At 37.4% G+C, this 71,571-nt stretch overlaps 4 protein-coding genes across 5 annotated transcripts; 1 reads left to right on the top strand and 3 right to left on the bottom strand.

The window, feature by feature from the left end:
- Positions 1-1,718: 1,718 nt before the first annotated feature.
- LOC141338125 (beta-1,3-galactosyltransferase 1-like) lies at positions 1,719-8,436 on the bottom strand. The gene is made up of 2 exons (XM_073843686.1): positions 8,120-8,436; positions 1,719-2,790 (listed from the first exon to the last, which is right to left on the bottom strand). The coding sequence occupies exons 1-2, from the start codon at positions 8,434-8,436 to the stop codon at positions 1,719-1,721; spliced, it is 1,389 nt and encodes a 462-aa protein (XP_073699787.1).
- A 4,720-nt stretch (positions 8,437-13,156) lies between these two features.
- On the bottom strand, positions 13,157-27,950 carry aars2 (alanyl-tRNA synthetase 2, mitochondrial (putative)). The gene is made up of 22 exons (XM_073844360.1): positions 27,693-27,950; positions 27,087-27,275; positions 23,570-23,715; positions 23,297-23,488; positions 23,017-23,161; positions 22,781-22,926; positions 22,592-22,700; positions 22,462-22,500; positions 22,126-22,240; positions 21,864-21,991; positions 21,604-21,748; positions 18,478-18,647; positions 18,279-18,392; positions 18,052-18,192; positions 17,409-17,546; positions 15,213-15,316; positions 14,324-14,432; positions 14,128-14,253; positions 13,924-14,034; positions 13,732-13,815; positions 13,535-13,648; positions 13,157-13,459 (listed from the first exon to the last, which is right to left on the bottom strand). The coding sequence occupies exons 1-22, from the start codon at positions 27,948-27,950 to the stop codon at positions 13,277-13,279; spliced, it is 3,006 nt and encodes a 1,001-aa protein (XP_073700461.1). The 3' UTR covers positions 13,157-13,276.
- A 1,646-nt stretch (positions 27,951-29,596) lies between these two features.
- Positions 29,597-49,697, bottom strand: LOC141338379 (ribosome-binding protein 1-like). 2 transcript variants are annotated; one of them, XM_073843913.1, is made up of 28 exons: positions 49,648-49,697; positions 46,992-47,712; positions 46,646-46,794; positions 46,430-46,552; positions 45,641-45,793; positions 45,425-45,543; positions 44,834-44,987; positions 44,196-44,334; positions 43,895-44,046; positions 43,733-43,758; positions 43,546-43,653; positions 43,385-43,447; positions 43,241-43,301; positions 43,126-43,160; positions 42,947-43,034; positions 38,962-39,054; positions 38,667-38,756; positions 38,475-38,579; positions 38,301-38,390; positions 38,107-38,199; positions 37,948-38,019; positions 37,691-37,783; positions 35,815-35,898; positions 35,676-35,741; positions 35,314-35,397; positions 33,358-33,438; positions 31,945-32,088; positions 29,597-30,013 (listed from the first exon to the last, which is right to left on the bottom strand). In XM_073843913.1, exons 2-28 carry the CDS (start codon positions 47,677-47,679, stop codon positions 29,981-29,983), a joined length of 3,186 nt encoding a protein of 1,061 aa, XP_073700014.1. In that variant the 5' UTR covers positions 47,680-47,712; positions 49,648-49,697; the 3' UTR covers positions 29,597-29,980. The 2 variants fall into 2 exon arrangements, with proteins under 2 accessions (XP_073700014.1, XP_073700015.1); XM_073843914.1 differs by lacking the exon at positions 35,676-35,741.
- An 8,245-nt stretch (positions 49,698-57,942) lies between these two features.
- On the top strand, positions 57,943-71,296 carry LOC141338381 (cysteine-rich protein 2-binding protein-like). Its single transcript, XM_073843915.1, has 12 exons — positions 57,943-58,130; positions 58,594-58,800; positions 60,984-61,250; positions 61,417-61,538; positions 61,707-61,828; positions 61,918-62,099; positions 63,428-63,847; positions 65,096-65,670; positions 65,751-65,884; positions 70,277-70,452; positions 70,534-70,724; positions 70,803-71,296. The coding sequence occupies exons 3-12, from the start codon at positions 60,992-60,994 to the stop codon at positions 70,974-70,976; spliced, it is 2,355 nt and encodes a 784-aa protein (XP_073700016.1). The 5' UTR covers positions 57,943-58,130; positions 58,594-58,800; positions 60,984-60,991; the 3' UTR covers positions 70,977-71,296.
- The last annotated feature ends 275 nt before the right edge of the window (positions 71,297-71,571 follow it).

Below are 71,571 nucleotides of genomic sequence, written 5' to 3'. Positions count from 1 at the left end.
CCAACATGCATTTATATCAGCCTATGTTTACTTAATACAACAAATATGAGGTTAAATGGAAAATCTAATCTTAAAATGTTCATCAAAATGGTTCTTTTAAGAACTAAGTTCTTAAGAGCATACAAACTCGCATTTGTATTTTTTTTCTCGCAATTGTGAGTTTTATATCATACAATTCTAAGAAAAAAAGTCAGAATTGCGAGTTTATATCACAAATCTGACATAAAAAGTCACAGTACCTTTTTAAAAAAAATTTATTCAGTGGCGAAAATGGGCTTCCATATTAACCGTTTTTTATTTTTGTTTTTTGCCGTATGTGTGTATAACCAGTTTTACTACAAATACTAGGGTTAAACTGTGGTTAGTGTACAAAACCATGGTTCATTTGTGGTTACATTTGTGGCAATATTTGCTTTTTATTTGTGGTAAAAATCATGGTTAATTTTCGTAAGGGAAAAGCAACACTGCCCTTTACAAAAGCAAGGGAAAACCACATAGTCCCATGTTGAGGGTGAATAAGAAGCTAACAAATGCTTTCTCAAAAAGAAGCTGTAAATAAGAAGCTGGATTCAGTCTCGAATATTAAGTGTACTAATGTAGGGTAATGTAATAGTGAATGAGAGTATGGGGGCACAGAAAACAGCTAAAACCAGCCAAAGCTGGTTTTTAGTGCTGTTTTGATTTCTGTCTTGAGAAGCCCATTTCAGAAAGAGGGTTTAGTGGAAACTTTGAGTATTTTAACACTGAAATGAGAGAAAAACTCTGGGTTCTCTATTTCAGAATGTGTGTTTATTTATTTATTTTTTCTGAGTAACATGGTGAGCGCCGCCATGGTGGATTCTAACTTCCGTTTGGTTGCTCTTGTATTCTGGTCTCCGTCACGTCAAGGTCCGAGCAGACACTTTTTCTTGTTGGAGCACTTCAGGTTTTTGAAAATGTTCTAAATTAAAGGATTTGGATGATGATGGCGATCTTTTATATGTTAATAATATTAATTATGAGTCGTTTACAAGGCAGAGAGCTGAAACCATACAGTTGCGTGCAAGTTCATTATTTGCGATTCATAGATTTCACTTCAGAAAAAAGACACGTAGCCTACGCATATTTGAGAGATGATCGTAAGATCACATTTAGGGTGGTTCCTGAGTAACATTTTATGAATGAGGCCGAAGATGTGAGTGTATTTGACTAGAAACACCAGAGGCCGCTATTGTAAAGCATTTCCGTTATGCTTGAGACTTCCGCATTTAGGAAAAAGGTGGATACTTAGAGCAAATAATGATCTTCTTGGTCTACTGAAATTTTATTATTACACTCGCTTCAAATGTTACAATACTCAAAATAACTTTTGTTTACTTGACAATAAGTAGACAATTATATATTGACAGCGATGGCAGAGTTAGCACAAAAACATTTTTTTCTCTGGCGCATAAGGTGAATACTGTTATACAAGCAACTGGTTCTGTTAGCAATGTGCAGTTTTTTTTTATAGTTTGTTGTAGAGTTCAGTAACAAGAGCTGATGAACATAAACAGGGAAGGATTTGTGAATTTGAATATGGAAAGCACCGAACATTCAAATGTGCCATTTGTGACAAAATATGAATTGTACATTCATATATAAAAAGTGTGATTTTGCTATTGACTCAAAAGACTTAAAAGAAAGTGTGTCATAGTCATTAGTAAACAGAGATTATGTTGGGTCTTAATTTTCCTCATTCATGCTGGTTTATCTGTTATGTTCTGTCTCTTTACATTTTGCCAGAACTCTATTATCTGCTTCGGTGACCTTGCGATTGTTGTAATGACTTTAGAAAGGTCATGATGTTTAGAATCCTTCTTGTAGGTCCGAAACTGAGAGGGATCTGGAGCCCGTGAGGGTTTTAGGCCCAACCGCTTCAAACAAGTTCCCACATATGCATCCTCTATGTTAAATGGCTGCATGTGTTTGGAAACCTCCACTATTTTGGGGGGAAGATCATTGGAGAACACATATGCTACTCCCAACACATACAGGGGGTATTTCGGTTCAGGATACAGCTCTTCCGAGACGTAATACTTTGATGTTTTGTTTCTAATGACTTTCTGGTTCCACATTAAAAATCCTGTCATGTAGTTCTTTCTGGGTGTGTTGGGTGCCAATAGTAGGTTCATCAGGTTCTCTAGGTTTATGTACATGTCAGAATCAACCTTCATACTATAATTCGCTTGAGGGCAACGAGTGGCCAACCAGTCCATGATCACCATCGTCTTTATGGTCAGATTGAAGTAGGAATCCACAAAGTTGCTCTGCACTAAATCTCTGTGTTGTCGACTCTCTTCCTCCAGCTGCTGTTGAACTTCGGATCCTCTAGTCAGACCCACCAAGAACAGAGTCAGCAATGTTTTTCCCTGGACTGAGCTCTCGTTCCCCCATGTGCTCCGGATGGCGTTTCGAGCATCGACCTGATAAGGGGCTACAGGAACCATCAAGACCAGGAATGGATTCTGCTTGCATTTATCAGGTTCGTCCAGGATGAAATGATAATTGCTCGGATGAGCCACATGATGCACTGTTTGAATGATTTGTTTATCAGTTCCAGACAAATCCCAGACAAATTTTTTGATTTCAGTCGTCACATTATAGGACTGAGTCTGATTTACAAGATTAAACCAGGTCTGAGGGTGTTTAACTGGCTTGAGAGAGAAATCGTAGAAACAAGTGAAGACAAACACTGATGTCAAAATGAGCAGCAGAACGAATCCTGTTTTAATGGGACATATTAAATCTCTAATCTGAGCCAAAGAACACCTGAAAAAGAAAGAGAAACAAACGGTTATTAGTCTATATGATCTCCTTCAGATTTGTTATATGTTTCTGAAAATCTTGAATAGTACTTTTATCTAAGGTATTCTCAACTCTGGCCCTGCAGCTGCAGAAAAGTGGACCTCAAGAGCCAGAGTTGAGAACCAGTTTTATCTGTTCGTCTGGCAAGGGCAAAGTGTAAAAGTGAACATCTTTAGACTGTACTTAATTGCATAAGAACATCATAGAGCCAGACACAAACAGCCAGTGACAATACAGTGTTTTCACGATGTGTCATCAATTGGCCATATTGGCAGCATTGAATGTAAACAATGTCACTGAACTAAACGAAAGTCGCAAATTTTGCTGATTATTGCTGCAGACCGGGAAAACAAAAACGCACCAGTGATCTTTTGCAAGTGCAGTTTTTGTGTGTATTTGACATTCAAATAAGTTGTGATTCTAATCGGTCTCTATGATAAGCTGCTCATTATCTACAGTACTAAAAGTTACCATGCTGGTTTTCCCTGTCTTAAAAACTTTTATAAATGTATGATGAAATAGATAGTATTACAAATAGTGAGTATTGTACAGGTTTCCAGAGTTAACGATTGATTTTACCCATATTTTTATGCATTTTGGCCAGCAGTAGTACAGTTGGTCTTCTACTATCAGGTGGTACTTCCAGTGAAGTTTTTGTTAACTGAGACTAAAACTATTAGAAACTGTTACTATAAATAGATTGAAAAATGTTGCTTTAGCGGATAACTTATATTGAAGTTAAGTTTAATTCTGCACTTGCAAAAGATCACTGATGCACAACAAAATTAAACTGAAAACTGAGAATTCAGTAACTGTAAGCATTGTCAGGTATAATATGCGTGCAGCAATATACAGTAATAGGTGTTATATTGAGATCAGCAGAAGTGGAATGTATCAAATATGAAATTGTCATCATTTACAATAAAATTCTAACCATATGTTTTTCTCAGGTTCTATAAAAATCTACACTTTACATGTAGACTGGTACCAACAAAGCTCTAATTAGCCCCTAAATTAAGTTCCATTGCTGGACTGTATGTCTGTATGTAAAGCACAGCCTAAACAGGTGCACGTACCTCTTCCACTTGCTTCCGAAGGCCATGACTGTGTATTTGAATGGTTATGTAAAAGAATCAGTAAGAGATGCATGCTGTTTTTTCTGATGTTTCCGGAGTTGTTTGGTCCTTCCCATTAACTGGGGGTGGGGCTGAAACCTTTTCCAGTACAATTGTAAGAGGAAATTTTCCACAAATTACTTTTTAAAAGTACTTTTCATGAATGTAGCAACTTTAACTTTGCAATTTAATGTTTGGTAGCAGTTGTACTATACTCGTCAAAAGTTTTCCACACATTTAAATTTGCCTTGCCTATGTCACTTGGGTTACTTAACCCTCTGGGGCCTGAGGTGTTTTGGGGCCCTGAAGAAGTTTTGACATGCCCTGACATTTGTGCTTTTTTCAGTATCTTAAAAACATATGAATGGTTAAAGTCAGATTACATTGTAATCAGCACATATTGGGCTACAATAATATGCAAGCAACATTAATGTGCATGTTTGTGTTTTTGAGAAAACTATGTTTATGCGTGGTTATTGAAAATCTAAAGTTTTGAAGTCACTGAAATAAGGCCATGAAGCACATATAGGACATTTCTTTACAAGACTTTAGATAATTGGATGTCGTAGGCTAGAATTTTTTCAACCAAATGATGTGAAAATCATCTCGTTCACTCGTTCAGAGAAAACAATATATTGATTTAAATTTTATAAAACATGTTTTGTGATCGAAAGGGATTATTCATAGGTGTGGCAATGACCCATGAATATTTAGCAATTCACACCTGAGAGACAAAAGAGCCCTCCCTAATGGCCCCATCAATGACTGACTTGACTATAGCAAGTAAGGAAACAATGTGAGAAGATTCAGAGAATGGAGTTTTAGGTTATTTTTATTTTATTTACTATCACTGTATAAACAAAACATACATAATGAAGGTCCAAGACACATTATTGAGCTCCCTCATCTTACCACACAGATGTGCACAGACTTTGTGGCATTTCTGAAAACTTCTTCTGAATTCTGTTCAACAAATGAAACAAATCTTACCTGCTATTTTGTGTGCCCTTAAAAAAATACAAAAAAAGTCAAAAACTTGTTTTACACTAGAATATCAGCGTAGTTGAACATCTCAAGTTTCTAGTGCTCTCAGAGGAAAACAGTTTGAAGGGACTCATGGGAAAGAGGGCAGGATTCATCTTTTGAGCAGGTTTGAGATCACTACAAAAACAAAACAAACCAAAAATTATATCAGGATCATCTGTCAGAATACAGTCTATACTCTAGAATTTGTACTAATGTAAAAAAAAAAGGACATGTAATATCTAAGAAACTAATAATTATCGTTTAGCACTATATTACTAATAAACGTGATGTAAACACACATTCAGTGTAAGCACTCATATTACTTTTAAACTGTTATACAGTAAAATAAATAAATAAAGTATGATTCTACATTCATAAAGATATCGTCATAAATGCATCTCACAGTAATCACATCGTTTTTCTAGAACATTATAAATATCCTGCCATTGTAAGAGATGCAATGCAATCAAACGTACTTCATAATGTTTCATTTGATAAAGTCAGGAATTTTAGTTTGGAATAAGTCTAACTAGTAAAATGTGTACATGTTTTGTCAAAGTAAATAACAGCGAAAGCTAGTAGGAAAATGAAAGTAAGACTTACTCATGTAAATGTCTCCTCCTGCTGGGTTTGCGTCGCATCGCGTCCTTCTTAGGATTGAGGTAAATATAAGTCTTATTCCTCACAGCATATCTTCATTCAGTAACAAACTGTAACCAAGATGAACTTGAAGTCATGTTGCTTTGTTGCGGTGATGTGGGAGTTTCCTCACGTACAGATACTCCGGTCCTTGCTGCGCTTGTAGCACATGGCTAATTTGCATGGCAAAAGATTTCGCGATAGTGGGCGCGGTCACATTAGAGATAAATTATCTCAGATAATTAGTTGGAACTGGATAGACTAGACATCTCCTTGGTTTCATATAGATTAATTTATCACAGATTATTTGTTTTTGATCAAACTTACTTCGTTTAAAAGCATAAATCTCAAGCTTTCAGTAGATATCACTTTTCTGTTTGTGTGCTGAGTATTCACCGAGTTTAAATGATTTAAGTGACGCATTTCTAAAAGCAGTTCGCGGAGACAGAGAAAACAGAAATCACCCTGTTTGTTTTCTTTATTCTAAATAAAAAAGCACAACTTTCTGCTGTTCTTGTGAGTGTGCACAAATAAAAGTACACACTCTACAGTTTCCAATGATGTATATCTCTAATTTGTATGACTAAAACCGACAGAGCATTTTTAGTGTCTTTTGCGCTGATCTAAAAAAAAAAATGAGCTCGTATCGCCGGCGATACAGCCGGCCTCAGGGAGTTAAATGAAACTACTTTATATGACACCAAAGCCAGAATTTCTGGTTCAAGACCACAAAACATTTGGCACATCAACTTGTTTACTTTGGTGGTACAAAAATGCTGCTCTGCTTCTTTTACAATGATCACCTTTCTTTGGAAAATAATTAAAGAACATTACTTACACTACCAGAAAAAGAAAAATCTTTTTTTTATTTTTTATTTATGAACTGATATTCATCTAGCCTGGAAAAAATCCAGACCCTAATCTGTTAAGATTAAGGGTCTGGCATCGAGCAATGAAAAGGGCCTAACTCGAGGGGCGGCACCAAGCATGCATTTGAAACTCTCACTGCACGCAGTTGGATAACGCCACAATCAATCACAACAATACACGGTGTGACGTATCCATTATTTCACTAAGCCAGCTACCAGCGGAGCTAACTGATAGATTAAACTCTTGCCGTATCCAGTCGGCAAAACAGCAAAAAGTCCTTCTTGCAAAGGAACGATTCGAGCGTGGTTTTCTGTTCCTCTTTTATATGAAAAGCCAAGTCTAACTCATTCATTGTAGCATCCACAGCCGTTTCAAAAAACTGGTCTTCATCTGTAGCCATCTTTCAATGCTTACTAAATGTTTCCTGACGTCGCAGCGCTGTCGTCATCATCTTATCTCGCCTCTGGCCCGCCTACATCAGATACACCGATTTGATTGGTTCCCAGAACTGCTTACGTAATGCAGTAACGTGCATCATTGCTCGATGCCAGAGTGTCTTGCAGAGACAATTCAAATTGTGCTCTCGCGAGACCTCTGGATTTCCAGGGTAATATTCATCTGTTCTTTTTCCTAATAATGTATTTTTGAATCATCAGACATTAGTGCTCAGTAAATGCTGGTCACAGACATGGAGATGTACCTTCAATTTCAACAAGCTGATTGCTCACAATAAATAAATAAAACCCTACAGATAATGTTCTCAGGCCATTTAAAAATTGATTTTGACAGTGGTTAGGTAACACTTTATTTTAAGGTGTACTTGTTATTCATGTTAAGGTGTGGTTCAGAATCAAATACCACTTAAACCACTTGTCATTGCATTTCCACTCAAAAAAAATAAAAAATAATCTTGGCCTAGTGCCCAGATCCTGGTTTCGAACTGGCCCTGAAACCTTGCTGGTCTTTAACAAGTGAAACTACACTGACCAAAAATTATATATGCAACAGTTTTGTTTTTGCCCCCATTTTTCATGAGCTGAACTCAAAGATCTAAGATTTTTTTCTGTGTACACAAAAGTCCTATTTCTGTCAAATATTGTTCACAAATCTGTCTAAATCTGTGTTAGTGAGCCCTTCTCCTTTGCCAACATAATGGCGATTAAACAACATGATTATTGCACAGGTGTGCCTTAGGCTGGCCACAATAAAAGGCCACTCTAAAATGTGCAGTTTCATCACACAGCACAATGCCACAGATATCACAAGTTTTGAGGGAGCGTGCAGTCGGTATGCTGACTGCAGGAATGTCCACCAGAGCTGTTGAATGTTCATTTCTCTCCTATAAGCCGTCTCCAAAGGTGTTTCAGGGAATTTGGCTGTACATCCAACCGGCCTCACAACCGCAGACCACGTGTAACCACACCAGCCCAAGACCTCCACATCCAGCATCTTCACCTCTAAGATTGTCTGAGACCGGCCACCGGACAGCTGCTGCAACAATAGGTTTGCATAACCAAAGAATTTCTGCACAAACTGTTAGAAATAGTCTCAGGGAAGCTCATCTGCATGCTCGTCATCCTCATTGGGGTATCGACCTGACTGCAGTTCGTCGTCATAACTGACTTGAGTGGGCAAATGCTCACATTCGATGGCATCTGCCACTTTGGAGAGGTGTTCTCTTCATGGATGAATCCTGGTTTTCACTGTACAGGGCAGATGGCAGACAGCGTGTATGGCGTTGTGTGGGTTTGCTGATGTCAACTTTGTGGATCGAGTGGCCCATGGTGGTAGTGGGGTTATGGTATGGGCAGGTGTATGTTATGGACAACGAACACAGGTGCATTTTATTGATGGCATTTTGAATGAACAGAGATACCGTGAAGAGATCCTGAGGCCCATTGTTGTGCCATTCATCCACAACCATCACCTCATGTTGCAGCATGATAATGCATGGCCCCATGTTGCAAGGATCTGTACACAATGGAAGCTGAAAACATCCCAGTTCTTGCATGGCCAGACTACTCACCGGACATGTCACCCATTGAGCATGTTTGGGATGCTCTGGATCAGCGTATACGACAGCATGTTCCAGTTTCTGACAATATCCAGCAACTTCGCACAGCCATTAAACAGGAGTGGACCAACATTTCAAGGTCCATATGTTTCATGTTCTGGGCTTAACTTAGAAACAGGAGCCCTCTCTGGGCTTAACGTGGGATCAGGAGCCCTCTCCGGGCAGGACTTGGAAATTGGAGCCATCTTTCAACTCTGGTCAGGGGCTGGAGCCATCTTTTGACTCTGGTCAGGAGCTAGAGTAATCTCTCAACTCTGGTCAGGGGCTGGAGCCATCTTTCAACTCTGGTCAGGGGCAGGAGTCATCGTTGGACTCTGGTCAGGGCTAGAGTCATCTTTCAACTCTGGTCAGGGGCTGGAGCCATCTTTCAACTCTGGTTAGGGGCTAGAGTCTTCTCTTGACTCTGGTCAGGGGCTAGAGTCATCTTTCAACTCTGGTCAGGGGCTAGAGTCATCATTTCAACTCTGGTCAGGGGCTAGAGTCATCATTTCAACTCTGGTCAGGGGCTAGAGTCATCTCTAGACTCTGGTCAGGGGCTAGAGTCATCTCTAGACTCTGGTCAGGGGCTAGAGTCATCTCTAGACTCTGGTCAGGGGCTAGAGTCATCTCTCGACTCGGCAGGGGCTGGAGCCATCTTTCAACTCTGGTCAGGGGCTGGAGCCATCTTTCAACTCTGGTCAGGGGCTAAAGTCTTCTCTCGACTCTGGTCAGGGGCTGGAGCCATCTTTCAACTCTGGTTAGGGGCTAGTGTCATCTCTCGACTCTGGTCAGGGGCTGGAGCCATCTTTCAACTCTGGTCAGGGGCTAGTGTCATCTCTCGACTCTGGTCAGGGGCTAAAGTCTTCTCTCGACTCTGGTCAGGGGCTGGAGCCATCTTTCAACTCTGGTTAGGGGCTAGAGTCATCTCTCGACTCTGGTCAGGGGCTAGAGTCTTCTCTCGACTCTGGTCAGGGGCTAGAGCCATCTTTCAACTCTGGTCAGGGGCTGGAGCCATCTTTCAACTCTGGTCAGGGGCTAGAGTCATCTCTCGACTCTGGTCAGGGGCTAAAGTCTTCTCTCGACTCTGGTCAGGGGCTGGAGCCATCTTTCAACTCTGGTTAGGGGCTAGTGTCATCTCTCGACTCTGGTCAGGGGCTAAAGTCTTCTCGACTCTGGTCAGGGGCTGGAGCCATCTTTCAACTCTGGTCAGGGGCTAGTGTCATCTCTCGACTCTGGTCAGGGGCTAGAGTCATCTCTCGACTCTGGTCAGGGGCTAGAGTCATCTCTCGACTCTGGTCAGGGGCTAGAGTCATCTCTCGACTCTGGTCAGGGGCTAGAGTCATCTCTCGACTCTGGTCAGGGGCTAGAGTCATCTCTCGACTCTGGTCAGGGGCTAGAGTCATCTCTCGACTCTGGGCAGGGGCTGGAGCCATCTTTCAACTCTGGTCAGGGGCTAGTGTCATCTCTCGACTCTGGTCAGGGGCTAAAGTCTTCTCTCGACTCTGGTCAGGGGCTGGAGCCATCTTTCGACTCTGGTTAGGGGCTAGAGTCATCTCTCGACTCTGGTCAGGGGCTAGAGCCATCTTTCAACTCTGGTCAGGGGCTGGAGCCATCTGTCAACTCTGGTCAGGGGCTAGAGTCATCTCTCGACACTGGTCAGGGGCTGGAGCCTTGAAGAATTGTCTTCTCTTCCTTCTCCTTTGGCCTGAAAGTGCAGCAGCCGGCAGACTTGACTGCTGAGCAGCCAGTGGGGCTTGGCAAAGGAGTAGCCACTTTCTCGACTGGGATAGTTAAAGCCATTGGTTGGGTATGTGTAGGGTCCTGACGTGGGGTGAGCTGGCGAAGGCCTAGTGGTTTTCAGGAGGGGCTAGATGAGGAAGGCCCATTACTTCCTCTACCTCCAATTCGTAACCATTAAAATAGAGGACAAGATTAATCAGCTCGATCAAAGGAAAAATCACATGTGAGGAGATCGCAGTGGATCCTTGTTTCATCCAGCTGAAAACAGGCACAGAGTGCGGTGCAGTGCCAGCTCATCTGCTTGGAGAGCTTGAGGAATTTCCCCACATACCTCTCCAAGGGTCGACCACCCTGCCGCAGGCACCACAACTGATCCTCAGCAGTTGTCATTTTGTAGTCCAGTGTTCTGTCACGTTTCGTAAGACACTAGGAACAAAACTCTCTTTAAATGCATAATGAAACAAGGAGATCACAAGACACACCTGAGATCAATGAACACATAATGGGAACAGCAAAGACCCAAGTAAGGGTATACAGTAATCAAACATGAGGGAAAACAAGGACGAGCTGCACATGGAAAGGAACAAACAAACACAAAGAAGGCTATAGGCAAGACAACGTGCCAGTGGATTTTTTTTTTTTTTGAAAAATTTATTTATAATATTTTTAATTTTATGATTTTTTGTATGTAATATTTAAAGCAGATGTAACCTCCTCCGTCCCCTCCCCACCACTTTTTAAGACAAACTTACTCCACTGCATTTCAAATAATTTTATGGTTATGTGGCAAGCATGAATATAGTTTTACACATCAGCCCAGTCTATTTTGTAATGTTAGTGATGCGTAGAGTCAGGGTTTGTCAGGTGCACATTAATTTGACAATGAATGTGGCACACCCATGCACACCTAGAGTTTCTTTTCTGGCTATGCTAGTCTATTATAAAAATAAATTAGGCATAAGTACATGCAAGTAACCCTAAGCCAGAACTTAATCCTAACCTTAATCATATATTAAGTACACGTAGTTACACAAGAAGCAGGATTTATGTAAATAGTATGGTATGAACCAATGTAAAAACTAAACTAAAAACTGAAAACTTTAAGCATTTTGGCCATTCACTTACAGGTATGTGCCAAAAAAATTAGAATATCGAGGGAAATTCCATTTATTTCAATAAATTGTTTCAAATAGTGAAACTTGTATGTTTTGTTATTTCACTACACACAAACCCTTTATTTGTTTCAATTTTAATGATTATGGATTAAAGATAAAAAAAAACTAATCCAGTATTTCACAGAATTAGAATATCATGCCAAAGTTCAACATTGTAGGCTCCCTGTGTCCCAATCTAGTCAGCTAATTTATGCAAAACATCTGCAAAGGTTTCCTCAGCCTTTAAATTGTCTCAGTCTGGCTTAGTAGGCTTCAGAATCATGGGGAAGACTGCTGACTTGACGGTTGTGCAGAAGACCATTATTGACAATCTCCAGGAGGAGGAAAAGTCTCAAAGGCAACTGCAAAAGAAGCTGGATGCTCACAGAGTGCAGTATCGAAGTATATTAACAGAGTGTTAAGAGGAAGGGAAAAATGTGTCCGGAAAAGGTGCACAAGTAACAGGGATGACCGTAGCCTTGAGAGGATTGTCAAGCAAGGGCAGTTCAGAAATCTATGGGAGCTTCATAAGGAGTGGACTGAGGCTGGTGTCAGAGCATCAAGAACCACCACATACAGACGTCTGCATGACATGGGCTACAGCTGTAGAATTCCATGTGTCAAGCCACTCCTGAACCAAAAACAACATTAGAAGCATCTGTGCTGGGCTAAGGAGAAAAAGCACTGGTCTGTTGCCCAGTGGTCACAAGTCCTGTTTTCAGATGAAAGCAAATTTTGCATTTCATTTGGAATTCAAGATCCCAGAGTCAGGAGGAAGACTGGAGAGGCACAAAAGTTAAGCTGCTTAAAGTCCAGTGTGAAGTTTCCCCAGTCAGTGATGGTTTGGGGAGACATATCATCTGCTGGTGTGGGTCCATTGTCTTTTCTCAAGTCCACAGTCAACGCAGCTGTCTACCAGGAAATTTTAGAGCACTTCATGCTTTCTGTTGCCGACAAGCTTTTTGGAGATGATGATTTTATTTTCCAGCTGGATTTGGCACCTGCCCACAAAGCCAAAACTACCAGTAGCTGGTTTAATAGCCATGGAATAACTGTACTTGATTGGCCGGCAAACTTGCCTGACTTAAACCCCATTGGAAATCTATGGGGTATTGTCAAAAGGAAGATGAGGAAACAGAGACCCGGAAATGCAGACGAGCTGAAGGCCAGTATCAAAGGAACTTGGGCTACCATAACACCTCAAAATTGAAACAAATAAAGGCTTGAAATATTTTACTTTGTGTGTAGTGAACTAATATAACATACAATTTTCACTATTTGAAACAAATTATTGAAATAAATGGACTAACCCTCAATATTCTTATTTTTTGGCACATACCTGTACATGACAAGAGCGTTTTGGAAGCATTAGAATGCAAATAGGTTTCGAAGTGCACATTTTTTGAAAACAATATTATTGTCTCTGTAACCTACAAAAATGCAAATTCATAAAAACAGTGATGTCAGAATGCAAAACTCAATGTAAATTTCACCCATGAGTGAAATGTCAATGCAGACACCAGCCTCCCTCTAGTGGCTGGATATACTTATTCTCCAATAAAGAAAATTTAACTGACACAATCAGACAGAATGGAAATGATATAAATCATGTATTTACAATTATAAATTCTTAACAGAGCAATTAACACTTTCTTGAACCAAACCCAATATTATAAAGTGTACCCAACAAAGAGCAATAAATAACTTAATGGCAGTATATAATATAAATATAACCCCACCTCTCAAAATGTCACAATCCCAAACTTTTAAAACAAAGCATCAGGAGCTATATTTTGGATTGATTTAACCATTTTGATGAAGCAGATCCATTGTGGTATCCAAGATTAGTTTGTTCAGGATGCCTTTTGGATTTTGTTTCGAGCAAATTCTTTAGCCCAATGCAAGATGTCTGTAATATCTGTGATACTGGCTGCATTCCCCACACCTTTAGCTACGTCAGTTGATCCGTCTGCACGTCCTTCCAAACGTGCACACACATAATGAGCCCATTTAAGGGCTAAGTCACTAGTAGAGCCCTAGAAAGAGAGATCGAAGACAATCACATACCTGCGTGGTTATATCATATTTGTTTGATTTTGTGTGTGCTATACCTTGGGTACTTGGCAGGCACAAAGCACCTTCCCTGACAACTGCGAGTGAGAGAACAACATGACCATGGAATCTGGCGTACTCTTGCTCAGCTGGAGCACAGTCTTCATCAGCACCTAAACACCATCACATGTATACAAATTGTGTACATTTGACACAAATACAATCATTCAACATTATTGCAAAACATACTAATTACCGATATCGAGTCTGTATCGATAAAGTCCACCACCACAGGTTTATTGGAGTGTTTGACCAGCAGCTCCTTGGCTTTCAAGGCAGCCTGAAGCAGAAGACAAATACCATCTCAACAAAACCTTAGAGCACATGTGATAGAAATAAATACCCAGCAAACTAGTTTTTGGGCATCATTGCCTGTAGACATATCTACCTCTTTGATCTCCAGTTTTCTGATGGTGGTGTTGCTGGTCTTCTGCATTCCTTTCAGACGATTTTGGAACTCTCGCCTCTGCCATTGTGGGATAGGTGTGATGTCAACTGCCTAAAACATCACACATAGGATATAATCCAATGAAATTCATGCATCCTGAACCAAATCGGCAGTGAAGATGAGAGGTTATGAACAGTTACGTACATTAATTAAGAGGCCAACCTCTTTTGAGAGCCTCTGTACTGCTGGTATAGACAGGGAGCTTGCAGCTCCTACCTGGACCGCTAAAGACTCCAACTCTTCTTGCATGGCTTGGCCCATCTCACGAGCCTGGGTCACAGGAGCAGTTAGTATCACAGAAATGGACCTGGTACCCAATAGTAGATTTTGATTTTCAAACCTTTATGGCTTCATCTCCAGTAACAGCAAGGATACGGCTAATGCCCTTCACCATCTGTTGCTCAGACACAATGACAAAGTCCTTAATTGTTCCCGTCCTCAATAAATGCCTGAAAAAAAAAAGCAATATAAAAAATAAAAAATAAAAAATGGTGACCTGGGTAGCAGCTTGGGAAAGGCCAAAAGGATTATTGGTTTCCCCAAAGGACAGGCAGCCAGCCCTGCACATGGAGGGCTACTATCCTGCAGAGAGGAATGCAAACCCTAGGCTAGTCTCAACCTCAGACATCAGGCCTACGGACCATTGGCTAAAGGTCTGATGCATATATCACATAAAATCGGAAACACTTCGAGTTTTGAAGTTTTGAAGCCGGGAGACGTGCGTCACGTTCTTTAACGTTTTGCCCGGAAAGATCCTGTGATGCCAAACCCCCTCATTGAAGAAGAAATCTGTCATGTTTACAGCATGACAATGAGTGCTTATTAGGATCAACTTAATGTGCATTTGGACATGGACTCTTTAAAATACGTCCAAGAGTTTTACACAGCGGTCTGTTTTTGTGGAGACATTTCCATGCCTCTAAACATGAAACTGCACAAAACGAGATTGGTTGCTTTATCTGTCAGTCATATGGCCTCCTGGGCAGACCTCGGCTATTCAAAGCGGTCAAGGTTTCCAGACCTTCTGCCGTCAGTCTGAAGGTCTGGCTATGCGAGACTAACCCTAGGCAAGCACACCTGAGCCAGCTAAACAAAGTGTTCAGGACTTTGTTGCTTTATTTTTTAAAACAACAGGCAATTGTGTTGGATCAAAGTATAAAATGCAGGAAGAAGTATCTCTCCAAGAGTGGGGTTGGCAAAGAGTTTCAGCAGTTCTGGGAGAACCTTACGTGCCACAGCAAAGCTCCACTGAAGCTTGTTCAGTGGAGTTTGAGTTAAGCAGATCCGAAACGTGCACAGCCACGGACACCACTCGCACTGGGTCTGGATACACCTAAAACAAACAGGTAAAAATATTACATATAGATTGTTTTCAACAATAGGGTGCAGGGTACCAAAACACTGTTCTTTGGGGGGAATGGGGCCAGAACTTTGGTCCCACTGCCCCCAAAGAAAATAACATTTTAGAGTGGAAAATTATAGTCCTTTAATCTTTGCCCAATTCTGCTACTAAAAGGCCACAATGCTGTAGAGCAGGAGTGCCCAAACTTGGTCCTGGAGGGGTGCTGACCTGCAGACCAGCTCCAACCCAATTATACACACCTGAACAAGCTAATCAAGCTCTTACTAGGCATACTAGAAACTTCCCGGCAGGTGTGTTGAGGCAAGTTTGAGCTAAACTCTGAAGGACACTGGCCCACCAGGACCGAGTTTGGGCACCCCTGCTGTAGAGTTTATTTCCAGTTCTATTTAAACACAACTGAACCAGAAAATCAAAGACTTCAGGATCATGATTAGCTGGACTTTAGGAGTAGAAACTTTTGAGCAAGTGTGTAAAGGAGAAGTCTGGGGTGATATTGACCTAAAGTGTATTAAATCATGATACCGAGTGTGAACGTACCTCGCATATCTCATCTCGGTTAAATGTCAGGGCCCTTGGAAGTCTACGAATGAAGTGTGGAGCTACTTCGTACCTCGTAAACGGCATAAAACAGTGATTTATTTACATGGCTACTCCGATGCCCTATTCACCCTTCATTGACAACCTGTTGTTAGCGTCGGCTAACTAACCCCAGATTTCGGACTGCAGGACACAAACCGAGATGAGATATGCAAGGTACGTTCACACTCGGTATAATGATTCAACACACTTTAGGTCAATATCACACCGGACTTCTCCTTTAATAGGGATGTCTCCAGCTGATCTCAAGAAACGCTCTCAGGGCCGATTATGTGATTTTTTTTTTTAACTGATTGGTTTCGACTATCTCAAGCTTGATCCTTTATTTTACATCAACTGTCATGAGGGGGCAGTCATGGCCCAATAGTTAGAGAGTTAGACTTGTAACTCAAAGGCTGCAAGTTTGAGTCTCGGTGCCAGCAGGGATTGCAGGTGAGCGGAGTGAATGTACAGTATATTCAGTGCTCTCTTCCACATTAAGCAAGGAACTGAACACCCAACTGCTCCCCAGGTGCTACAGCAAAAAAATGTCTGCCCACTTCTCTGGGTGTGTGTGTGTGTGTGTGTGTGTGTGTGTGTGTGTGTGTGTGTGTGTGTGTGTACCTGGTATTTATCACGTTGTGGGGACCAAATGTCCCCACAAGGATAGGAATACCAGTAGATTTTGACCTTGTGGGGACATTTCTTAGGTCCCCATGAGGAAACAGGCGTATAAATCATGCACAATGAGTTTTTTTGAGTAAGTAAAAGTGTGCACAATCTCCTGTGAGGGCTAGGTTTAGGTGTAGGGTAGGGTTAGGGCGATAGAAAATACGGTTTGTACAGTATAAAAACCATTACGCCTATGGAATGTCCCCATAAAACATGTAAACCCAACATGTGTGTGTGTGTGTGTGTGTGTGTGTGTGTGTGTGTGTGTGTGTGTGTGTGTGTGTGTGTGTGTGTGTGTGTGTGTGTTTGTTCACTACTCACTGCTGTGTGTGCACTTGGATGGAATAAATGCAGAGCACAAACTCTTTTTGTTAAAATTATTCTGCTCCCATTTCAGGTCTTGGAGTCTTTACTAATGGCTGGGCTCCAGGCTATAGTTCTTGGTAACAGCTTTTTTTTTCACATTTGAGCCCCTGCCCCTGAGGAACTCTCTGCATATGCCTGTATTGATTTTGTATTGACTGGATTGATTTTAATAACTTAAAAATGTGCACCTAGCACTAGGAAAATACATAGGATCAAGCACACAAAAAACTTGATCGGGACATCCCTAGATGGGTCTCCAGGAGCAGGATTGGACTTTCCTGTCTTACACCCTCGAAATATATACTTCTAGGCATACGTTTATCTAATATTTAATATCAGTCTGATATGGATAAGATATATTTTGACTAATTTAGCTTTGTTCGGTGCCCCTCAGATGGGACAAATCCAAAAAGGACAGAGAAAGTGGTGCAGACTAATCCCTATTTACCTCATCTATTGTTCTCAGGCCTGTAATCTGTTTAGCTTTGGACAGAGGGACCTCTTCTATGTACACCTCTGCATTTTGACGAATGATGTTCTGGACCAACTCCTCAACTTGCTGTAGCTCAGACACAGTCAGGGAACCCTTTAAACAAGCACATACACATGTATTAGACATTTTGGAAATCATTTCAGAGGTTCGCTTGCCTATCCAGTCCTGATGGTACTTGGCTAGTAAGGAGCAACCTAAGGAGCAGCTTGAGCTCCTGGTTCAACCCTCCCATGGCGGGACCACATAGAGCAGGCTTCTTCAGACTTGGTCCTGAAGGGCTGGTGTCCTGTAGAGTTTAGCTCCAACCCTAATTAAATACACCTGAACCAGTTAATCAAGCTCTTTCTAGGCATGCTAGAAACTTCCAGGCAGGCTTGTTAAGGCAAGGTGAAGCTAAACTCTGCAGAACACCAGGCCTTCAGGACTTTAAGACCTCCAAGTTTGGAGACCCCTGACATTGTGTGAGAATAACAGAAATAGAGGAGGAGATGGGGAGGTGGAGGGATGCTGGAAGAATTGATGCTGGGGTGCAACAAGTGACAGGACTCAATGTTTGGAACTTCATTAAATTAGTGAGACAGCCACTCAGACATTGTACCTTCACGCTAAAGTCGAAGCGGAGCCGGCTGGCGGTGCAGTGAGACCCTCGCTGGCTAACAGAAGGACCTAGCAACTTTCGCAGAGCGAAGTTTAGCAAGTGTGTGGCGGTGTGCTTGACCATGCAGCCCAGGCGGTTAACCTACAGTTGGAAATGCAACACTTACCAACAGGTGTCTGCAAGATGTATCACCATGATTTTGGTATTTCTACTCTTACTATTCCCACCTCATCCAAATGAAGTTGCACTCTGTCTCCAGTTCTCAAAGTCTCTGCTGCTGTGACTTGATGTACCACATAACCCCCAGCCAGACGGACAGACTTCACAGGGAACAGCACATCCTGCAAAGCACAACCATAATGGTGAATCTTGTGCTTATCAAATTCCTTAAAAATGAAGCATCTCAGATGGGATATGATTAGAAACCTGCAGTCCGTCCTTGGTGAAGTAACCCTGGTCGTGCGCTTGTCCACCCTGCTCTGCGTAAAAGCTGGTCTGGTCCAGAATCACACCACAGCGCTGACCCTCACTCACCTCTGAAACCAGAGACCCGTCACAGTAGAGTGCCAGGACTGATGCTTTGCAAGGCTGAAACACTGAAAAAGGAATAAAGTCAGGATCCTTGTTTAGTCTTTTACCATGTCCAAAGCAGACTAATATGAAAGTGATGAGCAATAAATCCTATCACTTTTATATTAGTGATATCCTTTGTTCTAACCACCTGAAATGCTAGCTCACTCGTACAAATATCACTGGTCCAAACCCTGCTCCATCTAGCTATGTAGCTGCCAGGGTGTTGTTATGCGAAGTGTTTTTAGTATGTTGTTATACACTTATTGAGGTATTTTCTTAATATTTCTGGTGTTTGGATTGTTTAATAACATGTTGCTTTTTGATTGCTAAGTTGTTATGACTGATTTTTAACATGCTGCTCTGTGGTTAATGTGGTGTTCTGAGTGTTTTCAGAATGTTGCTATGCGTTTTTTGAGGTGTTCTGAGTGTTTTTTTAGCATGTTGCTCTGTGGTTACTGAGGTGTCCTAAGTGTATTTTGCACAAGCACATTGCTGTTTTTTAACACGTTGCTATGCAGTTTTTTTAGCATGTTGCTATGCAGCTACTGAGGTGTTCTGAGTGTTTTTTTTAGCACGTTGCTATACGGTTACTGAGGTGTTCTGAGTGTTTGTTTTAATCATGTTGCTATGCAGTTACTGAGGTGTTCTGAGTGTTTTTTTTAGCACGTTGCTATGCGGTTACTGAGGTGTTCTGAGTGTTTTTTTAGCACGTTGCTATGCGGTTACTGAGGTGTTCTCAATGTTTTTTAGCACATTGCTTTGTGGTTACTGAGGTGTTCTGAGTGTTTTTTTAGCACGTTGCTATGCGGTTACTGAGGTGTTCTGAGTGTTTTTTAGCACGTTGCTATGCGGTTACTGAGGTGTTCTCAATGTTTTTTAGCACGTTGCTATGCGGTTACTGAGGTGTTCTCAATGTTTTTTAGCACGTTGCTATGCGGTTACTGAGGTGTTCTCAATGTTTTTTTAGCACATTGCTATGCGGTTACTGAGGTGTTCTGAGTGTTTTTTTAGCACGTTGCTATGCGGTTACTGAGGTGTTCTGAGTGTTTTTTTAGCACGTTGCTATGCGGTTACTGAGGTGTTCTGAGTGTTTTTTTTAGCACGTTGCTATGCGGTTACTGAGGTGTTCTGAGTGTTTTTTTAGCACGTTGCTATGCGGTTACTGAGGTGTTCTGAATGTTTTTTTAGCACGTTGCTATGCGGTTACTGAGGTGTTCTTAATGTTTTTTAGCACGTTGCTATGCGGTTACTGAGGTGTTCTCAATGTTTTTTAGCACGTTGCTATGCGGTTACTGAGGTGTTCTGAGTGTTTTTTTAGCACGTTGCTATGCGGTTACTGAGGTGTTCTGAGTGGTTTTTTTAGCACGTTGCTATGCGGTTACTGAGGTGTTCTCAATGTTTTTTAGCACGTTGCTATGCGGTTACTGAGGTGTTCTCAATGTTTTTTAGCACGTTGCTATGCGGTTACTGAGGTGTTCTGAGTGTTTTTTTTAGCACGTTGCTATGCGGTTACTGAGGTGTTCTCAATGTTTTTTAGCACGTTGCTATGCGGTTACTGAGGTGTTCTCAATGTTTTTTAGCACGTTGCTATGCGGTTACTGAGGTGTTCTGAGTGTTTTTTTTAGCACGTTGCTATGCGGTTACTGAGGTGTTCTGAGTGTTTTTTTTTAGCACGTTGCTATGCGGTTACTGAGGTGTTCTCAATGTTTTTTAGCACGTTGCTATGCGGTTACTGAGGTGTTCTCAATGTTTTTTAGCACATTGCTATGCGGTTACTGAGGTGTTCTGAGTGTTTTTTTTAGCACGTTGCTATGCGGTTACTGAGGTGTTCTGAGTGTTTTTTTTAGCACGTTGCTATGCGGTTACTGAGGTGTTCTGAGTGTTTTTTTTAGCACGTTGCTATGCGGTTACTGAGGTGTTCTGAGTGTTTTTTTAGCACGTTGCTATGCGGTTACTGAGGTGTTCTGAGTGTTTTTTTAGCACGTTGCTATGCAGTTACTGAGGTGTTCTGAGTGTTTTTTTAGCACGTTGCTATGCGGTTACTGAGGTGTTCTGAGTGTTTTTTTAGCACGTTGCTATGTGGTTACTGAGGTGTTCTGAGTGTTTTTTTAGCACGTTGCTATGCGGTTACTGAGGTGTTCTGAGTGTTATTTTAGCACGTTGCTATGCGGTTACTGAGGTGTTCTCAATGTTTTTTAGCACGTTGCTATGCGGTTACTGAGGTGTTCTGAGTGTTATTTTAGCACGTTGCTATGCAGTTACTGAGGTGTTCTCAATGTTTTTTAGCACGTTGCTATGCGGTTACTGAGGTGTTCTCAATGTTTTTTAGCACGTTGCTATGCGGTTACTGAGGTGTTCTCAATGTTTTTTAGCACGTTGCTATGCGGTTACTGAGGTGTTCTGAGTGTTATTTTAGCACGTTGCTATGCAGTTACTGAGGTGTTCTCAATGTTTTTTAGCACGTTGCTATGCGGTTACTGAGGTGTTCTCAATGTTTTTTAGCATATTGCTCTGTGGTTACTGAGGTGTTCTGAGTGTTTGTTTTTTAGCATGTTGCTATGCTGTTTACTGAGGTGTTCTGAGTGTTTCTTGCACTTTGCAATGTCTCTACTGAGGTGTTCTGAATGTTTTTAATTAGCATGTTATCATGTGGTTAAAGTGATCTGAATGTTTTTAGCATGTTGCTATGTGCTTGCTATGAAGTTTTTTATTTGTTGCTTTGTGGTTACTGGGATGTTTTGGTGTTTTTAACATGTTGCGATGTAGTCGCTTAGGTGCTTAGGTGTTTTTGATGTTCTGAATGTTATTTAGTATAATGCTATGTTTTTTTAGCATGTTGTTATGTGGTTACTGATGTATTTGTAGCATTTTTTAGTGTGTTGCTTCATAATTTAAACATTTAGTGTCACGTCTGGTCAGAACACAGATTAAAAAAATGGAACTGCTTCACAAACTTCTCCTCTTTTCATCCTTCAGTACCATATTGTCCAGTAGACCCCAGACTGTAAGAGTATTTTGGGGAGTCGTCCGTATGAGGAACTCCTCGGCTTTGTAGCCCCGCCAGACTATGAAGGTCCAGCTGGTCCACCCTATTTCCATCCTCCTCCTCCGACTGAAGCCTCAACTGAAGAAAAAAGAAAACCACTAAATCAGTTATAGTCATATATACCATAAAAACAGAGCGCTTATTAATAAATAAGCCCCTTTTTCATCCACCAAGAAAAGCGACATGTTAATACCTTCTCATATTCATCTTCAAGCACTGCCATCTCTTTTTTATCAACCACCTTGCCCTTCTCCTCCAACATCAGGTCAATGAGATCAAGAGGGAAGCCCAGGTTACGATATAGCGACCAGGCGACTGACGCTGATAGAAACAACACCACAATGGGCACATTTGTAAGTAAATAAAGAGATAAAATAGCATATCAGCATTAATGATCCTTCACAGATAACAAAGGGGTTCAAGAAAAGCAAAGTGCACCGCTTTGTGGGCTTTACCTGGAAAAACAGCCGAGTCTTTGTCCATATTGCTGAGGGTCCTGTCAATCACCCTCCTGCCCTGCTTCAGTGAGGACAGGAACTGGACTTCATTCTGATTAATGAGATCCATGATCTACAGAGGAAGCACAACGTTTGTCATGTAGGTTACCCAAGTTTTTCATTTATCAAACTTTCTCAAAAGACAAAAAAAGCATTTATTTGAAACAGATATCTTTTGTAACATTATAAATGTCTGTACTGTCACTTTTGATTAATTTAATTCAAGAATCTTTTTGTAAGAATTTACCCAGTTGTAATAAATGTAATACTGTGGTGTGTTTTAAACATGCTTACCCTCTCAGACTCAGTGTGCAGCTCAGGATAGGCATCACCCTGAAAAAATAAGAAAAGGGGAGGAAATTGGAAACTTCAGACACAATACAGTGATGGCAACAATAATTTGGTGGGCTCTAAATCATCTCACCAGTATATGAGCTACAGTAGGCACCAGGCTTGCCAGCGCACCCTCAGGGACTCGCAGGACTTCTGTAGAAAACCTTATGGCACGTCTCAAGATACGTCTCAACACCAGCCTTTCACAAAGAGAGGGCATATTGAATTAATTTAATCCTTTAAATGACTCATATTGCTTACTTTACGAAGTCAGACTCACTCAGCGCCTGTCATGCCTGGGTAAACTCCGTCAGCGATGCACACGCTGAGTGTCCGAATGTGGTCGGCCACAACCCGATAGGCCATGTCCACCTGACCCACATCAGCCTCTCCGGTCCTGCCCTGATATGCAGGAGCCTTAGAACACTACATGCACAAACAGTAGAGGTAATGTGGTTTGGTTTGTATTGAACCTGCAATATTATTTCTGTAAGAGTTTCAGTGAAGGTTAGGGACCTGATGGATGGCGGACAATAGAGGTGTGAAAAGATCTGTGTCATAGTTTGAGCGTTTCCCCTGCAGAACGGTCACCAGCCGCTCTAAACCCATCCCAGTATCCACGCTGCACTGGGGCAGAGGTCGCAGGCTACCATTGACCTCCCTGGAACACAAAGAGAGAACACTGACATATTTACAAAATAGCAAAATTAGTTAAACTTAAATATAAAATATAAAAAATATATCAACAAAAACTACAAAAAAATAGTAAAATAACAATAGAAGTAACTTTTCTAACCTGTTATACTGCATGAATACTAGATTCCAAATTTCCACAACATCCGGACTGTCTGCGTTGACCAGTGAGGCGGCGTTACGATTTCCAACATGATCGTAGTGAATCTCTGTACAGGGGCCACACGGACCCGTCTCGCCCATTTCCCAGAAGTTATCCTTCATCCCGAATGGCAACACGTGATCTGGCCGCACTCTGCACAGAAACTGAATTTAGAGAATCTCCAAAAGAAAACTAATGCATTTGTCAACTTTGCTTTGCACTTAGTGAACAAACCCCATGCTAAGCCAGATTTGCCGCGTTTCCTCATCAGCAGGGAGTCCATTTGCCGTGTCTCCAGAGAAGTACGAGACGTACAAGCGGTCCGCAGGAATGCCATACTCTTCCGTTAAAAGACGCCAGGCCATTGCACAGGCCTCCACCTGGATTATGAATGATTAATTTACTCAAAAATACATTAGAATGCTACGGAGCCCCAAATAGGACAAGGTGATGGTAAAAACGAATCAAAAGAAAATAAATAATATTTCAATGTCAATACATTCACACGCAAAGTATTGCATTCTTCCAAATACATGTTTTGTGACAAAATGCAACGTTTCTCGAGGGAACGCAAAATTTCTTGGGGGCCGCAATACTTATTTGTTCAAGAGAGAAGTTTCTTGGGGGAATGGAATACTTTTGCGAGATAATGCAATAGTTTAGCGAGACAGCGTAAAGTTTCTTAGGGGAACACAAGAATTTTGCAAGAGAACAATTGTTTCTTGGGAGAACGCAAAACCATTGCGAGAGAATGAGATGGTTCAAGTTTCTTGGGGAATGAAAAACTTTCTGCGAGAGTTTCTCTGGAATGCAACAGTTTTGCGAGAGAATGCAAATGTTTCGCGAGAAAAAGCAAAGTTTGGAGTAACCAGATACTTTTAAGAGAACACAAACATTTTGAGAGAAAAGGCAACGTTTCTTGGGGTAACGCTATACTCTACAATACTTTTGTGAGATAATGCAAATGTTTTGCAAGAAAATGCAATATTTCCTGGGAGAACGCAATAGTTTCGCTAAAGATCATAATGTTTCTCTGGGGAATGCAAGAATTTTGCAAGAGAACACCTGTTTCTTGGGGGAAGACAATACAGTTGCCTGAGAATGAGATGATTTTCAGGCAAGCGCAATATATTTTTTGGAAAGAACGCAAAGTTTCTTGGGGAGAGCAAAACTTTTCTTGGGATTGCAATAGTTTTGCGAGAGAATGCAAATGTTTTGTCAAGTTTCCTGGGGGAATGCAATAGTTTAGCGAGAGAACGCTTGTTTCTTAGGGGAATGCAATACATCTGCGCGAAAATGTTACGTTTCTCAAGGACAAGGTATTGGTAAAAAAATCTAAAGAAAATAAATAATATTTCAATGTCAATACGTTCAAATGCAAAAGTATTGCAAATACATCTTTTGTGACAAAATGCATGTTTCTCGAGGAAACGCAAAATTTCTTGGGGAACGCAATACTTATTTGTTCAAGATAGAAGTTTCTCGGGGGAATGCAACAGTTTTAAAAGTGAATGTAAAGTTTCTCAGGGGAACGCAATACTTTTGCAAGATAATGCAAAGTTTCCTGGGAGAACGCAATAGTTTAACAAAACAGCACAAGTTTCTTAGGGGAATGCAAGAATTTTGCAAGAGAACAATTGTTTCGAGGGAATGCAATACCATTGCAGGGAATGAGATGGTTCTCGGGCAAACGCAATAGTTTTGTGAAAGAACACAAAGTTTCTTGGGGAATAAAAAACCTTTTGCGAGAGAAAAGTTTCTCTGGAATGCAACACTTTTGTGAGAGAATGCAAATGTTTCACAAGAAAAAGGGAAGTTTGGGGTAACCCGATACTTTTGCAAGAGAACACAAACATTGTGCAAGAAAAGGCAACGTTTCTTAGGGTAACGTTATACTCTTGCAAGAGAACACAAATGTTCTCAGGGGAACACAATACTTTTGAAAATAAGTAATATTTTAATGTCAATACGTTCACACGCAAAAGTATTGCAAATAAATGTTTTGTGACAAAATGCATTTTTCTCGAGGGAACGCAACTTTTCTTGGGAGCGCAATACTTATTTGTTCAAGAGAGAAGTTTCTTGGGGGAATGCAAAAGTTTACGAATACAAAGTTTCTCAGGAGAACGCAATACTTTTGCGAGGTAATGCAAAGTTTCCTGGGAGAATGCAATCGTTTGGCGAGACTTTTTTTGCAAGAGAATGAGATGGTTCTCGGGCAAACACAACAGTTTTGTGAAAGAATGCAAAGTTTCTTGGGAATAAAAGACATTTTGCAAAAGAAACGTTTCTCTGGAATGCAACAGTTTTGCGAGAGAATGCAAATGTTTTGTGAGAAAAAGCAAAGTTTGGGCTAACCCGATACTTTTGCAAGAGAACACAAACATTTTGCGAGAAAAGGCTTCTTGAGGTAACGCTATACTCTTGCAAGAGAACACAAATGCATTCAGGGGAACACAATACTTTTGTGAAATAATGCAAAAGTTTTGCAAGAGAATGCAATATATCGTAGGAGAACGCAATAGTTTAGTGACACAGTTTCTTAGGGGAACGGAAGAATATTGCAAGAGAACAATTGTTTCTTGGGGGAACGCAATACCATTGAGATAGAATACGATGATTCTCAGGCAAACTCAATAGTTTTGTGAAAGAACGCAAAGTTTCTAGGGGAATAAAAAACTTTTTGCGAGAGAAAAGTTTCTTGAGAATGCAACAATTGTGCGAGAAAAGGCAAAGTTTGGGGTAACCCAATACTTTTGCAAGAAAATACAGTTTTCAGGGGAACGCAAGACTTTTGCGAGAGAACAAACATTTTGCGAGAAAAGGCAAAGTTTCTAGGGGTAACGCTGTACTCTTGCAAGAGAACACAAATGTTCTAAGGGGAACACAATACTTTTGTGAGATAACCCAAATGTTTTGCAAGAGAATCAATATTTTCTGGGAGAACGCAATAGTTTAGCGCAGGGTTCCTCAAATCTTACCCTGGAGGGCCAATGCGCTGCAGAGTTTAGCTCCAACCCTGATCAAACTCACCTACCTGTGATTCTCTAATGATCCTGAAGAACTTGATTAGCATGCTCAGGTGTGTTTGATTAGGGTTAGAGCTAAACTCTGCAGGAAAATGGATCTCGTGGGCCAGATTTGAGGATCCCTGGTTTAGTGAAAGATCAGAAGGTTTCTCTGGGAAATGCAAGAATTTTGCATAAGAACACCTGTTTCTTGGGGAACGCAATACAATTGCCTGAGAATGAGATGATTCTCAGGCAAGCGCAACAGATTTGGGAAGAACGCAAAGTTTCTTGGGGAGAGCAAAACTTTTTCTCAGAATTGCAATAGTTTTGTGAGAGAATGCAAATGTTTTGCGAAAAAAGGCAACGCTTTGTAGGGTAATGCAATACCTTTGCGAGAGAATGCAAAGATTTTGTGAAAAACAGCAAAGTTTCTTGGGGGAGTGCTTTTGTAAAATGCAATGATTTTACAAGAGAACAAAGTTTCTTGGGTGAATACAATATTTTTGCGAGAGAACACAAAAACTTACTAATATAATTGTTCCTCCTACTCATTTTTTTATTACCATGTAACTGTAGGGGACAATGCAATTCAACCATATGATAACTTGAATATTAAGTCTGCATGATGAACAAGTTTTCAATTAAAATTCCTTTTTAATATTTTTTAGGGGGCATGAAGTGTCCAGATACCATAATTAAGAAAAAATACCTCATTAACTGAATAAACTTATTGACCAAACCTTGAAGTAATCTCCAAACGACCAGTTCCCCAACATCTCGAAAAAGGTGTGATGGTACACATCTTTCCCCACATCCTCCAGATCGTTGTGTTTGCCTCCGGCGCGGACACACTTCTGACTGTTCACCACCCGCCGGTACGATGCCATCTCACTGCGGGGGTCCGGACAGCCCAGGAAAATGGGCTTAAACTATGGGACAACACAGACCATGATAACCTACCCTCAAAAGTATTATTACAAAAGACAGTGTTTTCCCAAAAAGCACTTAAACCTATCTTAAACATTTTAATTCATATTTTGACTGTTAAATTAGTCTAGTTATGGTTTCCAAAGTTTTGAGTTTTAAATGTTCAAATACAGGTACTGTTTAACTCATTTGACATTATGAGCATAATGAAGAGAAAATATCATAATTTACTCAGAAATATGCATTAGATTTTATCATTATCCATGATAAAGTGCAAACCTTATAGTTCTCCCTCCATATATATACCATAGTATTACCATGGTAGGTGTCAAACACATAGCAGAACCGTACTTTGATGTAGTTGTTCGTTATTAGGCTATATTTGCATTATCTTGCATGTTTCATTGCTGATAGTGTACCTGATTCATCCCTGCATTGACGAACAGAAGACTCGGGTCTCCTCTTGGACGCACTGGGGAGGACGGCACAACCCGGTGTTCATAACCTTCCTTGAAAAAGTCGATAAACTTCCGCCGTACTCTTTTAGATGTAAATTCTTTATGCGATTCTGAGTGGGACAGAGCCGAGCACCTTCTTATTCCCGCAGATAAAACACTTAATTTCGTCTTTAAAAGCCCACAGTGGAGCTGTTTCACCAGCCCTATGCGCGCAGCCATCTTGCCGCGTCTCAGCGCCAAACAGCAGCAGCCAATCAGCGACGAGAATAAAACTGAAAGTAAACATGACGATGAAAATATTCTAAATAAATAAATATAGTAAGTAAATATATAATATCTAAAAAAGGTGTAATCTGCTAAAAATGTATTATGAAATGTAATAAGAATTATGAAAAGTATATACGCATATATATAGAATTTTTTATATAGAATATAAAAAATATAGAAAAACATTTTAGATGCATGTAGATATACATATACATACATATTTATCTATTTTTAATTATTTATTTGTTGGCAGAGTAAAAATCCACACCGGCCATTATTTTCCGTTTTCAGTGTCACAAGATTCAGAAATCATTCTAATATCCTGATTTGATGCTAAAACAATTTTTGACAAAAAGATTTTTTTTTTAAATAGAAATTATTTTCTTTTAAAATAAATAGAACCTATTTAAAAATATAACTTCTTTTTAAAAGTAGAACTAATTAAAAAAAATATAGCTTTTTTAAATGGAAAAATTGGAAATAAATGGAAATTTTTTTAAATAATAGAACTTTTTCTAAAATAACAGAACCTTTTTTTTTTAAAAAATAGACCTTATTGTTTAATAACATTAAAAAAATTTAAAGAACTTATCCAAAAAATAGAACTATTTTTGTTAAAAAAATAGATAAAAAACGTTTTTTAAAACAGAACTTTTTTCTTTTTAAAAATAGAACTTATTTTTTAAAACAGAACTTTTTCTAAAAAAACAATAACTTGTTAAAAAAATATAACTTTTCTTTTTAAAAATAGAACTAACTAAAAAAGGAAAATTTTATGATAGAACTTTTTCCTTTTTTAGTTAGTTCTATTTTAAGAACTTTTTTAAAATAGAACTTTTTAAAAAATATAACTTATTTTTTAAATAGAACTTAATAAAACATATAACTATTTGTTAAAAAATAGAAAATACATTTTTAAAAACAGAACTTATTTTTTGAATAGAACTTTTCTTTCTAAAAATAGAAATACTGTATTTTCTTTTTAAAAATAAAATGTATTTTTTAAATAGAACTTTTTTCTTTTTAAAAATAGAACTTTTTTAAAAATAGAACTTAAAACAAATAACGTTCTAAAAAGAAAAATTATATTTAATTTATTAAAAAATAGAACTTTGTTTAAAAAAAATAGAATTTAAAAAGTAGCTTATTTTTAATAAAGGAGCATTTTAAATGATAGAACCTTTTTCTAAAAAAAAAAAAAAAACCCAGAACCTTAAAATAGAACTTTTTTAAAAAATAGAACTTTAATAACATTAAAAATCTTATTTTTTAAATAAAACTCATTTAAAAAAATAGAGCTATTTTTGTAAAAAAAAAAAAAAAAAACTTTTTTAAAAATAAAACTTATTTTTAAATAGAACTTTTTAAAAACATAACTTTTATAATTAAACTTATTTTTAACTATAACTTTTTTTAAATAATAATTTAAAATATCTTTTAATATATCTTAATCACTTTAAATCAATTTAATGCATCCTGGTTAAAATGTATTCACATCTTTTAAAACACATACTAACCTCAAACTTTTCAACAGCACCCAAAGTTTAAACTACTTGATAAATATAAACTACTGTATAAGAAAAAGACCAACCCACACATCAAAGTATATAGTTTATTATAATATAATCACATTTGTTACCAGCCGACTACAAGTGTAGTAGCTTGCACAGCATTGCTGCATCATGAAATGTTCCTTCCTTCGACCCTTCACGAACATGCAAACAAAAGATAAAAAGAGCGATTGCACAAGTCATCATGTATCTTTCACTCGAGTACTGCTCCCTTTTAACACTGCGAGCGGTTTTGCAATAACTTTAGGAGATGTGTTCAGTCACCTATTGATAAAAAAGACATTGTTATGCTCCCTTAACAATCCTCACTGGCTAATAACAGTCAGCATATTTGCTACAGTAGCAGAGAATACAAAAGTAAATAAAGCATAAGAACAATTAAGGCACATTGGGGCTGCAGGGTTTCTTCTGTCAAACAGACGTCCCTTTTGTCTCTTCGGCTTCCTGTGGAAAGAAAAAAAATATAGATGTTATGGATATATTCTAGTGTTGTCACGATACTGGAATTTCTAACTTCGATACGATACCTTGAAAAATATCGATATTCGATACTATTTTCGATACCACAGAGAAAAAAACTACCACACTATTAAGGAGGAAAATTTCTTTTTTAATTTAAAAATAAATATAGTCTAGAACATGACAATGAGGTATATGCATATGTACACTGCTACAGCCCTGTTCAGCTTCTTAACTTCATTTGAGTTTGAGCTTCATACTTTATTTGATGTTCAAATACAATCTTTAATTTAGATTTAAATACAACATGTAGTGCACGCATTTATTTAGGAACTGTATGGCTGTGATGGTGGCAGATTTTTTACCACAGCAGTGGCGCGGTGTTTTATATATAAATAAATGAGGCTCAAACATTATTCACAAACTTTAGCAATTCCATCGGTGAACAAGCAGCCTACAAAACGCTAAAATAAATCAACGAAATAATACATTTAAATGAGAAAGCAGCCTAAATAAGAGTTAAATGGGCTACTAAACAAACAATCGTTGCAAAAAAAAACAAAAAAAAAAACAACAGCGCATCAGAATTACTGGCCCGAGTTCTCTTTCTCTTCCCCATTGCACATCTGCTGTTTTTAATAGCAAAGTAATTACATTTATTTTCGTTTCTTTAGTTTATAAAGTTAATTTAGGAATATATTTGGAACATGTTTTATTTGTGAAATTCAAGTTTTTGTTTTTTAAAGTAACGACAAAGCGGCCAGCCGCTTATTAAACAGCGGCAACGATTAAACTAATATTCTGATATGCTTTCAATAAACAAATAAAAACTGAAAGCATATCAGAATATTAGTTTAATCGTTTAACTTAGATAAATGTGTAGGCTACAAATAGGCGCATATCCAATCGTTTGTGCGGAGAATGAAAGCTTTGCAGGACATGAGGTGCAAAGCTCCACGTGAAACTTTATTTCTGCTCATAAATGTAAGAGTAATAAATTCACTTTTAATTATTACTTCACTACTGTAAAACGAAATAATTCAAATCGAAAACAAAACTCTTTTATTAGGCCTAATCCATAAAAATGCATTTAGGCTTTAAAAGCGCGTCCGAGCAGATGGCGAGTTAGGATTATCAACTTCATCTTTGCGACACTGACTCAGAAAATACTAGTTTATTAATAAATAATTTGAATATCTCCTTACTTTTTCCCCGCCACATTCATGGTAATTACTTTAGCTGGGGCTTTGCGGCCAGCCCAGTACCTATAAGCTGCGTGCATCTGAACGCGGAACTCTGCTGAAGGCACTTGCTGCTGCTGCTGTTGGCGGGACACTAAACACCTCCACGGCAGAATAAATAGCAGAAACACTGTATTTTATGCTTGTTAGTGTGTTTTTCTTCAGATATTTGTCTTTTCTATTTATTACGACAGGTGAATTGTTGTAATTGTTAAGCACTGTGTTTTCATAGCATTCAGAATGTGGAATCGTGTGATTTTTTTTTTTTTTTTTTTTGCGAAATTAGTGGTGTTAGCGCCTTTTGATAGCACTGCTCAGTAACAACTCTTACATATTGGCTTGCTTGTGTACTTCGGCTTTCCATGTTCATTTGTTTCATATCCGAAATATTTCCAGATAGCACTCCTCCTGTGTTCTTTATCAAACAAAGCCGGTCGCGGGGTCCTGCGCTCGCCTTTCTGTTCGCTTCACTTGAATGAGAGGCACTGCGGTCACGTGTAGTGTAGAAGTGAAAGTGACATCTCGGCTAGTATCGATACTTCGGGAAATTAGTATTGGTATCGTTCAGATATTTCAGTATCGATATTTATCGAAATATCGATATTTTTGACAACACTAATATATTCTATATGATATACATGCTTAGAAAAGATTCTGAAAGAGTTTATAATTTACCTTTCCGTCTAACTGTTCCTGTAGGTTTTTCACGCTCTCTTTCTCTTTGTCCAGCTCTTCTTGAGTGCTCTTCAGGAGCTGTTGAAGTTTAGTGGCTGCCTGGCCGAGGTCTCGCGTCAGCTTCTTCTCTTTCTCCAGTCTCTCCTGATACACGCATGCAAAACACACTGTTAGAGATCTAAGTTCCTGTATCCGCCGGTTCAAATGAAACCCTGTGTATTAAGACTTGTTTGGCTTAATATAATGTAAATTGTTTCTTACTATAATATGTAGTAGAAAACCCATTAAAGATTTATGTTATTTTAAAAAAATCATACAAATTACATGTTTTGGACTATGGGGGGAACTAGTATTTCGATGACGGCAAATGGTTTCACTCAATGAGCTACTGGCGCTACCTGTTGCTATTTTTACCGCAACACAACTCGGAAAATCAAATGTGTTTTCATCCTGCCAGGATGGTATCTAGCATTATTTGTCTCTGCCATTTGTAAGCTCTTTCAGTAGCTGTGGTCTAATAAAAGCCTCAAAGTCATAGGGGCTAAAGTGGAGAGAACAAAGACGCTGGTCTTTAGGAAGTTTTATTCGTCCACAGGCATCTTTTTATTGTTTTCTCCTCTTCTTATCGCTAGAAAAAGCAGCGCCAAATCACTTCTTTTTTTGTGAGTTGTGCTGCGGTAAAAATAGCAACAGGTAGCACCAGTAGCTCACTGAGTGCAACTATTTTACAAAATATTAAATATTGGCACCATTCACAGTCCAAAATATGTATAAAAAAGATGTGGATTTTTTTTAAATAGCCTAAACGCTATTGGATATCATGTGAAATTCATGCTGAGAAACTCTTTCAGTGGTTGCGGCGTCATAACAAGCGTCAGCATCTTTACATCCTGCCAGGATGGCATCTAGCGTTTCTTGTCTCTGCCATTTGTAAGCTCTTTCAGTAGCTGTGGTCTACTAAAAGGGCTATCAGGGCTAAAGTGGAGAGAACAAAGATGCTGGTCTTTAGGAAAGATGCCTGAGGTTTTATTCGTCCACAGGCATCTTCCCATTCTTTTCTCCTCTTCTTATTGATAGGAAAAGCAGTGAAGACTTGCTTCTTTTGTTGCTCTTCGACTGAAAATTACAAGCAACGTTGCATCGTACCAGTATTTTATTTTCCGAGTTGTGTTGCGGTAAAAATAGAAACAGGTAGCGCCATTAGCTCACCGAGTGCAACCATTTTACAAAATATGAAATATTGGTGCCCTAAATATGTATAAAACGATGTGGATTTTTTTTAAAGTAGCCGAAATCTTTCATGGGTTTTATACTATATATTTTAGTAAGAGACATCATTTAGGTTAAGCCATACAAGTCTTAATATCCAGGGTTCACTTTAAACTTCAGATTTTGAAGAGGAGTTGTAAGAACCTTTAGCTCTTCAGTTGGTCCTTCGCCAACAGTTTTCAACTCTTCTAACTTTGCCTCGAGATCCCGAATGCACTTTTGCACCTAAGTGGAGAAACACACATATAAACATCCTAAGAATTTCAAATTTCGAATAATAGTCTACATATTCTAAATAAAACCTAATTTAAAAACCTTACTTAAATTTAATATGAATAAATTTAACAAAAAAGAAACTTAAATGTAATATAACAACAAAAAAAAATTAAATATCTAAATACATTTTAAATTAAAATAAAATTTTAATTTTATTAAATCAAAATGAATCAAACCCAACAAAAATAAATACATATAAATAAATAAATAAAATAAATATGATTCAGGTATATTCAATTAGTTCATTTGAAATTAAAACAAAAAGTACAATTAATCAAGTAAATATTAACAAATTTAATTTATAACAAAACCAATTAAATTTAAACTCAAACAAATTAAACACCTAAATAAACTTTAATTAAAATGAAATCAAAATCAATTAAAAATCAAAGAAAAAAGAAAAACTAAATTAGATGCCATAATACTAACTGAAATTTAATTAATATAAACAAACAAAAATAAATAAAATTCAGTTCAATTACAAAACTCAAATAAAATACAAAAGTTAATTTAGTACAAATTAGTTAAAATAAAATAAAAGCAAAAAGTGCAATTAATCAAGTAATTTTTAACAAATTTAATATAAAACCAAATAATTAAAAACTCATAATTAAATTAAACATCTAAATACATTTTACAATAACATTAAATTAAATCAAGAAAAATCACGAAGACAATCGAGAAAAAAAGGCCATAATACTAAGTGAAATGTAATTAAATGATCATAAACAAAAAATAATAATAAAATAATTCAGTTCAATTAAAAAAAAAATTATATATATATATATATATATATATATATATATATATATATATATATATATACACACACACGTTAATGTAATACAAATTAGATAATTTGAAATTAAAAATTGTTAATGTTTACTTTATTAATTGCACTAATTAAAACAAAATAAACCAAATTAAAACTCTAATTGAATAAATTCGACATCTAAATAAATTTTAAATTAAAATTAAATTAAATTGAAAAAATCAAATAAATTGAAAATCAATCAAGAAAATACTATATTAAATTAGAAGCCATCATACTAACTAAAATGTAATTAAATTAAATTATATATAAAAAAAACTGATAAAAAGTACAATTTAATTTAATTTCGTTCATTTGAAATAAAAATAAAAAGTGCAATTAATCAAGTAAACATCAACAACTTAAAAAAATCTAATAAATTAAAACTTAAATTAAATAAATTAAACGTCAACATAAATACTACATTAAAATGAAATTAAATCAAAATCAATCAAGAATAAAATATAATAAATTAAAGGTCATTATACTAGCTGAAATGTAATTAAATTAATATAAACAACAAAAAAATTAAAAATAAAATAAAATTTAGTTAGTTCATTTGAAATATTTAAATAAACCCAAATGAAATGAAATCGAATTAAAAAAAAAAAAAAATAATTAAATAATTGATTTTTATTTAAAATTAGATTAATTTAGGTCCTTTTGGCATTTTTATTAATTTGCTTTTCGTCTATGTTTATTGGAGTCCTTAAAGGTATAGTTCACCCAAAAATGAAAATTCTGTCATCAATTACTCACGCTCATGTCGTTCCAAACCCATAAGACCTTCGTTCATTATCAGAACACAAATTAAGCAGAAAGCTCTCGGATTTCATCAAAAAAATCTTAATTTGTGTTCCAAAGATGAACAAAGGTTTGGAATGACATGAGGGTGAGTAATTAATGACAGAATTTTCATTTTTGGGTAAACTATCCCTTTAATATTAAATAGACTAGCTTTTATGTTGTCATCCAGTATGAAGAGATCCAAACAGCTCTCTAAAATGCATCACCTGTTCATAGTTGTTTGCAACCTGCTGTCGAATGTCCTCTTCTGTCTGCAGATTATTTGTTGCCTCCTCCAGCTGTGTTTTCACCTGTAAAAAAAGACATTGGTGAGGATGTGCTATATGTTTTGTTACAGTTACAAAACCCCACACAGCAGGAAACAACAGCATATGCATGTACACAGCTCAAGACGGAAAAAAATCATGCCAAAGAACTGTCTTCAGGCCAGGCAGCACATGATACATAAGGCATGCTACACCTTCCTTCACCAACAGGCTTTTATGAAAGACAAAGGACACAAGATGCACAGAACACACACTGGGAAATGAAAAATGATAGGGTTAATACACGCACAACCAGTATTGACCTGAGTGGACTGTGCGCCCTCCTCGCTCTGTACTCGCCGAGTCACTTCCTGTAGCTCCTGCCTGACCTGTAACACACAGCTGTCACTCAAAGTAGAAAGCCACGTGTGCAACCGTGAGACAAACTCATGTTTAACTCACCAGAGAAAGTTCTGCTTTCTGTTGCTGAGCCTCTGCTTTGGCTGATACAAGCTGGACCTGAGTGTCTGATAGCAATGTCTTCAGCTGAGAAGAATATAAAGGATAACCAAACTGTCAAAAACAGCACCTCAGTGAGACTGAGAGTCCTCTTCTTAAATAAAAACTTATTTAATTTTAATTGAACATTAATATAATATAAACAACAAAAAGAAAGAGAAATAAAAATCAATCAAAATTAAATTAAAATGAAATTATGAAAAAAGGTAAAATTAATATTAGAATACTACAGTAATTTTAATCTAAAAATCAAATGAAGAATTAAATGTACAAGCCCGAATTGAAAATCTATAAATTTAATGGTTAAATATTTTAATTTAAATAGTTAAATTTAAAAATCACACTAAAATAAAGTGTAAAAAAAAAAAAACTACAGTAATTTTAACTTAAATAAAAGAAAGATCTAAATTACAATTAATAAACCCAAATTAAAAATCAATATTTTAATTTATTAAATAATAATTTACCATAACTTATTGGCTTTATATATTTTACTATATTGAAAATAAAATCAATCAAAATAAAATTAAATGTAAATTAAAAAATGAAAGTGAAATTCCAAAAAGTATTTTAAAATTAATTTTAAATTAATAAACCTGAAACTTAATGAATTAAATAAAATTATTAAATTGAACTTTTATTATTTCGTTTTTATTTATTTAATTTTCAGATTTATTAATATAAAATTAATTTTAAAACTCAATTTATTTTGAGTTTTTTTAGTAGGTACATTTTAACAATTTAAATATAGATTTTTATTCAGATCTATTTTTATTATAATTGTGATTTTCAATTATTGTAGATTTTTTGGAATTTGATTTTTATTTTTTCATTTACACTAAATTTTATTTTGATGATTTCATTTTAAATATTAAATATTATAGTAAAATATATACATTACTAAATTATAGTAAATTATTATTTAATGAATTAAAATATTGATTTTTAATTTGGGTTTATTCATTGTAATTTTAATTTTTTTTTATTCAAGTTAAAATTACTGTAGTATTTTGATATTACAATGCTGTAGCATTTCATCTATTTTCGTTAATGTGATTTTAAGTTAAATAATTAAAATTAAAATATTGATTTTTTTCATTATTAATTTGATATTAAATTAAAATTATTTTTTAATTTTATTCCATTTTCATTGACACTTAATTCCATTTTGGTTGATCTTTATTTATTATTTTAAATTGAACTATTAAAATCGATTTTTAATTTGGGTTTTTAATTATATATCTCTTTTTCATTGTTAATTTGATTTTAAAATCAAATTATTAGTATTTTGATATTTGAGTTTTATTTCATTTTCATTTAATTTGGAGAGATTTTTATTTACATTTTACATTATTAAACTGAACTTCTTTTATTTCGTTTTATTCATGTAAAATGTAAATACAAATCCCTCCAAAATAAACCAAATTAAATGAAAATTAAATAAAACTCAAATATCAAAATACTGCAATCATTTTATTTTAAAATCAAATTAACAATGAAAAAAAAAAACATAATTAAAAATCTATTTTAATATTTTGATAATATTTATATTTAATATTTTGACCAAGATAAAAATGTACATGCTAATGAAATAAATGAAATCTAAATTAATAAAAAAAAAAAAAAAAACTACAATTATTTAGGTCAAAATTATTAAAAAATCTATATAAAATCCAACATAAAATCTACATTTCAATTTTTTTATTAAAATGCACTATAAAAAAAAACATCAAAATCTATTTTTATTAAAAATGAAAATTAATCAAATTTACGCATCTGTTTAAAATGGTAAAAAAAAAAAAAAAGTTAGTCGTTTTACCTGAGACATCTCTTCAGCATATGTTTCACTGATGGTTATGGACTCCAGTTGTTTCTCCAGCTGTGCTTCCAAAAGCATCACCTGCCCCTTCAGCTGCAAAAAATAGAAACCACAAGTCTCTATTAGAACTGTGTGAAGTTTCTCATCTTGCTTTTCACAGAAGAAAAACTTGTTTTTAGATTAAATACGGTTTTAGAGCAACATGAGTCAGAAACCCGATAACAACCTGAAGAACAATGCTAAATGTAAGCATGCACCTGATTTGTATCTTCTCTTTCAGCATTTATCTTCTCTATTGACTCCTCTAGGACCTTCACCTGATCCAGGGCCTGTGGGAAATCCATATAACTTCAGCACAACCACTTGGATGTTGTAAAATGTCAAAGAAATCCAACATCAGTGAAAGATGATCTTACCGTCTGCTTTTGCTGCTCAACATCTGAAATCTTTGACTTCCATGAGAACTCGCCATCTTCCACGGTCTTCTGTAGAATTTTCAGCATGCTCTCCTGTATGAAACACACAATGTTTAGCTTTTCTAGGTAAAAAGATCAGCTTCGAAAAATAAAGTTTAGTCTATATTGGCATTGATAAAGGTGCATCACCATACCGTTTCACTGAGAGTTGTTCTGTACTGTTCACACTCGGCCTGAAGTGACCTCTGGCTCTCCTCTGACAGAGCGAGCTTCTGCTGCAGATCCTGACACATATTCAGATAAACATGAGACATGAGAAGAGGAAAACAGTGCATTGCAGGTATGCGTCCATAGAGATGACCTCTTACCATCAAATCTGAGCTTGACTCTGTGTGCTGCTGTTCTGCTGGAGTCTGTTGACTGTGTGCCAGGGTCTTCTGTGCTTCTTGTGTGAAAGTTTCCAGCCAGTTTGACTACAATATACATATTCAAAATACATTATCTATACCTGCTTGAAAACTATTAACAGGTATACTTCATTAAAAAAGTGAAATTCTAACCTGTGTTTCTAGGCTGATGTGAGGGAAGATTTTCTGGAAGGCGTTTCTGGTGTCTTTCTGGAAAGAGCTTAGCTGCTGCTCAACTTCACTCTATACACACACACACACACACACACACACAAAACAAGTCTTTGATCACTAAATTAAACTGGAGTATGTCTCAAGAAAAGTGTAGATGTTTAAGCCAACTACAGCTTTTTGATGATAATGAACACCCCATTCTTCATGTTTTTTGTGTATTCTGTGGATATACGATTAAGTGTGTGTTTATACCATTTGTGTATATCACGGTTACCTGGGCAGCCTTGGCTTGGCTCAGTCTTTCTTCATTCAGTCTCTCAGCAGCAGCCAGAGCCTCCACCGCGGCATAGTTCTTTTCACGCAGTTCCTGAATGGATTAAGAGATAGACAAATAGTTAACGATCCAAATTTTGATTTGGATAGACAGACAGGATAGACATGGGCAATTGTGTAGAGTAGATATGATGGGCATAGATAGATACGGACAAAAGAGTGGGTAGATATGGACAGATGAGTTGATGTAGAAGACAGACAGATGGTTGGACAGACAGATATAGATGGATGAAACATGGAAGGGTTGGGTAGGTATGGAGGGGCGAGAAGGTTTATAAAAATGGGTTTGATAGATATGGATGGACACATAGGTAGGCAGATATGGATGAATAAAGTATACATGAATGGGTTTGATAGATATGGATGGATGAGAAGGTATAAATGAATGGGTTTGGTAGATATGGATGGATGAGAAGGTATATATGAATGGATAGGCTGGGTAGATATGGACGGACATATAGGCAAGTAGCTATGGATAGACGAGTATATACATAAACTAGTTAGGTAGATATAGACAAAATCAACAAGTTAGGTAGATTTAGATAAGGGAATGGATGGAGAGGTAGTTATAGATGAAGGAGTGGGTACACTTAGACGGACGCATACTGTAGGAAAAAATGGATAGACAAGCAGGTATTTATAAAGTTTAAGTGGATATGAATGGACTGGCTCGGTAGATATAGACAGACAACATAGGTAGACATGGAGTGACAGGTTTGGTTGATATGAACAACAAGGTAGTTGGATGGACAGGTGGATATAAATGGACAAGTAGGTATATATGAACAGGTTGGGTAGATATGAATAGACTGGGTGGGTAGATATGGATGGATGGATGAGTAGATATACCTGTATATAAATGGGTTTGGTAGACACATAGGCTGGGAAGATATGGGCAGACGAGTAGGTACATATAAACTAGTTGGGTATATGTGGACAGACCAACAAGTTGGGCAGATATGAACAGTAAGGCGTTTAGATATGGATGGGGAGGTAGTTATAGATGGAGTAGGTACATTTAGTCTACATATAGGTAGAACATGGATAGACAAGTAGGTATATAAAAAAAAGTTTGGGTAGATATGGATTGACTGGCAAGGTTAATATGGATGATACATAGGTAGGAAGATATGGATGGATGATAATGTACAGTATATGAATGGGTTTGGTAGATATGGATGGATAGGCTGGGTAGATATGGACAGCCACATAGGTAGGTAGATATGGATGGATGAATAGGTACATATTAACCAGTTGGTTAGATATGGTCCAACAGGCTGGGTAGATATGGACTGATTGACAAGTTGGGTAGATATGAAAATAAGATAGTTACATATGGATTATTCATTTAGACAGATGAATAGATAGAAACAGATAGACAAGTAGGTGTGTATATAAAGAGTTTGGGTAGACATGAATAGACTGGCTGGGTAGATATGTACGGACACATAGGTAAGCAGATAGGGATGATTGAGAATTTATAATATATATATATTAGGGCCGGGACTCGATTAAAAAATGTAATCTAATTAATTAGAGGCTTTGTAATTAATTAATCGAAATTAATCGCATATAAATATTTGACCTGAGAACAGTGAGAATTAAGATTTTTACATGGATTTTTAGTATACCATTGAATAATGACTGAATACATAAGCTTAAGCAACAAAATATTGTTTATTTTTGTTCAACCAAGTCCAACAGACCAGTGCAATATTGCCATTAAGTGTAGCAAGAGGCACGTTCTTTAACGAGTCTTTCATGCCGAGAACTCTGCTCTTGTGTTTGCTTAATTATGCATTTAAACGTTAATGACCAAACCTATCATTATAAATGTTGCTGCACATGGAATATAACGCGGATAACATTTAAAAAATATTTTTTATCAGGTTACACACTGATTATTTATCACTCAAACCCCTTTCTCTACCTGTCCGTTGGTCGCGGATATCCTCCATGTTTGTAGTTTTTTAACACTTTTTATGCGTGTTTGTAGTTCTAATCGAATCCTCGTTCACGGCGCAGTGTGTTGCGGGAAATATTAGCAGTTAAGAGTGTGCATTGATCGTTAAGTAGTAGACCATCCGGGAATCTTTGGAATACTTTTTTAAACATACTACGATTTGGGACATACAATACTATTTAGGACGGACGCAGCTTGTCTGAACCTGAACGCTAGTTGGTGCTCCAGTATAATCGGTCCGCGGAATCTCATCCAGTGAGTAACGTTCCGCGGTGCAAAACTAAGTGCGATTAAAATGCGTTAAAAAATTTTAACGCTTTATTTTTGTGTAATTAATTAATCTAAATTAACGCGTTAAAGTCCCGGCCCTAATATATAAATATATATATATATATATATATATGTGAATGGGTTTGCTAGTTATGGATGAGTAGGTACATATAAACTAGTTGGGTAAATATGGTCAAACAGGCTGGGTAGATATGGATAGACTGACAAGATGGGAAGATATAGATGAAGCAGTGAATAGAGAAGTAGTTTTAGTTGAAGGAGTAGGTACATTTAGACTAACGCATAGGTAGAAATGGAAAGACAAGTAGGTATATATAAACAGTTTGGGTAGATATGGATGGACACATAGGTAGGTAGTTATGGATGAGTAGGTACATAACTAATTGGGTAAATATGGTCAAACAGGCAGGGTAGATATGAACAGACTGACAGTTGGGTAGATATAGATGAAGCAGTGGATGGAGAGGTAGTTATAGATGAAGGAGTAGGTACATTTAGATGGACTCATAGCTGGAAATGAACAGACAAATAGGTATATGTAAACAGTTTGGGTAGATATGGACGGACACATAGGTAGGTAGATATAGATGAGTAGTTACATATAAACTAATTGGGTAAGTATGGTCAAACAGGCTGGGTAGATATGGACAAGTTGGGTAGATATGAACAGTAATGTAGTAATGCAGTAGATATGGATTGAGAGGTAGTCGTAAATGAAGGAGCAGGTACATTTAGACAGACACACAGGTAGAAAAGAATAGACAAGTAGGTATATATAAACAGTTCGGGTAGATATTAGTGGTGCAACGGATCACAAAACTCACGGTTAGAATCATATCACGGATTTTGAGTCACGGATCGGATCATTTTTCGGATCAGCAAAAAACAAACAAACAAAAAAAGTTAGTTTTTTTTATTAATTACTGAATGCTTACTTTAAGTACTTCTAATCCACAGCAAAAACTACTAGCTGAACTAATAAAGTCAGTAACAAAACAAGAACAATTACACAAATGACAAATGTAGATGAATACAACACAAAGTTACTAATAAAATCAATAACTCTACTATTCAGGTGCAGAAATGTAATAATTAATTGTAAAATAACTAGTGCTTCTCACTGCAGGTATCTATAGGATGCAGTCTCTTTAAGGCCAAATGCACGTACCTAAACTGGCACGCATCTCTCTCTCTCTTTATCTCCCTCTCTGTTCAGGTGTGTGCGGCAGCGGTAAAAAAAAAAAAAAAAACAAACGCTAGCGTGTTCTCTTTTGCTGCAATAGTTTTAAATGGTTTGAATTGGTAAATTGGCAAGACAAAACATGTGCAAATTATAAACTTTTACTCTATGATGGTTAAACTTAACAGTTAATCCGCGAATCACATGCGTGCCGAACCGTGGGGGCTGGTCCGTGCAGATCACGGATCATCTACGATCCGTTACTCCCCTAGTAGACATGGACAGTTAGGTAGACATTGGCTGACAGGTTTGGTAAACAGCAAGGTTAATGGACAGGTAGATGTAGATAGCAAATAGGTATATATAAACAGACTTGGAAGATATGGACAGAGGTAGGCATGGGCCAGTGGGTTTGGTATATATGACAAGAAAGGTAGATGGTTGGACCAGCAACTTGGAAATGTACAGATGGAAGGGTAAAGATGGACTCACATTGCTCTTGGCCTTCATTTTCTCCATCTCTTCTTTAAGCTGTTGAAGTTCCTCCTCCAGTGAGATCATGTGTGCGTCCTTCTCCAGACTGACAGCACAAAAACAAAGTCATTATTAGAAGCATAAACAGAAAAAAGTGGCAAGTATCTAAAGGAGTGGACAAAAGAAATCTCTCTTACTTCTCAAATGGTGGCTCTGCTTCAACTTTATCTGCCTGTTGATACACAATTATAAATCAATTAACATAAATTACACACATGTTGATATTATTCAATTATCAGAAACTCCACTCACACTTTCCATCTGTTCCAGCTGAGCCTGTAGGGATGCCACCAAATCCTCTTTTTCTTTCAGACTGATGGACAGAGAAGAAGAGATTTAACCCAAATTGCCTATATACATGAAATACATAAAGAAAGCATTAGCTGTATTGTATACCTAGTTTTAAGTTGGTTGATCTCTGCAGTGTATTCCCTCCGCTCAGTATCAGCCTCATTTACTCTGAAAAACAGGTCCATGTTTGGATCAGATGCTGGAATGGATGTGATTGATTCCATCTTAATTTGAAAATTAATTAAATTCAGCATTAAATATCATACCTATTCTGAGTTTCCTCAGCCCGAGTTCTCTTCACTGCGTCAAGTTCCTCCCTTAGCTGATTAAGCTCTGCCTCCAGTGATGTCACCTGGTCCTCCCTCTCCTTCAAACTGCAAATACATCAAAACACTCATGTAAAATCAACTAAACAGTGTTCAATTATATGAATTCAAACAGAGTTCACATTACCTGCTCCTCAACTGTTCAGCCTCCTTCTGTACAGAATCAAAACAGGGATGCAAATAGTATTATTTTTCATTCTGAAAGTTACATCCAATACAGTATTTGTTGTTTACTGTGATTTAGTGTATTGCAATGGCAACCATATCAGGGAGTGCCAAATATTTGTACCTGGACCTCAGCCTGTACTGTTGCTTCCATCTCCACAGAGGGCTTTTCCTCAGCAACCGCTGTTGTCTGAGACAGCTGTGCTCTTAGTATCTCCAGCTCTTTACATCTGTCATTCAGTTCTGTCTCTGTAGCACGCATACGCTCCTGGAGTTCTGTAAACAGAAGTAATTTCCGCCTTAAAGTTACAAAAACATAAAATGCTACAAATAGAATATGGCTTCTAGAACTTCTACAAGTCACTGTTTCCATCTGGGAACTGAGCCAAAGGAACACTCATAGATGTGTGTTAGTGTGTACTGACCGGTGAGGGTCTTGGCTTGCTCTTTGGCTGCGTCTACTTGAGCCTTAAAGGTGGTGCTGCCGTGCTGAGCCTCACGGAGTTCCTCACTGACACGATCCAACTTCTTCTGCAGAGCCTTTTCTGCTTCCACATGGGACGCCTAAACATGGACAACCATTCAATACTTTGTGTGAAAGGTCGAAATTTAAGTTAAGTGCATCTGTTGTGCAACTTTATTTGGAATGTATCAAAATATAGTCCTTTTGGAACCTGTCTATGTTCACCATCTATTTTCATTGTATATGGTAAAGTCATGCGTTTTGGAACAACAAACTGTAAACAATGACAGAATTTTATTTTCTAGCAAATATTGTGTTTAATATCAAAGAATGTATCATTATTAAAAATTCAACATGGGAGTTCAATCCATAGGGGTTTGCATTTCTCACATAGCTATGCTGAGATCCCCACCCACACATAGATAAACACAAACAGACAAAATGTCCTGAGAGAAATACAAGATATCTCAAAGACTGGCAGGCATTCCTTATAGCTTATATCATTATATATGGTGAAATTCCAGAATTATCATGGTACAAAGACCACAACCACCTCAAAGAGATGAGATAACAGGAAAGAGTTTGTGGGTTAGGGTTTACTTTTGTTTGTGCTAGCTGTTCTTCAGCAGCCGCCATCTTGGTTTCCAGAGACTTCCTGCGCTCTTCTTCAGCTTGCTGAGTGGCTGTGCACTCTTTAAGCTCTCGGTTGAGACGCACACAGTCCTGACGCAACTTTGCCACCTCTGCATTCTGCCTGTGTGTGTGAAAAAGCCAGATATTTACATAAAAGAAATGGTTAGATAAGACCTTTTAAACCTAGGAGAAAGTTAAAAATTAGTTTTGGGTGTGTAGACCATATTTGAACCTGCATCTGCCATGACAATTAAGGCTAATGTGCTAACTATTGTAATTTCTTTGTCATTTCTGCATTGCAGTGTGGTTGCTAAAGTGTTCTGAGTGTATTAGCATATTGCTATATGGTTGTTAGTGTGTTCTGGGCAATTGTTTGCTGGCCCAATTCAAAGAAACCCATGGTCCCTAGATTTGGCTCCCGCTGTTCAGCTTTTTGGATTTTTTCCCACCCAGTTTGGCATCCACCAGTTGAAATTGTTACTATACCTTCTTTATGTTTAAAGTTTGACACTTCATTGGTTACAATGCAAGATTATAAGTGAACTTCAGGTGTAGTACCTGCTTTCGGCCTGGCTAGTGGCTTGATTGAGGGCATCTCTGAGAATAGAGTTCTCTTGTTGCAGACGGGCCAGCTGTGCATTCGGTCCGTTCTCTAACTGCTCTTGCAGACTTTGGATCTGTGGCACACACACACAAACAAAACATTCAATAACCTGACAACATACTACCCAGAATAGTGAGAAGGAAATCTGTGAGGGGCTGGCGACTTTGGACCTTGCTGTTGAGTTGTTGTGTCTCCTTGACATGCTCCTGGTAGGAAGTCTGCATACGAGCCTGAAGAGCTGCAATCTCCTGGCCACGGGCACTCAACTCAGAGCTCATACGGGTTTCTACGGATGTCATCTTGTTCTTTGCAGAACTTAGCTCCTATTAGCCAAAGCAATTGAGAGTTGCAGATACAGCTAACCACTCAGACCCTCAATGGCAAATTACCATATAGGACATGTTCTTGATCAATGTCACTGTTGGTCCTGGGACAACATTACTATCAATCAATCCAATTTTTGAGATAGAGAAAGGGTCAGGGTCAGAATTAGGGGCTATGGTTGGGGACAGGCTAATCTTAACCAAATGTATCTTTGTTTTGAAGTAGTTAATGTTTATGGTACAGGGATAGTGTTAAGACTAGATTTTGACTGGAACATTGCTCCGTCCATCTATCCATCCATCCATCCATCTATCTTCCAAAATGCTTGCCCTTTGCAGGGTTGTGAAGATGCTGGAACATCTCACCATCTTAGGCATCATAGGTAGGGAAACACCCTGGACCAGGGGTAGGCAAGTTTGGTCCTAGAGAACTCTGCAAGGACCGAACTTGCCAACCTCTGCCCTGGACGGATGGCCAGTCCATTACTGAACATTGCCCCAGGACCAACAAATTTATTAGGACCAACAGATTTATTTTCCAACAGTCACTCAAGACCTTGCTCTGAAGAAGCTTGATCATGAGTAGAAACTAGCTTGAACCTCATTGGTTTAGCTATGCATGTTGGCAGGTGTCACCTTGGTAAGCTCTTTGACACGGGTCTTGGCTGCAGCTACGTTGCCCTGCTCAGCTGTCAGCTGCTTTTCCTTCTCTTCCAGCTGCTTCTTCAGTGCCGCCAATGGGTCACCCTTCTGAGATGCCTGCAAAGAATAGAAGGAAAGAGATATGAGTGCTAACAGAAAGAGACAAACATTAGGGTTTGAAGAGGGGTTGATCAGGTGTACACTTTGTACCAGTTGCCACGAGTCCTTTCCTGCCTTCTTGCTGATGATCTCAAAGAGTTTCTGGGTCTCTGACTCGGTGAACGATGCACTATTCAGACTGGAGACCATGGTTTTGTATGGTGATGGCTGGGGGACATTGACCGTTTCCACAGAAGGCACTTAAAAGAAATTCAGAATTAGAATGGACTGAGGGTATTGCAAAGAGTGCAAGTTTGTACAGCTAATATTACATCTGTCCTAGATCTTAGATCGATATATCTAAAGCAGGGATAGGCAACGTCGGTCCTGGAGTGCTGATGTCCTGCAGTGTTCAGCAGGACCGATGTTGCCTATCTCTGGTCAAAAGGATACTCACCTGGCTCAGCCTTCTTCTTAGACTTCTTCTTGGTTGGAGCTTCAGTTTTGGGTTCTTCAGCCTTAGGGGGAGCAGTAGCAACCTCAGGGATGACTACTGCTTTCACCAGCACCTCTGCAACCACTGGTTCCACCTTAACTACAACTTCTGGGACCTCCACAGGTTTGACAGGGGCTGGTTCCACCTTGGCCACCTTCTTCTTTTTCTTCTCCTTGGGGGAAGGAGCAAGTGGGGCCACCACAGCACTTACAGTGGGAGGGACAGCACACTCAATCTTAGGAGCTGGTTCAGGTACAACTGGCTTGGATTTAACTTCAGGTTCAGGCTTGGGAACAGGCACAGGTTCAGGTTGGGGTTCTGGTTCAACTTGGGCTACCGCTTTGGGCTCACTGTTCTCACGGTTCTCAACCACCGGTTCAGGGATTTGCTCAGGCTCAGATTCTGAAAGGTTCCCATGTGGCTTTTCCTCCTTCTTCTTGGCCTTGCTTTTCTTTTCAGATGCCTTTTTCTTCTTGTCAGAGCGCTGGGGTTGGATCTTGCTAGAATCTTCCCGCTGTTTGGCCAGGGCTTCCTCATATGATGTCTCCTTCATGGAAAAAGTTGACACAAGTGTAATGCCAATGGCAGAGAACACCATGAAGCCACCAAACACCACAATTCCCAGAGTTTGAGGGTCGTACACATCCATCTTTGCTCAGTCCTTTCCTTCCAAATCCTGATCCTACGAATATGTAAACAAGGAATATTTAATGTTAAGGACTGTTTAATGTTAACAACAACAACAACAACATCCTAGCATTTCAAGTAGCAAGAAACATTTAACACAAGAACTTCCTGCTTATTGAACAGGCAAAAAAAAATGCTAAAATATACAAATACTGTTTAAAGATATACTTCAAGAACTACTTAGAATATTTTCACATGAATGATGCATTTAAGTATTGCTGAACTGGTACTTTGCTTTTTTGGACTTGGATACTGCCACCTATATGCATGGAGGCAGCATCAAGAAAAAGTAAAAGCTTTCACTTACTTACAGAAATATCCTACAAGCATATTTGTCACCTATAAGTCTTTTATTCTGCTTGGCTTTGTATTATTCATTTGGGTGGTCATGTATTGACCTTACATTAAAGGGAAGAAAAAAAAACTGGTTGCACAGAGTGGATGGCAGTAAAAAATGATGCCTTTAGACAGTGTGAAAAATCTCTTCCTCTTGCAAATCTTGCAAAGTTCTTTTCACTGATGCCAGCACCTCCATAACTTTTGCCCACTAGTTCAGGTTAAGCAACACCCCGCCGAGTCTACACTCCTCAACATTCTCTCACAGTCACAGAGAGGCATGCATTCAGTTTCCAGGGGACAAGTCTGTGTGCAGCAGACCACAATAACCTTCCCCCAACCTCACGTTTGAACTAGCCAGTGCAACTCTTGCCTGGAATTTCCATAGAGGGGGTCTCTAAATATCTCCCTCGGGCAGTCAGGTAAGGGGTAAATGCTGACTGGGCTTAAAGGAAATACCCTTTTTACAGCATATAACTTAACATATGCATATAATTATAAAATAGAATAGCCTTAAGGAACGCCTACAAAAAGCCCTGTAGCTGTGGGGGTACTGTAGCACAGCGATGATATCAGATGGCGATACCACAGTACTTGTATTAAACAACTACCATGGTATTTATGAGGTACTTCAAACAACACCATAGTGTTAACATGGTGGGTGCATGTCCACAAATATGGTAATGCTACTGGTCTGTTAGTGAAAACTTGTGAAATGCGATCATGAACACCTCAGGTCTAGCTGTAATAAAATGTTAAACAAATATTTTTCTAAAATGATCACAGTTTTGGATCCACATGTGACAACCAGTAGATAGCGGACTTGGCAGACACAGAAATGCAGAGTTCCTATATGCAGGACACATACTCCACATCTGAATGAAAGGGGGCTGCTTTCCTATGTCAGACATTAACCCTTTCAGGAACATTGCTGACATTACATAATAACTGCCAAAAGAATTCCAGCTCATCTGCTCTGTCTTTGAAACTTACTGAACAAACTAGAGCTAATAATCCACATTTTCAACTTAACTCTTTCTTTGGTTTGATACAATTTAATTTTAACCCTTTCCTTTCCTCTTGAATGAACTGCCACTTAAGAATAACAAATCAAGGTGAATCTTTTCCCTGAAGAAGATAAATTTTCATGAAGAATAGGATGAAAGGCTGTTGGAAACTTTGTAAACTGTGAAGGCATTTTGGATGAGTATCAAGTGTTAAAGTGTTAAAAGAGGAAAAGCATTTAAATGTTTTAAAACAAATGCAAAAGACACAAGGCAAACAATCCCGCTAAGTTACTCAAAACGGTACAAAGCCAGTAAGCAAAGCAAGACATATAAAAAGAAAGTCTGAAACTTTAAAGCATCACTAAGGACACGTACTCTCGCTCAGAAGAAAACGCTTTGAATCAGATCACCACAACTCACAAGTTCAAACTACTTGAGAATGCAAATTATTTTCAAACACAACCAGCCTAAACAAGGATAATTTCAACAACACCGTCAGTCAAACTGACAAACTTTATCCAGAAAATATAACAACTGCTTTGGCAGTGAAAAAACACAGAAGAGTGATAAAAAAAACGTGCGCTTACCTGCGGTCAGACTCACAGTGATAAAGAATCGCCGCTAACTTTTGGAGTCGTGGCACTTTTTGCGAGTTGGCGCAGCGCCCGCCTGTGAAGCCGATACGCGAGCTCATGCTAACATCTGATTGGATAAACGCCTGTCAATCAACGCTCTTTAAACCAACCACATCACGCGTAGTATCCAAAAGCATGCGGTGGGAAGCGCTGAGGGCTGTGAGTATTCGGTGTGATGGAGAATGATGAAATTTGAAATATAAACATAAAATATCAGATGTAATACTTTAAAAGCATTATTTATTCATTAAAGACGCCATTTTATAATATTACACTTAAAAACACTTCTTTCAGGAAGCTTTTTTGTGAGACGGGATGGGAGAGACAGTTTGCCCGTCGTTTTTTCTGCTTCTCTTTCTAAACACTTTAGTCTTTGAAATGTATTTGCCTAAATGTCAGTCAGATATGGTTATGGATTGAGATTGTAGGCAAAACTATCCAAACCACATGGCCATCATCATTCATGTATGTAACACAAACGGTGCGAAAAGAGTTAAGCGCCAAAGTTAGGGTTACTGAAGGTTAGGGGTTTGTTGTTTAAATGCTTGCCGTAGAAAATAACACAGTTGCTAAAACACAAATGTGCTAGTTGGCAGTTGCAAAACCCCATTATAGTTTCCCTCCCTGCTGAAAAAAAAACAGCTAAAACCAGCCTAGGCTGGTTGGCTGGTTTTAGCTGGTTTAAGCTGGAAGTAGCTGGTTTTAGCTGGTCTCCCAGCCTGGCCAAGCTGGTCAAGCTGGTTTAAGCTGGTGGCTTTCCAGCCTGACCAGCTAAGACCAGCCTGGCCAGGCTGGAAAAATGGCCAAAACCCCTCTAAAACCAGCCTGACAACCAGCTAAAACCAGGCTGGTTGACCAGCTAAAACCAGCCAACCAGCCTAGGCTGGTTTTAGCTGTTTTTTTCACCAGGGCTATCAGCTTGAATAAAGCTTAAATAACAATATGTCCTTCTCAAATGCGTGTGGGTGATGTAATTATTAGCTCTGGAAAGACTTCCAGTAATCGGAGATAACTACAGTTTACACTGAGGGCAAAGAAATGTCACAAAGTTAGCTGTTGTCTACAAAATCAATAGTTCACATAGGTGACCCTTGACCACAAGATCAGCCATAAGGGTCAATTTTTTGAAACTGGGATTTGTACATTTATACGTCTGAAATCTCAAAATGGTTTGTTAGCGTAGGACCATATTTGGCCAAGATATAACTATTTGAAAAACTGGAATTTGAGTGTGCAAAAAAATCTAAATATTGAGAAAATCGCCTTTAAACATGTCCAAATGAAGTTCTTGGCAATGCATATTACTAATCAAAAATTGAGTTTTGATTTATTTACAGTAGGAAATTTACTAAATATCTTCATGGAACATGATCTTGTGGAGTATGTAAACAAGCATGGTGCTTCGCTACCAAACAAATGCTAACCTCTGCTAACAAACAAATTATCGCACATACTTAAAGTTAAATATCTTAACAATCCTCTAAGATTGAGTTTTAAAGGAAAATTCTGTCATCAATTACTCACCTTCATGTCGTTCCAAACCCGTAAGACTTTGGTTCATCTTTGGACCACAAATTAAGATACGTTTGATGAAATCCGAGAGCTTTCTTACCCTGCATAGACAACACAACTACTACGTTCAAGGCATAGAAAGGTAGTAAAGACATTGTTTAAATAGTCCATGTGACATCAGTGGTTCAAATCTAATTTTACGAAGCTACGATAATACTTTTTTGTGTGAAAATGTATTGACATTATTCAAGAATATCTTCTTCTTCGTGTCAGTCTTCGACATGAACGGACCACGACGCATACGAACAAAGTTATTTTGGTTTTCTTTGTGCACAAAAAGTATTTTCGTAGCTTCATAAAGTTAATCAGAAATATCTTCATTTTGGTTCCGAAGATGAATGAAGGTCTTACAGGTTTGGAACGACATAAGTGTGAATAATTAATGACAGAATTTTCATTTTTGGGTCATCAACTTAAGGTCATCTGAAAATTTCACACGTTAAAAAATAATTACGAACTCACGTTGTGTTAATCATGTTTACACACTAACCGAAATTTTCGTTCGTCATAAAAAAAGCTGGACCAGGTTAAATTTTCAGCAGTTTTTGCAGCTGTAGCAAGCATTTTGAAAGGTGTTTTGACAATTCAGAGCTACCGTGACGTTCTGGGGGAAAACGCATACGAAAATTTTAGACTAAACTGTTGTGCTACAGACGTAATAAAGTCAGAATTATAAGAAATAAAGATGCAGTTTGAGATAAATTTGCAGTTGCAAGATATAGTTGCACTGTGGAAAATAAAGATTTAAAATCACACATTATGAGAAATAAAGTCTCAGTTGTGAGACTATAAATCTATAAAGTCACATCAACAAATTAAATTACAGCTTTGAGGAATATAGTAGCAAGTGTGAGATGTCAAATTACAATGACCTTCCTCTAAAAAGGAAAATGGCTCCTACAGTGAAAAAATTTACATTCAGAAATTGCTGGTAAATTTCTCAAATATTTATAAAGAAATGGCATGTAACAACTCAAATTAAATGTGAAATTTTGAAGTAGGTAGTAAGACCATTGTTAAATAATCCACGAAACATATAAAAGCTACGAGAAATCTAAAGAAAACAAAATTAACGGCTTTATTTAACAATTTTTTCTCTTCCGGGTTGGTCTTCAGTGAGTGTTTATGAGCATACCACAATGCATACGAATTGATGAAATTGTTAAATAAACCCGTTCATTTTGTTTTCTTTGCACACAAAAAGTATTCTTGTAGCTTCGTGAAATTAAGGTGGAACTACTGATGTCACATGGACTATTTTAATGACATCCTTACACTGTAAAAAGTTTTCACCAGTTTCAACTTAAAAATTTAAGTTTAGCAGCTGCCTTAAGATTTTAAGTTAAATCAACTTAAGTCATTTAAACTCACAAGTTATATCAACTCATTTTTATTGTAATAGGTTAAAGTTTTAAGCTGATTTAACTTAAAATCTTAAGGCAGCTGCTCAACTTAGGTTTTTAAGTTGAATCAGGTGAAAAGTTTTTACAGTGTACTATCCTTCCTTGAAACCTGACGGGTTTGGAACAACATGAGTGTGAGAAATTAATGACAGAATTAAAATTTTTGAGTTAACATCCCTTCAAAATAGCCAGATTTTTGTGCACGTTAAAAAAATAAATACAACCTCATGTTGTGTCAATCACGTTTACACACTGACTCCGAAACTTTCATCCAACATAAAAAAATTAGGTTCAGGTTAAATTTTCAGCATTTTTCACATCTGTTGCAAGCATTTTAAAAGGTTCAGCATGATGTTCTATGCATAACGAATTTTGACGAATGCAAACATTTCGGACTTGTGCAAGAACCTTTAGGCATGCAAACTCAACTCACAGTATTTGTGCTACAGATGTACATGTCACCACAATAAAGTAATTATAAGAATTAAGACGCAGTTGACACATTATGAGAAATAAACTCTGAGTTGTGAGATTATAAAAGATTTTTCTTTTATGCCCAAAATCATTAGGATATTAAGTATAGATCATGTTCCATGATGATATTTTGTAACTTTCCTACCGTAAATATATCAAAACTTAATTTTTGATTAGTAATATGCATTGCTAAGAGCTTCATTTGGACAACCTCAAAGGTGATTTTCTCAATATTTAGATTTTTTTTTTGCACACTCAAATAGTTGTACAAATCTGCAAGTATCAAGTTAAATGTGAAATTTTGAAGTAGACAAATATTTTCTTGTAAAATATACTCCAACAAACTTTTACAAATATTTTTTACAGTGTATTTTATTCTGTACATCAATATGTACTTGCTAACAGCAAATGATGTAATCTCTTCCAACAAGAAAACATTTTAAAGGTTTCACTCAACTAACTTCCATTTAAACCTTGCATCAGTCCATGTTCACCCAGAGCTTTGCTCCAAAGGTCATTGAAGATACATCTACAGCACTGTCAACATTGTACAAACCCACCCATTCGCACTAACACAGAATGTTTCTTTTTTCTAGGAAACTGTTTACAGCGAAGCAAGGTAAAACATCGTAGCTCATCTGGAGGGAGGTGGTTCACACATCATTTCCAGACCTGATGAAGAAAAGGATGGTCTACAGATCAACAAACATCATGGAGAATCTGTTTACTTAGTACCAAGACATCCATTCCAATGCTGATTTCTTTCAGGATGCTGCTGAGTAGCACCCAGCTGAGAAGGTGTTGATGGAACAGCACATGGGAAAAAAAGGAAAGATGTACACCAAAATGCCAAAATACACACAACAACAGCATTTCAGAGATAACACTCCTTATATTCACGCAAATTGCAAATTGAAAGTGTCGAGGCAACATATTTGCTCTGGCTCAAAATTCCTTGTTTGAGCCCAAGCGGTTTGTGGTCTTTGGGAACAACCACATCTGCCAGCAGCGGTAAGTACAATTACAGAGCCGTGGAGGTGAGGGGGTGGAGTACGCTGGATGTTTGCTTTAGTCGTCACTGACCAGGGGTGTTCCATCAAACAAACCTTTATGGCAACCCCACAGGACACGCAGCTGAGCAACTCCAAACACCAGATGTGCATGTTCATCCTTCTGACTATCGCACAGACATATTTTCCACAGTAAAGCTATTGACCATAATGACAGTTGCATTGTGGGAATGCAGAGTCAGGAAAAAACATGTCCGACATTAGGGAAATTTAACAGTCATGCTGCAGGAGAATTGAATCAACTTTAAGTTTTGCAACGGAATGTAAATAATCACGTAAATGTAAAATAATTTTGACTAATTATCTCTATTTTATTCTGTTTTCTCATAATTTTAGACATATTTCTTTTAACTGAGTTCACATAAATATTATACAGTTGAAGCCAAAAGTTTACACCCCCCTTCGGAATCTGCAAAATGTTAATTATTTTACTAAAATGACAAGGATCATACAAAATGCATGTTGTTTTTTTTATTTAGTACTGACCTGAATAAGATATTTCACATAAACATAAATATATACATGTAGTCCACAAGAAAAAATAACAGTTGAATTTATAAAAATGATTCCGTTCAAAAGTGTACATACACTTGATTCTTAATACTGTGTTACCTGAATGATCCACAGCGATTTTAGTGATAGTTGTTAATAAGTCCCTTGTTTGTCCTGAACAGTTAAACTGCCTGCTGTTCTTCAGAAAAATTCTTTAGGTACCAAAAATTCTTTGGTTTTCCAGCATTTTTGTGTATTTGAACCCTTAACAACAATGACTGTTTGATTTCAAGATTCATCTTTTCACGCTGAGGACAACTGAGGGACTCATATGCTACAGAACTATTACAGAAGGTTCAAACGCTCACTGATGCTACAGAAGGTAAAACGATGCATTGAGAGTGGGGAGTGAAAACTTTTGAACAGGATAAAGATGTGTACATTTTTATTAGTTTGCCTAAATATTGTATTTTTCTCATTTAGTACTGCCCTTCAGAAGCTACAATAGATACTTACATATTTCTCAGAAGACAAAATAAGTTAAATTTAGCCTGATCTTCAAAGTCAATGCTCTAAATGCATCATGTTTCCTTTTGAAGCATCAGTGAGCGTTTGGAACTTCTGTAATAGTTGCATATGAGTCCCTTAGTTGTCCTCAGTGTCAAAAGATGGATCATAAAAAAGATGGATCATAAAAAATCATACAGTCATTGTTGGAAAGGGTTCAAATACACAATAATGCTGAAAAACCAAAGAATTTGTGGGACCTGAAGGATTTTTCTGAAGAACAGCGGGCAGTTTAACTGTTCACGACAAACAAGGGACTCATGAACAGATATCACTAAACAAACAAACAAACAAAAAAAGCTGTGGATCATTCAGGTAACAACACAGCATTAAGAATCAAGTGTATGTAAACTTTTGAACGGGGTCATTTTTATAAATTCAGCTATTATTTTCTTTTGTGGACTATATGTAAACGTCTTTTAGGTGAAATATCTTATTCAGGTCAGTACATGCATTTTGTATGATCCCTCTTATTTGGTCAAATAATTAACATCTTGCAGATTCTGCAAGGTGTATGTAAACTTTTGACCTCAACTGTACTTCACAAAAATGCAATAGAATTTTAAGAAATACAGTTCAATTTAATTCAGTTTCTACTTACTTCTGCATCCTGTTTTTCTGCTTAGATCAAAGTCAGGAATTTTGAATTCGGAAGACATTCTCAATTCATTTCTAAACACACACAACCCTGGCTTTATGTGAACAAAAATCCTTCATTCATAACTTGCTTCTTATGTAAGCTGTCACTGAGTGAGACATACACACTGTGCTTCAGACGCTGGAGTTTTGTCCAGTAAGCTGTGTCCTGCACTGAGGAGTCCAACACACTCCTGCAGGAGACAGAGGAGATGAGGACAGAGAACAAGGCGGAACCAGGATTATATGCAGAATACATTATGACTACATGTGAATTCAGACTTGAGACACTTGAGAGGAAGTGAAAAATGAAAAGACTTAGTGAGAAGGCAAAGATGTTTTTGTCAAAACAACATCTTTGCTTTGCTTTCTCATTGAGTTTTGTTGAAGAATCGACATATACAATCAGTCTTTGCAACAGAGGTCGAAACATTCCAGTTGATAAACCCGTGAAACATGCTGGACTATAGATTGGAGTGCTAAAGATAAGCAGTTAAATGCAGTGACTGGAATCAATGTTATTTCAGTTATGCTACATATTTCAGCCATATAAAGGGTTTGCGATTTGGTCAGTTACCCATGCGCAGCCATACTGGCGATACTCGGATATAAACAACAGCATGGATTGCACAGTTAATATACTACTGAATACATTTTACTGCTAATTTATGCTGTCTAAACCATGGAAAAAACAAGTGGAAGCTGCTAAATCATAGAAAAGGACTCATTGTGACAAACTAAAATAAATCGGTGGTAAAGATACATACAAGCAGTATTAATTGAGATAAGCCTAATATTTCACCTACCTGACTGGAAATGATAAGAAAAAACACAAATGTTGTCAAGATTTTCGCTCTGGAAATCCTAGTTCAGTTTGGCCAACCACAAACGCCTTTTGTTCCTCAGTTTTTTACTTTTCTCCTTGATTTGTAATAACTTTTGGCAGTCTAATAGTACTCCAAATGTTTTTCCCAGTCTGACCAATTAGTACAGCCCAAAACATGACAATAATCAGTAATTTTCAGCAGCAATAATCAGCTAAATATGCGAGTTTCATTCGCTTCAGTGGCATTGTTTACATTCAGTGCTGCCAATATGGCAGATTAATGACGCTTTGATTTGCACCAGCTATGACTCGCAGAGAGTTAAGGTGTTTTTTTTTTTTCCCACACACAGAATCCTAAAATGATGTTCCCTAATAATATTTAGTCGTGTTTTAATTGGAACATTTGGCAGCCGGATCAAATAATAAAACGCGATACGTTTAAATCTACTATACGCTATACGTTAAAGATCGCGGCTGATATTATGTGAGCTCTGCGCATGCGCACTATTGGAGTCATCCCCAATGATCGGCTCGCCCATCGACTACACCGTTTCTCCTGACCGATAGGCGGCAGTAAAACGCCTGACATCCTCTTGAAATCACCACGAAAGAATCTACTCCATTAACATAGTAATAACCCTAAGTAGGGAAGAAGGGAAGTCACTAGCCAAACAAGCGTGTATAAGTAAATGGCAAAAACAATGGGATTCATGTAAAGACGGAAGACATTTCTACAGAATACAACAGGACATAAAACAAAATAAAGTTAAGCACCTTATAAATAGGCAAGAATTTGTCACATTTACAAGATTAAGAATGGGTCACACTAAACTTAATGCAACTCTTCATATTATTGGTAAACATAACACAGGAATATGCAATGAGTGTCAGGAAATTGAAACAGTTGAACATGTATTTATTAGATGTAAAAAATATAATCAAGAAAGAAATGAACTTGTAAAAGATATGCAAAATCTGGGAATCAAGGAATATTCAGTATGTAATATTTTAAAGGTGGGTAAAGAATTACCTAGAACAATTTCAGCTATAATGAAATTCATTAATAACAGCGGCCTTAGGAACAGGATATAAGATCCTCTTAAGGCCTCTAGGAGTTCCATTTATCTTCACACTCCAGTACAGTAGGTGGCGGTATGCACCTTTTCAGTTGGATTGCAACCCGCCAACAAATTAACAGAAGAAGAAGAAGAAGAAGAATCTACTCCATTCTGTTTTCAAAGTGCCCTAGCCATCTATTATCCTGCTATGCTAAAAATCGAATAGTAATGCTCAATAACTATGTCTACGGCCTCTAAGGTTGTCCTGGGATTATCAGTAGTGCTCACTATCAGCACCGTTGCAGGCGTTCATATCAAGCAGAACTGGGATAGGCAGGTAAAAACAAAACACTCTTGCCCTACTAGCCAAATGAACACCATGCCTTTATGAGGCACTGTTATTTATGAATTCATTCTTGTTTAACGTTTACAGTATGAATGTTGTTAAAACAAATAACGTTAAAGATGTGGAAAAGAAGCTGTTTTACTGTTTTTATCTAAGGCATTAAGTCTCATCGTACAAAAAAACATACTATTTTACTATAGTAACGGTAGTTACTGTCATATTTTGGCTGAAATGTTTTGTTTGGACAAAGACGTTTATTTAAACTCTAACGTTACCAGTTGCTGTTGTTGCAGTTTGTTAACGTTAGTGTGTAACTTCAAGCTACTGTTTTATAACAAATACTTACCATGGCAATGAGCTGATTGTAGTTCTATTATTACTTTAAATACCACATCTGAGTAGTATAACTGTGAAGTGTTTAGAATAGATGTTAACACATCTGTCACATTCGCAGAGTCTGCGTAAAGGAGTTCTGCGGGATCTGGAGCGCGTGGAACGGAAGCGCGAGAACCTGCGCGTTCTCGAGGAGCAGATCCAGCTTACGAGACAGCTCGTGAACGAGCGCGACAGACGAGAAGCTGAAACTGCTGGACCAAACAGTTCATAAACCTACTAGCTAGACTGGTGCAACACATTATTATAATTTAAAGCTAATTTACAGGTGTGTGACTTATTATTTGGGCTTCTCTCGCCACTTTAGTAACAGTTTCAACTGAAATACCGGTTACAGTTTTAACAATAGTAAATTGGTAACTATTTGTCAAACAATGCACATTTAATAATTGGAACTAAAAATATAATTTACCATGGTTGTCAGTATGAATGCACCTTATTATAATATCTCGTGGATTTTAATTGGGCCATTTTTTTACCTGTCCTGACAGAAAATAATGAATAAATGTTATTGTTTTCCTTGTTTTTAACTCATGTAATCTTCTATTCTAATTAAAAAACTGTTAGGATGCCTACTTTTTAGATACAGGTAAAATTTTACAAATATTTATTCCAATATTGTCTATTCCACCTAGTGCAACTAATATAAATAACCAGTCAAAAGTTTTTAACAGTAATGTTGTTTAAAGAAGTCTTTTTTGCTCACTAAGCCTGTATTTGTTTGATCCAAAATATAGCAAAATCAGTAATATTGTAATATATTTTTACTATTTAAATAGCTGCTTTTTATTTAAATATATTTTAAAATATAATTTATTACTGTGATTCAAAGCTGATTTTTCAACATCATTACTGCAGTCTTCTGTGTCGCATGATCCTTCAGAAATCATTCTAATATGTAATAAGTTGCTGTTAAAGAAACATTTATTTACTTATTATTATTATTATTAATATCAATATTTAAAACAGTTTAGTATAGAAAAGAAAGATCCAAAGATCAGCATTTATCTGAAATATATAGTACATCTGAAATGGTATATTATTATTATTATTGAATTATAGAAATTAATGCTATTATTTAACAAGGATGCTTTAAATTGCTCAAAAATGATGATAAAGATGTTTATAATATTACAAAAGATTTATATTTCATATAAATGCTGTTCTTGTCAACTTTCTATTTATCAAAGAAACCTAAAAAAAATCTACTCAGCTGTCTTGAACATAATAATAAATGTTTTTTGAGCAGCAAATCAGAATATTAGAATTATTTCTGAAGGATCAAGTTACTGGAGTAATGATGCTAAAAATTCAGCTTTGAAATCACTATAATAAATACAAATTTTAATTTAAATGGAAAACAGTTAGTAAATAGTAAAAATAATTCAATATTTTACTGTTTTTGCTGTACTTTAGATCAAATAAATGCAATTTTTATTTTAATTGACCTGATTTTTACTTGCCCTGCCAACATTTTCTTCAGCCCTGTGACAAAATAATGAATAAATGTTATTGTTTTACTTGTTTTTATCCCATGTAATCTTGTATTCCAAACAATAAGACTGTTATGACACCTACATTTTAGATACCAGTGAAATTACATAATTATAAGGCAACAAATATAAGGTTCAAACATTTTAAAGAGAAGTAAACATTCAGTCATAAAATAAGAACAACTATACAAATGATTAGCAAATAGCACAAATGAAACCATGATAAGATGAGAAAGAGAACTTCATTTAGTCTTACCATGCTGTCTGAGAGGCAGCTTTTTGCGCACACAAACAAAAAAAAAACTTTAGTGCGACAGAAATTACTGAGCAAGTTCTACATTTGAGTTCGAACTAACTTTACGATTGTTAAAAAAGTATTCTCCATTACATTTTTTCTTTAAAGTAGAAGTAAGCCTATGGATGAGACTAACGGTTCATTAGCTGCTGTAGGGAAATAAGGAAAAGAATAACAACGTGCAGTAAACAGTAAAACTGTTTGCACTACAAACCAATGTGTTCAGAATTAAAGATAATACATTAAAATAAGATGGTAAGACACACCAGCTTGCAATATCAAGCAGCAAAATGAGCTGTTTAGTACAGCTAAAAATAATTGGAAACGGATGAGACCAGAAGACCAAGAAATTTCCTACTCTTATGGGAAGAAAAAGGTGAATGAACATGAGTAGTATGAATGTAATTCGCATGTACTACATCTGCCATCTTGTCCCAGTCATGTGACCTACCAGCATCAGTTGCATTGCTTCACTGCGATTCATAGATCAGCTTCTGTGGCCTCATGAGATAGTATAGTTTCCACCGAATGCACACTTCAAAATTTCAGCAGAAGCAGTTGGTCATCTGGATATTTTTCACATTGTTTTTCAAGCACTTTGTCTCAGACAGTGCAAAAATAACAAATTGAGACCGTATCTAATCACCTTCTCTTATCTACTAGATTGAAAAATGGACAGTGGGGACCAGAGGGGTCTCACAGCACAGGACGAGGAGACCATGTGCACATCCGCCTCTGAGGGTCTGGAGGAAGGCGAGGTGGAGGGAGAAACTCTCCTCATTGTGGAATCGGAAGACCAGGCATCTGTGGATCTGTCTCACGACCAGAGTGGAGACTCTCTGAACAGCGACGTAGGGGAAGATGGAGAGGGAAGCTGGAACGAGGACATGTCGTTCTACTGCGACAAGTGCCACAAATGGATCCCTGCCGGTGAGAAGACCAATGACAGAGGACGGCGCATCTGATACTCTCTTATGTGACCAGATTAAGATGTGATGTCCAACTTGTGATGCATTTGTTCACTCAATAAAGACTGATCTGAAAAAGGGATTCGTCTCAGAGCTGTCTTTCTTTTCTTTCTCCTTGTATGGTTCAGCCCAGCTCCGTGGAGAGCAGCCAAGCTATCTGAAAGGAGACAACTTTTTCAAGTTCACCTGCTCAGACTGTGCTGAAGATGGGAAGGAGAGTTTTGAGAGGATGAGGCTGACCTGGCAGCAGGTATTTAACCTGAAACAATGAAATAATTGAAGCCACATTTACTTAGCTAGACAACATTTCAGCTTTTGTTCTCTTCCAACAGCATAACCAAATAAAGAGTCATGACACGTGATTTTCGTCTGTATACTAGCGAAGAAGTCTCCAAATGGTTTGTTTTTATGCTTATAGGTGGTGATGTTGGCCATGTATAACCTGTCTTTAGAGGGCACCGGACGACAAGGTTATTTCAGATGGAAAGAAGATATTTGTGCATTTATTAGTCGCCACTGGACCTTCCTGCTTGGTTCGAGGTAAGATTGAGTATCACAAACTTTATATTTTGTTTTAGAATCATTTAGAAAGACAAATATCTATATGTTTTATGATCATACGCTCTCAGAAAGAAGACGTCCACGTGGTGGAGCACCGTAGCAGGGTGTCTGTCTGTCGGCAGTCCTACGTTTTTCCGTTCAGGAGCGCAGGAGTTCGGAGAACCTGGCTGGTGGAAGCTAGTTCAGAACCGGCCACCGACTCTACGGCCCGAGGGGGAGAAAAGCTCTGCGGCTTCACTCAAAGCCAAAGGTAGTAGCAGTTTACATCAGAATGAATGCCCCTCGATTCAGCATGTTTAGGTATTTTTTTAAATTCATGTTGAAGTCACAATGTTTTGGAAGCCAGTTTCCGTCATGGAATAATTTTTTTTTTTTCCCCACAATTGCAAGTTTACATCTTGCTATTATAATTTTTCTCGGAATTGTGAGAAAAACTCGCAATTCTGACTTTTTTTCTTAGAATTGTGTGATAAAAAACTCACAATTGTGAGATATAAAGTCAGAATTGCAAGATATAAATTCACCATTCTGACATTTTTTTTCTGAATTGCATGATGTAAAATCGCAATTGCGTAACAAAAAGTTATAAATTCAGTCTAGTTGAGAGTTTGTCTTGCAAATTTGACTCTTTTTCTTGCAGTTGTGAGTTTATATCACACAATAATGACTTTATAACTCATAACTGCGAGTTTAAATCACAATTTTGAGAAAAAAGTCAGAACTGCGATATCACGCAAGACTTCATTTCTCAGAATTGGGAGTTTGTATCTCACCCTTCTGACTTTATAACTGCCAATTGCTTTTAAATCTCACAATTCTGAGTTTTTTCTCAGAAGTCGCGATAAAAAAACACAATTGACCTCTTTTTTTATTCAGTGGCATGAAGGGCTTCCATGTTTTTCAGTTTCTATATATGTGACCCTGGACCACAAAACCAGTCTTAAGTCGCTGGGGTATATTTGTAGCAATAGCCAAAAATACATTGCATGGGTCAAAATTTTTGATTTTTCTTTTATGCCAAAAATCATTAAGAAATTAAGTAAAGTTCATGTTCCATGAAGATTTTTTGTAAAATTCCTACTGTAAACATATCAAAATGTAATTTTTGATTAGTAATATGCATTGTTAAGAACCTAATTTGGACAACTTTAAAGGTGATTTTCTCAGTATTTTAGATTTTTTTGCATCCTCAGATTCCAGATTTTCAAATAGATGTATCTCAGTCAAATATTGTCCTATCCTAACAAACCATACATCAATAGAAAGCTTATTTATTGAGCTTTCATATGATGTATTCATTTGTCAAATTTAACCTTATGACTGGTTTTGTGGTCCAGGGTCACATATGTTTTTAGAATTGCGAGTTTTTATCTCTCAAATCTGCCTTTTTTTTTTTTTTTTGTAACTGCGAGTTTATATTACACAAATTTCTCAGAATTCTGACTTTTTAACTGCCAATTGCGTGTTTAAATCTCACAATTCTAAATAAAAATATTTATCTGCTAATTGATATCTGTGATCTGTGAAACATGTTTTTCTAATCCAGTGTAAAATGTTACATACATGTTGTTTCTCCAGCTGTGTCGAAACCATCCCTGGAACCCATAATCACCGTGGAGGGTTTGAGGAAGCGTGGAAGTCGGAACCCAGTGGAGAGCGCCATGCAGCTGAAAGAAAAGCGTTCCCGAACACAGGAGGCTAAAGAGATCCGGCGTGCCCAAAAGGAAGCGGCTGGCTTTCTAGACCGCAGTGCCTCGTCCACACCTGTCAAACTGGGCAGCCGTGTGCGGCGGTCAGAGCCGTATCTGGAGAAGGGTGAAGTCATTGACTTTTCCTCTCTCAGCTCCTCAGACAGAACCCCGCTCACCTCTCCATCGCCGTCCCCATCGCCCGACTTCTCCGCCCCTGGAACGCCCGCCTCACACTCTGCTACACCTAGTCTGCTGTCCGAGGCCGATCTCATCCCGGATGTCATGCCCCCTCAGGCTCTGTTCCACGGTGAGTTGCTGCACTAACTGCTTTACATCCCCCTTTTAGAATCTGCAAAATGTTAGTTATTTTACCAAAATAAGAGGGATAATACAAAATGCATGTTATTGTTTAAGATATTTCACATTAATGATGTTTACATATAGTTCACAAGAGAAAATAATAGTTGAATTTATAAAAACAACCCTGTTCAAAAATTAACATCCCCTTGATTCTTAATACTGTGTTGTTACCTGAATGATTCACAGCTGTTTTTTTTTTTTGTTTAGTAATTGTTGTTCATGAGTCCTTTGTTTGTCCTGAACAGTTAAACAGCCTGTCGTTCTTCTGAAAATATTTTATGTATTTGAACCCTTTCCAACAATGACTGTATGATTTTGAGATCCATCTTTTCACACTGAGGACAACTGAGGGCCTCATATGCAACTATTACAGAAGGTTCAAACGCTCACTGAAGCCTCAAAAGGAAAAACCATGCATTAAGAGCCAGGGGGTGAAAACTTTTGGAATTTGAAGATCAGGGTAAATTTAACTTATTTGTCTTCTGGGAAACGTGTAACTATCTTCTGTAGCTTCTGAAGGGCAGTACTAAATGAAAAAATATGATATTTAGGCAAAATAAGAAAAATTTACACATCTTTATTCTGTTCAAAAGTTTACACCCCCGGCTCTTAATGCATTGTGTTTCCTTCTGGAGCATCAGTGAGCGTTTAAACCTTCTATAGTGGTTGTCTTCAACTACCATAGCCCCTCAGTTGTCCTCAGTGTGAAAAGATGGATCTAAAACAGTTTAAAATACACACAAATGCTGGAAAACCAAAGAATTTGTGGGACCTGAAGGATTTTTCTGAAGAACAGCAGGCAGTTTAACTGTTCAGGACAAACAAGGGACTAATGAACAACTATCACTAAACAAAAAACACAATATAAAGAATTAGGGGGATGTAAACTTTCGAACGGGTCATTTTTATAAATTGTGGACTATATGTAAATGCATTTTATGATAAATATCTTATTCATGCATTTTATATGATCCCTCGTATTTTGGTAAAATCATTACCATTTTGCAGATTCTGAAAGGGGGATGTAAACTTTTGACCTCAACTGTAGCAACTTTCTTAAAACCAGAAGACGATAGCAAACAAATCCATCCAACATATAGAGACATCCTTTTATTGTAAACATATTTGGTAAAAAATGGTGAGACTTTATCACAGCATCTTGTTTATTGATATTCATTGTATTACCTTCGATCAGACGATGAAGAATTGGATGCCGAGGGCGTTATCGACCCCGGGATGGAGTATATTCCCCCTCCCAGCATGCCTCTGGCCACTGGCACCATCATGGTCAGGAAAAAGATACGTCCAGCAGAGCTGATCAAACAAGAACTGGAGAGTGAAGATGAAGAGCGTGGTAGAGATGGTGAGGAAGATGAAGGCCAAGACGAAGGCTTGTTGCCAGCGGGACGAGGGCGTGGCATTGAGCGGAGAAAGGTTCTCCAGGATAAGGGCGAAGGCTGCGTGCCTGCCCCGCGCCACACGTTTATCAGCCTTTACGAGGAGCGCATGCTGCTCCACAGGCTGGAGGCATGTCCGCAAGCGCTGGCCGTCACGCCACAGGCCAAAAGACTGCATCGCAAGCTACTCGTGCGGCAGGCGAAAAGAGAGCGAGGGCTCCCCCTGCTGGATGTGGATCAGGCCGTGAGTGCTACGCTCAGTCTGGTGGGGGGTGTGTATGGAGCACAAGGGGGTTTGGCCAGCCACAGGACGAGTGGAGAAGAGAAATACAGAACCACCAGCCAGGACCTTCGAATACTTGATCGCTTTCAGGTAAGCCAGAAGAAAACATGTACATGTATTGTAACGCCTACTGAAACTTGTTAAAAAGTGTTTGTTATTTTGTTCCTCAGTCAACAGTGACCGTAAGGAAAGGGTTCTATCAGCCCACAGTGTCGTTCTGGCACAGGCTCATGGGTTCTGATGCCTGCATGGATCAGACCATCAAGAGTCCCTACACGTCTAGAGTGCTCAAGCCGTACATCAGGTACATGTTCTGAACATTTACTCAATCTTAATTTCGTACTTTTACAAGCTGATTTAATGCATTATAGAAAAGCAGATTTTCTTGTTTGATGGCAAATAGTAAGAAGTCTGTCTCAAAATGAAGCAAATTTAGTATATTTCATGTTTGTGAAATGTTACTTTAGGAATTATGTAACTTAAATTGATGAGCAATTAGATCGTAGACAGTAATTATTGTTTTTGTTGACATTGAATAGATAAAATACTAAAAATAAATAGCTGAAGTATTATTACTTTTTTTATGAAGTTTGCCGTGTTCATGTATGTTAAAAAAAATCTAAGGCCTGGTTTTACAGACAAGGTTTAGATTAAGCCAAGATTAGGCCATAGTTTAATTAGGAGCTTTAAAAAACATGGCTTATAAACAAACTTTATTTTTGTCACATTTTAAGACAAAACAATGATACATTTTCAGATAAATCAAAGGAGGTTTCTTTCAGTTAAAATAGTTTAGATGTGCATTTTATTCTGGGATTAGGCTTAAGCCTTGTCTGTGAAACCAGGGGTAAATATATCAAATGAATAGTCATACTATTACCTTACTTGATCTGACTTGAAAAAAGTCAGAAATTCACTATTTTGACTTTTTTCTCAGAATTGTGTAATATAATCTCACAATGCAATTGCGAGGTTATATCTCGTAATTCAGACTTTTTTTTTTCACAATTGCGATTTTTTTTTTTTTCCCTCAGGATTCTGACTCTTTTTTACGGAGCCCCTTACGTCACCTGTAGAAGAAAAATAATTAATCCGTGGGGACGGTTTTGCAATTCGTTCCCTCAGTTTATAAACCGTCCTCACGAATTCTTAAACTGTTCCCTCGGTTTAACAATTCATGCCCACGGATTAACAAACCGTGCCCACGAATTTCCAATCCGTGCGCTCAGATTTTGTAAACCGTACCCTCGGATTTTGAATCCGTACACACAAAATCATAATCCGTGCGCACACTTTCGCAATCCGTTCCCACAGTTTGTAAACTGCTCTCACGGATTTGTGATTATGATAAGCTTTTCACCCAGAGTTAGATACATGCTGCACTATTAATGTTATTATTAAATAAGGCCTATTATTGCATTTAGTTTGAGAGCAAAGGAATGGCAACATAACCTGTACATTATTTGTTTTGTATTGCTTTTTACCTTCTCCTCTCCAAAACTAGTTTTTTTTTTTTTAATTCAGGTAATTTTATATTTTGAAAAATATTATATAAAACAAAGCCGTTTGAACAGCGCTCTTCACTTATTATTTTATTTTGGTACCATGACCGCACTTACAAAACAGGCTTCTTTTTATCGTTTATTTTACATTAATAACCAATAGGTTAAAACACATGATGTTTTGGCAGCTAATCTATTGGTGATTAATATAAAATAAAGCTAAAAACTCTGTTTTGTCAGTGTTGCATAGTCTCATATAGCCTACTGAGAAATAAAGTTTAATTAATGCAAAACAATGCATCCAGCATATAAACAGGTGTCCTGGTTGAATTTGGGGGCGGGGCCACAAATCCGTGAGAGCAGTTTACAAACTGTGGGAACGAATTGCGAAAGCGTGCGCACGGATTATGAATTTGTGGGTACGGATTCAAAATCCGAGGGTACGGTTTACAAAATCTGAGCGCACGGATTGGAAATTCGTGGGCACGGTTTGTTAATCCGTGGGCACGAATTGTTAAACTGAGGGAACAGTTTAAGAATTCGTGAGAACGGTTTATAAACTGAGGGAACGAATTGCAAAACCGTCCCCACGGATTAATTATTTTTCTTCTACAGGTGACGTAAGGGGCTCCGTACTTTTTCTTGCCATCGTTGTGACTTTTTTTTCCTCATGATTCTGACTTCTTTCTTAGAATTCCATGATATAAACTCTCAATTTCGACTTTTTTCTTGCAATTACGAGTTTCTATCTCGCAATTCTGACTTTTTTTCTTACGATTCACGATTTTGACCTTTTTCTCAGAATTGTGTGATATAAACTCACACTTGCATCTTTTTCTTCAGTTGATTTTTTTCTCAAAGTTGTGAGATATAAACTCGCAATTGCGAGTTACAGGCCTGGTTTCATAGATAGGGTTTAGCCTAATTCAGGATTAGGCCATAGTTTAATCAAGACATTTAAGTCATTTTTGTAAACATGCCTTAGAAAAAAACATTACTCATGTGCATCTTGAGACAAAACAAATGCATTGATATATTTTAAGATCAGTCAGTACACACATTTTTTTTTTTCAGTTGAAACAGCTCAGGCTTACATTTTAGTCTAGGACTAGGCTTAAGCCTTATCTGTGAAACCAGAAGATAAAGTCAGAACTGAGAGATATAAATTTGCGATTCTGACTTTTTTCTCATCAAAGTTGTCCTAAAACCAAAACAATACACGTTCTTGTCTTAGGACAACTTTTATTAATTTTTCAGATCCCCTTCGAATGTTGACTACTATAAACTAACAGTTGCAACTTCTTTCTTGAAATTGCAAGTTTATGTCTCACAATTCTGACTTTTTTCCTTGAAATTGCAAGTTTACATTTCACAATTCAGATTTATTCATATCAGTTTATATCTCGCAATTCTGCCTTTATTTCTCACAATTGTGACTTTTCTCATGCAATTGCGAGTTTATATCTCGCAGTTCTGATTTTTTTTTTCTCGCAATTGCCACCTTTTTCATGCAATTCTGATATTTCAATTCATACAATTCTGATTTGCATGATAACAGTTTATATCTCACAATTCTGACTTTTTTTCTCAGAATTGCGGGTTATGAAGCCAGAATTGTGAGATATAATCTAACAATTGCAACTTTTTTTTAATCTTTTTTTGCAATTCAGATTTTTTTTTCTCACAGTTGCAATTGTGAGTTCATATCTCACAATTCTGACTTTTCTCATAAATTGCGACTTTTTCTTGCAATTTACTTTTTTCCTCAGAATTGCGGGTTATGAAGCCAGAATTGTGAGATATAAACTAACAATTGCAACTTTTTTTTTTTTTATCTTTTTTTGCAATTCAGATTTTTTTTCTCACAGTTGCAATTGTGAGTTCATATCTCACAATTCTGACTTTTTTCTCATAAATTGCGACTTTTTCTTGCAATTTACTTTTTTCTCAGAATTACGTGATATAAACTCACAATTCCAACTTTTTTTGCAATTGTGATTTTATATCTTGCAATTTTGACACTTTTTCCTCACAACTGCGACACTTTTCTCATAATTTAGATTTTTTTTCTTAGAATTGTCTGAAATAAACTCAATTGCAACTTTTTTCTTGCAATTGTGACTTTTCTCAGAATTGCACATTTTTTTCTTGCAGCTGACTTTTTTTTGTCAGAATTGAGAGATATACACTTGCGATTGTGACTCTTTTCTTGCAATTGCCATTTTAATATTTTGTAATTCTGACTTTTTTCTCAAAACTGGACATTTTTTCTTGCAATTGTCTTTTTTTTAAATTTCATTGTATAAACTCACAACTGTGAATTTTTTTCTCGCAATTACTAGTTTGTCTCACAATTCAGAGTTGTCTCGCAATTGTACTTTTTTTCTTGCTATTTACTTTGACTTTTTTCCCAGAAAAAAAAAATAAACTTGCAATTGCGAGTTATAAAGTCAAATTCTGAGGGGAAAAAAAGATTGATATTTTCTCAGAATTGTGAGAGATAAACTCAATTTTGAGTCTTTTATTCCTCCTCAGAAAAAAAGTCAGAATTAAAATACCTGTTTTCTTTTTCATATATTATAAAATGTAATTATCAGTCCTCAGTGTCACATGATTCTTCAGAAATAATTCTAGTATGCTGATTTGCTGCTCAAGAAACTTTAGTATTATTGTCAATTTGGGAAAACAGCTGAGCTGCTAAATATTTCTGATAAATGGAAAGTCTGAAAGAACAGCTTTAAATTGAAACAAAACGTACAAATGTAAGCCTTTACTGGCACTATTGATCAATTTCAATGCGTCCATGCTCAAGAAAAGTATTCATTTCTTTCAAGAATTTCAATTTTACTAACCCAAACATGTTGAGTAATATTGTATTTGTATATTTGAAATAAAAATTGGTTATGATCCATTAGGACGTTAACATACGACCCTCGCATACCAATCTCATAGTAGCCCATATGTATGTTTTTTTTTTTACATTAATTTTATTGCTGTTCTTCCCATTCATTTGATAGGACAGTAGCTAGACAGGAAGCGAAGTCGGAAAGACAGGGGTGGGTTCGGGAAGGTCTGCGAGCCAAGACTTCAACTTAGGACGCCTTAAGTGCAACAGCGCTATATTTCGGCGCACTGGCCACGAGGCTTTTGGCACCAAAATGTATGTTTATGACAATGTGTATTATTGTGTGTAGGAGAGACTACGAGAGTCGTCCGCTGAAGCTGCGTCTGCTCTCAGAGATCCGTGCGTATCCTCACAAGAAGAACCCGGACTGGGTTGCTGAACCTGACGCACCTATAGACTACTGCTATGTGCGGCCCAATCACATCCCTTCTGTCAACTCCATGTGCCAAGAAATCTTCTGGCCTGGTAATCATCTTTTCATCCTGTCAAACACCGTTTTTACTGAAAGTAGGTCCTGAAGGAGTAATGGATTCTTCTGTTTATCAGGTATTGACCTATCAGAGTGCCTCCAATACCCAGACTTCAGCGTGGTGGTGCTTTACAAGAAAGTAGTGATCGGTTTTGGCTTCATGGTGCCGGATGTGAAATACAACGAAGCCTACATCTCTTTCCTGCTGGTGCATCCGGAATGGAGGCGAGCTGGTATCGCCACGTTCATGATCTACCATCTCATTCAGGTGAGTTGAATATACATAAATGTTTAAAAGACTTTGAGTTCACAAGCTTCAGTTGATACAGGAATTTTCTTTCTGTAGACCTGCATGGGAAAGGATGTGACCCTACACGTTTCGGCGAGCAACCCTGCCATGCTGCTTTACCAGAAGTTCGGCTTCAAGACTGAGGAGTACATCCTGGACTTTTATGATAAATACTACCCGGTGGACAGCAAAGAGTGCAGGCATGCATTCTTCCTGCGCTTGCGCCGCTGAGGAGCCCACGCTTTGGGTACATCGAGTAACTTGGACGTCAAATGATATGTCAGTCAGGGAGTGTTTGTTAGTGTTGTCACAGTCATATTTGTTGCGTGATTTATTTTATATTTGGTTCAAGTTAAACCAAAGGGAAGAATTTGTTTCTCTGTATACATACACCAGCATAACTCTCTTACTTCGGCATCACAAACACAGCTAAATTAGTTTTTCTTAGTTTAAAAATGGATGTTTGTTTTTACCACCGGTGTTTTTTTGTATTCACACAGTTGCGCAGATAAAAATGTTGCCACCTGTTAATTAAATATCAAAATGTTTAATATTGTGTTGGTTGATTTTGTCTTTGTCAAAAGTGCATTCAGTAGTTTGATACTAATTTAATACGTTTTTACACACATGTGACCCTTGAACACAAAACCAGTCGGGTATATTTGAAGCAAAATCCAAAAATACATTGTATGGGTCAAAAATAAATGTTTCTTTTATGCCAAAGATCATTTGGATATTAAGTAACGATCGTGTTCCATAAAGATATTATGAAATTTCCTACTGTAAATATATCAAAGCTTAATTTTTGATTAGTAATATGCATTGC

The sequence above is a fragment of the Garra rufa genome, chromosome 7, assembly GCF_049309525.1.
Source record: "Garra rufa chromosome 7, GarRuf1.0, whole genome shotgun sequence".
Lineage (NCBI taxonomy): Eukaryota > Metazoa > Chordata > Actinopteri > Cypriniformes > Cyprinidae > Garra > Garra rufa.
Note: the sequence above shows the minus strand (reverse complement) of the source record. Positions and strands in the feature narration are given on the sequence as shown.

Bases quoted from the DNA above. Each gene is read 5' to 3' on its own strand.
- LOC141338125 (XM_073843686.1), bottom strand. From the start codon at position 8,436: ATGGGGCCATGCATTATCATGCTGCAACATGAGGTGATGGTTGTGGAT. The intron at 2,791-8,119 runs GTGAGCATTTGC...TTTCTTTTTCAG, and splicing joins AGTGGCAGATGCCATCGAAT to GTGTTCTTTGGCTCAGATTA.
- LOC141338381 (XM_073843915.1), top strand. From the start codon at position 60,992: ATGGACAGTGGGGACCAGAGGGGTCTCACAGCACAGGACGAGGAGACC. The intron at 62,100-63,427 runs GTAGTAGCAGTT...TTGTTTCTCCAG, and splicing joins GGCTTCACTCAAAGCCAAAG to CTGTGTCGAAACCATCCCTG. The intron at 65,671-65,750 runs GTAAGCCAGAAG...TTTGTTCCTCAG, and splicing joins GAATACTTGATCGCTTTCAG to TCAACAGTGACCGTAAGGAA.
- LOC141338379 (XM_073843913.1), bottom strand. From the start codon at position 47,679: ATGGATGTGTACGACCCTCAAACTCTGGGAATTGTGGTGTTTGGTGGC. The intron at 38,580-38,666 runs GTTAGAATTTCA...TGTATATTGTAG, and splicing joins ACATCAGCCTAGAAACACAG to TCAAACTGGCTGGAAACTTT. The intron at 38,200-38,300 runs GTATGGTGATGC...TGTTTCATACAG, and splicing joins GAACAACTCTCAGTGAAACG to GAGAGCATGCTGAAAATTCT.
- aars2 (XM_073844360.1), bottom strand. From the start codon at position 27,950: ATGGCTGCGCGCATAGGGCTGGTGAAACAGCTCCACTGTGGGCTTTTA. The intron at 23,489-23,569 runs GTTTGTTCACTA...GTTTCTGTGCAG, and splicing joins CAAATCTGGCTTAGCATGGG to AGTGCGGCCAGATCACGTGT. The intron at 15,317-17,408 runs GTAAATAGGGAT...TGTTTGTTTTAG, and splicing joins GCCTGAGAACAATAGATGAG to GTGTATCCAGACCCAGTGCG.